Raw genomic sequence first — 60,948 nt, 5'->3', positions numbered from 1 at the left:
TATTGTACAAAATATCTTTATACAAATTTATTTAGGCCAACGACACTTTTCGTGAAAAAAATATTAATTTGCAATTAAAATATAAAACCTTCTGTTGTGCACTGGAAGCGCAAAAGTTAATTGTTGTATTCTGTTCCATGGCTAATTGAAGTACCGTACGACCGTTGTTACACAATGCAATTTATAGATTTTACTCCGCCAAGCTGATCTTCGGCTATAAACAAAGAATAATCATTTTAAACAATAAAATGTTACGCATGGCACCATCAGCAAATACATCAAAGAGACTGCATAGTTGCCATTACAAGCATAAAATATTTTATAGCATTCATTACAAGAATGATTGGACAGATGCCCCTCGGTACAGCAGGGTAAAAGAGTCACCACGTTCATCGCTGTTGGCGCGGCTACAATTAGCAAACAGACAAATAGGTTTTCAGCGTTGTACTCTAGCCAACAAATACGCACGTGGTGGGTTTGTGTGTGTGTGTGCGTTTTGTTTGTGGGTCACCCGTCGACTTTTGAACCATCCCGTCGTAAAGTGTGCCTTCAACAGAAAGCATCAGTGGTGTCCATAAATAGATGATTTAATGATTGCTGCGCGCGTAAGAAGATCGTGGTGCGCATGGTTTATACCGCCGCGTACCAGGACGATCCGATCGATCATTAGGTGCTGGCCCGGTGCCCGGTGAGCGCAGGAACTATAAAACCGTACTCCACACGGTTGATCCTTAATCATGTCCACCTGCAAACCGTAGCCATCATCCTCGGTAAAGGAGCAGGTGATTTTTTTTTGAAAGGAAGGTTAACTTGGAACAGAGCGGAGCGAGAAAGAAAAGTCGATAGGGAAGGCATGCTGTCCCTAAATTGCACCTTCTGGTTTTTCACTTTGGAGTGAGCGGTTGCCTCCGTTGGGAGGTTTTTTTTTCGTATTGAAAGAATTTTCTCGATCATTCCTATGCGGTTGTGTTCCGTTAGATGAAAACCACGGGGATTAGACGGGAGGGTTTTAATTTCCATTAGAAAGGTGCTATGAGATGGATGATTTCCTGGAACGGGAGCAGGGATCCGAGCAGGATCTCTGTTGGCCGGTGCAACATGAGAGGTTAATCGATACATTTGTAACCTTAATGCACAAGGTGTGAATTGAGTGCTCTAAAAGAATGAAATCTTGTAGGAAATTCGTGACATTACGAAGACTAACCACAATACTCAGAGATAAATTCATGAATAAAAACAGTGTTGTGTTTAATGAATCTTTTGAGAAGAGTCATTTGTATGAATCTTTAATGAGGAGTTTTGAATCTTAAGATGTAGGAGTCATTAGGGATTCACCAACCTTGTGGATTCACGAAACTTTTGAGAGTTTACTCCTGATCTGAATGATTCTTTACTGACGATTCATATGGGTGACTCTTTCCTAAAAATACATATAAATGACTCTTTACTAAAGATTCATATGAATGACTCTTCAAGATTATTTTGTGGTTGTGTATAGAAATCCTTATTTCATATTCAAAAATTATAAAAATAATCCAAATTATTTTTTTCGGAGCGATGAATGAATCAAAGCTCCGTACGCAGGACTGACTCTCCGGCTACGGGTAAATAATAAAGTCAAAGAAAGCCACAAATGGAAGGCCTCTGAACCACTTGAGGTTGTTGTGCCGATAAAGCACAAGAAGAGAATAGAATATAGGAATCAGATTAATTCATTCACTTCAAAGATTCATTCTGAATCATTCATCTGTACCAGATTCACCCAACACTACTAAAAAGTATCTTAAAGAAAACGCCATTTCCACGCAGTAATTATGTTGCGACCAAAACATGGTAATGAATTTCGCCTAAGGGTGACAGAAAATGGAGGAGAACCCGTTCAAAATCGTTTTCATTCGCGCATAGTTGTGCCAGCAAATTGGGCTGCCTCGCAATGTGCCGGGAATACATTCCGGGTGCAGTCGGCAGTCGGGACACGCAATGCTGAAATAATTCATTTAAGGATACACTACCTCCCCAAAGTTAGAGTTGAAATGTGGCGAGCTTCCATTCGTACCGTTAATGATCAATTCGGAGGAAGCATTTTTTTGTTTTTAATTCCAGCCTAATAGCAAACCTCCGGTACGTGCTGTACGTTAATGACGAATTTGCGTTTGTTGGTGATTTTGCTCCATTTGGTGGTATGATAAGTTGGTTGGTAAAAACCTGCTGCATCTTTCCGTCTGGCCGGGTGAACAATATTAAATCGTTCGCTCGTGCGCATGGTACGGTTGGCCACTTCCAAATGGGTTCTACCTCCGGTTTGCTCTGGGCACATCACGATCGTGGCACGCACTGCACGTCGGAAGGGGTAAAGTGTAGCGGGCCGCGCATAAACGATTGGTTTAGAACGTTGCAATACACGGCGGAAGACCAGTCGCGTACCGGTAGCAGACGGACAGGGCAAAAACTGCATTTGCATGAACGTTTGATTTTCGTGCTGCACCGAATCCGTCGCAAAGGATGGCAGAAGGGAGCGAAAATTGCCGGTTTTGCAAATTACAAAATCGTGATTAGCGCACAAGCCGAGCGCACGATCGACAAAGTGTGATCGACCGAGAAAAAGGTCTATTAAAGAAGGCGGTTTGGGAGCCGGTTGGAGCGAGGTGGGTGTGCGAGCAGTGGGAGGGGAAGAAGGATACACAAAATTGAACCACAAGAATCGAACGCAGAACACCTTCAGCGAATGACATGCAAAGTGTGCGGGAAAGCGGGAAGACGTTCGCGTTCCCTTCCAAGCTCCCGAATCGGTCAGCTGACAACACGGCTGGAGTGCGCGTAATACGTCCCGGCATGGCGTAATACAAGTGGCACTGTCACATTTCAATTCATAATCTGTCCGTCCGACGGCTCGAGCCACGGAAACGTGCGACCGCGCGTCTGGGTGCCGCATCTTTGCGTCTCCGCCCTTCAAAGTTCACCCCTGCCGATTTACAGTCCGCTTATCTGCAAACGGGTGCTTTTGGCCCCAGTTATGTCTCGTCCGTGTCCGCCGTGAAACGCGCGATCAAACGCAAAGGCGAACGTAAACACGAACACGTCAATGGCAAAAAACGGATCGGCGATTGCGATCGGCGAACAACGGCGAACATCGTCCCGGGGTACGGGGCCCAAATACGCCCGTCCCGATTGGGGCAGGGAGCTCAACATGGCACGAAGATGTTTATTATAATAAAACATTAGGGGCCAAAGTACGACGACGACGACGCGCGGTCATTTAATCGGAATCAATTTTATGTAAATCATTGGTTCGGTCAGACGATCAAGTGGATCGGACATGATGCAGCGACGGGCATGGGATGGACGAAGATTGAGCTTTTGCTACTGTTTTCGTGGTTGACTACGAGCGGCGAGATAGATGGACAGCGGCTGGAGTCTGTATTTTGATACAAGCTGAATAGGAAATGGTTCACGGAAATTGCAGATGATCGAAACTTCGTCTTGTTGTATAAAGCGATGATATACGTGATATTTTATTTATGGTAGTTTCATATTGATTTATTATTTGATTTTGATTTATTAAATTGGATATTTTTTCCTGTACAATTCCAGCATTATAAAAAAATCTGAGAAGTTGACGAGTTTTGGATATTTCTATTATAACTTAATGTTTCAAACTTACTTATACCTAACATGAATATACATTGTGTGATCTAATACACTTATCCCCACTTATGAAACAGATATCAATAAGACATTCTATACTGAGATGTCGTCGAAAACGGAGGTCTAACTTCACAAAGACTAATTTTGTGTTTAGGATGTATTTTCAGTATTCAATATTAGACTCAGAATTTGAGATCTAGGATTAGAGATGAGATTCAACCCTCAATAGCTCATGGATCTTAATTAGACAACACTAAACTGCCTATATTGTATGAAGATCCACGAAATAAAACCACTGTTTATTTTATGGATCACCTTCACAGCAGACATACACACCGTGTGACGCTTCTCGCACTGCTTCTAGACACGCGGCTCTGTCGAAGGATTTGGATATTCCATTTTACCCTCCACCAGGATCCATTTAGACAATGTATGTGCATAAATTTACCATACATTAATGTTGTACAAACTGATTTGATGAATTTCTCATCGCGTCCAAGCGAGAAAGCGTTCACCCGTTTGGTCGCACTCAAAGGCGTTTGAAATTCGTCTACTTCGAACGTTTCAAAGTTCCCGTAAGCTGCCTCGGTCCGGCGAAGCAACACCAGACTGGACGTGCAACTAATAGAGAAGGAACGTTTGCGGGTTTCGGTTAGATTCGATCGATCGAACGAATCTCGGTGAGACGATCTTGCGCCCTATGAACGTACTCCACAACAACTCACGCCGTGGGCTACTGGGTAGCGGATCAAACGATCGGTCCTCCCCCTTCATTTTTTTTTCTTATTTCGGGAACATCATCGAAAAAAAAAGATCCATTAGTGGACGGGGAGCGCTAGATCGTGCCAGTCCCCCGAATACGGGTCGGCTTTCCCATCAGAAGCAGGCGCTAGCTTAACTATAACATTAATTTTAAATAGATTGAAAAAGATTTATGTCTACCAGATCGTTATCTAGGTTGGGATGTAGCCTTCCCTGCTTGTACTGAAGACGAGAAGGTTGACTCTCCTCGCCACCGTATTTACCCCCTCCCAACACGGGACAGGAGTAAAAACATTGTCTCTAACGATGGTTACGATGATCAGAAGAATTCGTTTAGCGTGTGTTGTGCTACTGGCGGCGTGGTCTACTGCCGACCGATGGTTCACATGTCATGTGCGCGGGTACGGGACACAGGGGACAGGAGAGCCCGACGCGTGAGGTGTAGTAAACATGTCCATCTAATAACCACAGGCCACCCATGTTCTGCCTACCAGCTGTCCGTTGTTCCGAGTCTCGTTTGATGTGGTCATCCTGTTCATCACGAATATTCACCGTACGGAGAAAGGTTAACATTTGGCAAAATGCCACCGGATTGGTTGGTTCTGGACGAAACAAACTGGCAGCAGAAAGCCGGTACAGAAAACCCTAATCCGCGTACAGGAAATATTGTTTATCATTGCAGATTATGGAATTAATACAGCAGCAGCATGAAAGAGAAACGTTGAACGTATGGTGAAGAGGTAGGTCTCTCATGTTGTTATTTCTTTTGGGAAGCAATCAATTTTCGGTGCATTCTTACAAGGATCATGTACGAATTCTCGGTTCGGGATCTTTAGTTTGGCTGGACAGCTGTCTCGAACCGCAGCTCCATCTGAAGGCGAATAAAGAAGGATAACTCGGCAAACCGGCATGGGATGTTAATATTTCGTACATGAGCAATATTTAAAAGCTCTCGAGGTCAAGGATTTGAATAAATGCTGAAACACCGGGCGAAGGATATCTCGCGAACAAACGCAAAACAAAAGGAATGATGCATAATCGGTCAAGTACGGGTGCAGCACGATCGATCGAGCCATACGTACGTCAATCATTGATTGTGTGAATCGCCAACTGCAACTGCCCGGGACGGGGCGAAGAGCGTGAAGGGCAGTGGGTATTGCGCGGTCGATCGAATTGAATGAATTTTGAATAAATAATAAACATCCGGTGTCCGGAGATGGGCAAGAAAAAAAAACAGGGAAACTCCACTGTACTGTGCAGAAGGCTTAAAAAACCATTGAATGGTGCAAGGCCACACTGTTCCCAACGCTTCGTCGAACAGAGCGATGAAAAACTGGCCAAATCGTGGCACCGAGAATGAATGAAGCTTCTGCCTTGTCCGTTGGCAAGCGAGGATATTCGCTGATACCGATGCGCACCGGATGCAGGGCAGCATGAAGAAGAGTTAGTTCGGACGTACCATCGAAACCACCATGACACTCGGAATTGACAGCCTTTTAATATTTCGAGTCGTATTTTATTGCGTTTAATTTCTTGGCTGCGAGCGAAGTTTTTCACGGGTGGATCGTGTGGTGGTTGTGCATGGGCAGCTTCGTGGCTGATTCTCTCGCCAAAAAGGAAATGCACCAATGTGTGGAAGAAATCCGCCACACTGCTGTCTTGCTGTGAAATCTTTCGCAGGGAACGTCGGCAACGTCGAACTGCCATGTTTTCCGTCAAGCCCGGTCGTGCCGGCGTGATATGGAGTGATGTGTGACCGGGCGTGCGCTCTGCAACGGGTTTGAAGTCAAGAGTTTGAAGTTTGCGAAATGATCAAAGAATAAAAAGAGGAAAAGAATCAGAAATGGAATAAAAAAAAAGTAAAAACATACACACACACCCCAAATGGAGTGCAGTTCGTCTGGGCTAGGACTCGTCGTGGCAACCTGCAACCCCCAGAGATGGATGGATGGATCATTGTTTTTCCCAACCCGCGCGCGCGTGTGTGTGTGTGGGGATTTTTTCGGGTGGAAATCAATGGTGGCGTCAGCAGAAAATCCACCAGCCAAACGTGCAGTGGATCGAGCGCACCCGGGCCCGCAATGGCTGACAGCTGCCTGGGTGAGGAATGAAAACGTTCGCAGTTTTGACAGCAATTCACTGACACCTTCTCGCGGTGGTGACGTGCTGACGGGCTGCCGTGGCTGATCATTGCCGTTCTGCCGGTGGCGGGACACAGTGGCTGGAGAATTGAGTGATAAAAGTCAAACGATCGCAATTGTTTGAATGAGCGGTTTGATGGTTGACATGTTTCCGCGCGGTCCGCACCAGCAAAAGGTCGACCCGGGTGCAGTTGTTTTGTTAAGTAACTCGAAAGAATGTGGGCCGCGTGGTTGGATGGTGAAGGGATGAGGTATGCATAGTAGGAGGCTTTGATTTACATTGTTCGTGCATGGTAACGAAGATCGTTTTGCGATATAAAATTCATATCACTGAACAACAATGTTGATGGGGCTGATTATTTATTCACTTCCACAAGATGGAATATGGGCTTAAAAGAATTTATGAATAGTAGATGGTGAAAGATGAGTGTATAAAGATATTGGAGTTTATTTAATCTACAATGCACAGACTATTAAACTACAATCTCATATCAGAAGTATCTAAACTTTGTTCTAAAACCTTAAAGATTAGTTACTTTAATGGAATATAAAAGTCAATTGTTATTTTAGACGATCCGCTTGCACATTTACAAGCGACATCGAAGTAAATGTAGTTAAAGGAAGCCAGAAATGGCAGGCTTTAGACTTCTTGGAGTTGTGGTGCCGGTAAAGTAGAGAAAGTAAAATTTCAAAATGTATGCATGCTCTACTTAAGTATTATTTATTTTTAAAATGCAATATTAAAAAAATTGTACTGATGAAATGATATTATAGTATTAATAAGCTATAACATTAATATTGTTGCAATACAATTATGATAAAATTCTTTACATAGACACACATCATAGAATTTTTTAATTGTTTTTGAAAAGCTTAATTGCCTACTTGCTTGTTCTATGCCCAATTTCACATTTAATCATTGCAAATTTAAAGTTTCCTCGCTTTATGAAGCATTGAAATCTTTCCTTTCATCGTTGTATGGTTTCGGTTGATCACTGCTTTACCCGCTCGATGCTCGAACCGTGTGCACGATCGATCGAGCGTGAAGCGTAATGCGAATCGGATCAATGAAACAGATCCATCCCACCATTCCGGGACATCGCGTTGCCAAGTTGTGCGGTGATTTAACCAATCAGAGCGCTGCCACTAGGTGACCGCTCCCACTGGCTCCCGATCGCGCGAGACGACCGTGCGGCACACGAGAGCACACATCGCGAACGCGCGGCCGAACAAAACCCGGTCTGGGTTGGGGCCAGCCAAAACACGAGAAAAGCTTTCGCGGGAAGCTTTTTTCTCGTGCTGAAGAAACGGTCGGATCGTGCAGATCAGGTTGGGCTGTTGGTGTGTGCGTGCGTGTCGGCTGCTCGTCCACCTCGGGCTTCGATGTAGGGGAAGCTTTATTTTGTTTCGTTGTTTCTTGCGCCTTTTCTTCATCCGCTTGATCTTCTTACGCATAAAAGGGAGGAGACAGAAAAGGCAGCGCAAAGAAGAGGAGACGACTAAGGTATAGACCGCGAAGGAACAACACCTCCTTGCGAAGAAAGCGAAGAAGTCAACATTCGTTGTGTGTTTGCGAGTGTTTCCTTTGTTGCTCTCGCGTTACGTTGGCACCCATGTGTGAAGACGTTCGTGCTGGTACCGCTCCGGAAAGGAGTAGAATGAAGCAACCAGCAAGAGCAGGCACCTTACTCGATCTCGAAGCCCAACGCGCCTGCTACCGAGCGGTCCAGGCGCGGCAATGCGGCAGGTTACGCTCAGCAGCAGGTTTTCGGCGGCGAGCTTCGGCTTTCGGTTGTGTCAGTGTGTGCGTTGGTATGCGCAACATCATGCGCAATCGCCGCGCTGCTACAGTTAGGGCGAGCTTTATGCGCCTGCGGGCGATCGGTCCGGTGCGCTGGAAAGGGATGCAGCGATTAAAGCACCGTCGCGACGGCCGGTGTGTGTTTTTTTTTTATTTCTCGATCGAATGCTGCCGTTACGGGAAGGTCACGGGCAGATCGCGACGATCACCGGTGGCCAGTATTTGTGCAAACGTCGCCGAAGCGGGTCGTACCACGGACTCGCTGCATTTCCGAAAACGGATGGTGCCTGTTTGCTAGAACCGCGCGACTTCCACTGTTTCATCGGGTTCGTCGCTTATCACGGCAAGTCTTTCGTATCGACGAATGAAACGTTTCCTTTGCCGGTGTGTGCGTGTTTTTTTTTTGGTGTACTTTTTCGGCAATCAAACCGAATGCAGACTGATGAGGTGTTGTGCGGATGACAGGGAGGCTACTGTGCTATAGCACCCGGTAAACGATGGTGACTGACTCAGATTTCAAGTGCTTTATTGAGCCGTCGGTGTGCGCTAGCGATCGATCGTAATGGAAGTAACGTTAGTTGGTCGAACGATCGACACAAAACGGCAATGAAACGGCAATCGTACCTGTAGTTAGTAGTTATTTTCGCTTGAAGAGTCTATGGTAGTGATCGAAGATCATCCGCTGCGTGTTTTGTAACTATCGTGTTGGGGAGTCCAGTTGGGTGTTTGTAGTGATTTCTACTGTAACAGTGATTTCGTTAGCAAGTGAGTGTAAGCAGTGTGGGGTTTTTAATCGACTGTTAAAGGACATTTATTGTTCATAAAAGAAAAAAAAGGGGAAACTAAACGAACATGGAAACGTGTGTGCTAATACCGCAGGAATTTGCGCTGGCCGTGACTGGTGTGGGTGCACGGAATTCCCGGGACCAGACGGCAACGGTCTGGTCCAACACGGCTATCCCGCAAGGCACGCTGTGCTATCCTTTCCAAGGCACCGTGCGCATCGACAATTTGGACGTTTATTCCACCATCGAGGAGGACGATGTAAGTAACAGTTCCGTTTTGGGGCCATGGTTATTTAAAAAGTTGAAATTCAAAACACTGCTGCGCACCTGCGAAAGGTCCAGCAGTGCTGTCCGTTAAAGACCGTTGGAAGTTCCTAGTGTCCGTTGGGTTGGCTTTGTTTCACGTTGTGAAGGAACCCCTATTGCTGGAAGGAACTCCCTGCCCATCGCTTAAGCGATCGATACACTTGCTGAGCAACGTGTGAGCCGAAGGAAAGTCAACGGGGTGTGAAAGAAAACGCAACCTCCCATGACCGTGAGAAAACGGAACGTCTTAAAGAAAAGCACCAACCACCACCACCACGAAAACCGACAACAAAATATAGGGAGGGTAGAATTGCAAAGGAACGAAATTGATCGGACTTTCTTGAAGGCGCACCCACCGTAGGGTGTTCTGCATGACCGTTAGTGACATTAAGAATTTGGCCGAGAAGTCATAATTTACTGCGCCTTCTTCCTATCCGGAAGAGGGTTAGTCGCAAGTGTATTTGATCGGTGGTTGGGGGGGAAAGGGGGGGGGGGGGGGGCAGATGAGATCCCTTTGAATATTCAACAAGTGCTTGCCCGCATCTTATCGCGATGTTCCCACGATACGGTGAGGGGAATGTTCTGGTAGTTTCAACAAGCAATTAAGGTACAACCCTCACCTGTTTGTAGCTTCGTTTATGCGGTGGAAAAGGGTAGCAAACCTGCAGTAGTACGGTAATGATGCGCTCTTATCATGGTTTTCTAATCGGTTTATTAGAAAAAGATGATAAAATCACCTAACGGAGCGTGTGATATATGACTGTGATGAGTACTTTTCAATCGTCGGATTTGTTGTTCAGTGTGCCTGGATGTGTGACTACCCATCGTGAATAAGAAACGTACAATCAAACCGTAGAAGGGTGTGTACATATCCAGTTCTTCAATTAATCAGCGAACCGTTCGATGGTTCATTTACACGGCGTTGTATCATTTCTCTGCTGACAGATCACGTACCAACGTGTCTGCCGGGGTTTGCTAAAAGCTGCTATTCCAATTAAGGAATGCATGGGAAACTCCCAGACCATTAAGGGTGTGGAAAAAATGGATTCACAAATCAATTAAAGATGCACTAGCGTGCGTTATGCATGGTTAGTACTCACACCGAGACAACGAACGTTGCAGCAGCACTTTTAATTTCACTGTCACTTCTTATGTATGCGGGCACAATTGGAAAAGTCACATAATAAATAGAAGGGAAAAACGTGTATTGCCGCGATGAAGGAAATCTGTGAACTATTGCAGTAAAGGGTAAACCACTTCTTTTCGCTTTCCGTACAACATCAACTTGGGCGTTCCTTTTTAACAGTAAATGAATAGCCGAGAAATGGGTATGTAACTGTGAGGAGAATTATGGTGCAGTACGATTGAATAATAGAGAAACATTCCATACAATGTTGAAGTAGAAATTAATTGCCGCATTAATTATTCGACGAGCAAGGTGCCCGTAGACAAGTTCATGGGCTCGTGCTGGTCTCGGGCTAGGGCGGCAAGCCCTCTTTATCGCTAACGGGTGCCAATAACCTCTGTGTGAATCGGTAGCACGATCCACGACTTGCACAATTTCCATAATCAAAGCACAGCATGATAAGCGGCCGATGAACCAGCGCTTGTTAGTGGCGTTGGTTGCTGTTATTTCGGGTGCATTACTTTCACTGATGCATCGAATTGCACATGCACCGAAGGGAGGCTGTCGAAGGGATGACGATTTTGCATAATTTATTTCTGAAGCGGCGAAGGGGTGAACTACCCCGGGCAGGGGTTGTAAAACACACCGGAGCGTCACATAATGAAGCGTAATTAAGTCAGATTGCGTCGTCGAGTGTCTGTGAATGACCTAAGCCGGTGGCAACAGTGGCATTAGCGAAACGACGGGAAATTGTCTCACAAACTTGAACTTGAAACCCATCGGTCCGACTTTGTGACACGAGGCGCACCATAAAACGGAACGATGCGAAGCGGCATTGAACGGCATGAAATGGGTTCCGGGCCAGTTCGAGATAGATGGCGCCGATAATGACGATTTGGGACAGAAGTGCAGTGGAAGAGCGAGCGAAAACGAAAACAAAAAGGTTCCGCCCGGTGATCGATCGGAAAAAGAGGCCAAACGAATCCCAACCCAACCGTAACAAAAGCGAAGGTAGGATCAGGACGCCTGGACGTAAAAAAGGATCGTTAAGAACGGTGTTTTGCAGGTGCAGGTGCAGCATCGGATTTGATAGCGCTCCTATTTCCTGCGAACGATCGCTAATTGATGACCTTTCGATGCGCTTTGGAAACGCTTCGGGTCGTTGCATCAACTCGAAGTCGATCGATGCCCGAGTTTGAGTTTTGGGATGGAAGGCGTGTGAAAGATTTCGGCTGCAGGGACAAGAATGTGAGTGCCGCATTTATGGCTTACCGGTTTGGGTCGTAAATTCGTCGGCAGCCAAGAAAGAAATGATCGCTTCGATGGATTGACTCGACACTCGGTCGAGCGAATTAAGCGGAAAGCCTTGCGATTTGATCGCGCGTTTGGTCGTACGAATTCCCACAGTCGAGTTCGGGTCGGTGGACAGGGTCGCTTTTCGTTGTGACAACCTAATCAATGACAACTCGACACCTGGACAACGTGCTCGATATGCCTACACCTTGCTCTTGAGACACCGCGGCACGGCGTTGAAGGCGTACGGGCGAACAATCCACTTCCCAGTGCGTCGTTCTACTAAAACCCTGAGTCCGAGTGTCGCCAACTCCGACCAAGAAGGAGTTCCGAGTTATACATCGAGCTACTTGGTCGAATATGCATGCATTAAAGTACGTGTTGAGACGCGTGGACACCTCTCCATAAAGGGGCTCGAGCGAACTGCAGACAGTCGCAATGATAATAAATATCTTCTCCGCTTTGGCGAGCTGAAGTCGCCTTGAAAAGTATCGCCAGTTCTTGTGATGTGATCGTGGGATAGAGCTTAGGACTCGATCGCCCAAGACGAAGTCCGCATCAAGCCGCCTGTCCAGGCCGCAATGTGTGAATGTATTAATCAAACCACACCACAATGGCGTATGGCTATTTAGAAAGTCCTACCGATCGACCGAAAACAAAGACCACCGAGCCTTGGTTGATTGATTTTTAATTATTTCGCCCAGATCGAGCCGTTTGGACTTTCTTTGCCTCACAGCTACTGGTCGGAGGTTGATAGACGGTTTGGAAGACACCTGATGCTGCTTCATCGATCATCGGAAAAACTGACATCGCATGACATCGATCGACTCTGGATCGGGCGAAAGTCTTAACCTCACTTTCTGGATTATGTTTCCGTAATCGAATCCTTTTCCTTTCCCGCTGGATCGATGGAATGAAGGAATATCCCTCATGGATGTCTTGCATCATGGTCGCTGTTATTGATACTGGTCGTTTGTTCTTGTGGGTCGTGGTCAGGTGCCGTACCGATACCCTTTCCTTGAGAAGGTCGCACGGTGGATGGTCCATAAATTCTGTACTTAAGATCAGTGTCCTGAGAACCCGAACCAGCTCCTCGGGCAGTGCATTGAGCGTGAGAACGTCGATGCGTCGATCCTCGGACGTCTGTCAGCTGTCGTCCGTGGCAAAGAACGTACGATCGAAGGGAAATGGTGGAAAATCAAGGGCAAACACAGAAGTCAGTGCCAGTTGCATGTCAAAGTGTCCACTTCGCAATCATAATCGTTCTCATCCGGTTTGCAGATGCAGCACACGTAACGTCCGAGCGCACCGCAAAGAGCCGCCGACCTGCGACTCTGTTTGATCTGGTCCCTCCATTCTCATTCACTCGATCATCTGACAGTTATGGTTATTGAATTGGCAACCCATCGCGAATTGTAAGCCGACCCCGCCGCACGCACACAAATACACTCGGGATCTTTATGATAATTGTGCAAATAAAGATTGGACTTTAGCGTCCGCTAGCTTGGCTGGCCGGGGTTGGGTTCTCCGATGTTCGGCCCGCGATGCAAATGAGTCGCGTGAATCACGGCGAACGACTGGGCGGATTGAGTTGTTGCGGAACAGCGGGACTTTCTCCGCATGCATTCCGCTGCATGCGACAATGCACCAGAAGCAAACACGTTTCGAGTTTTGTAATTAAACAATTACTTAATTATGCATAATGCGCGGAGATACTGCTCCCAGTTGGGGCAATAGACGGGACCCGTCAGCGAAAACCAGAAACCATAGAGCCAAGCCGTTCGTTCGGGGCAACGATATCGTTCATCTCTCCAAGCGTCGTTCAGTAGCTTCTGAGCATCGGTTTAGTTGTTCGCGTTGTGTTTGGGTCGTGGATCTTCGGCTCGGCTACCGTTCGAACAACTCAATCGCTAATAAAGACATCAGCGCACTGATCGAAGCGTTGGTCCCAAACTTTGGTTCGACGGCGCTCTTACAACGGTTTAATTGAGTTTCGTCTCTCACACCTTCCCATCGTTGGTCGTCTCGCGATGCAGAAGCCGAGCCTCGCTGGCTTGAGGACCGACTGGAAGCCGTGACATTAGGATCCAAATTCAGTTGTTCTTGTAGCGAGCTCCTCACCCGGTGATCCCGAGATAAAACGGCCGACCGTTCATTTGCATAAAAGACTCAGTGGGCTTCTTCGTGGTCCGAGTACATCACGACCAGCCAGACAGCCGCTCTTAATCCTTCTGAAAGCCTTTCCTCGTACCTGGAAGCTGATCCCTGCGGGTCGAGACATCGAGTCTCGAGAGGCACCTCCGGAATCTGGTTGTGTAGAGTAAATTAATTGAAACGGAGGATTCCATGCTCGCGAGGAAGCGTATGGGATTGTTGTTATGTTTGGAGCGTTGAATTGGCGGTTGCGATCGTCGCGACGAGATTTACGAGGGTCACAGAAGCTTAAGCTCCCGGCCATGAGGTGCGCTCGCATGTGAGGAAGCTCTAAATTAGTGTCATTTGTCGGGTTGGGAGCTCGTTGTTCTTCCGCGTCGTAGCCACCAGCAGTTGGGTGATCGTTTTAGAGCCAATAAATATTAATTTGGAAGATAAATTGATCACGACTTTGGCCGGTGGTCGATGGAGGGCCGCCACAACAAAACCGAAAGCTCATTCCGTCTAATCAGACCCATGCCGACCGGACTGACCTGACCAACCACTGGCCGGAAGAGCTAACTGGCAAGAATATCCGATAATGTTCTCGGTTGCGTTCATTACCGAAAATGAGTCAGGGCTTTTGTGGTGGAGTTATGCTTCTTTTGTTCTGGATCAAATCGGTAATTCCCATGTTGGAGCTCATCTTTCCGAAGAGTGTCCGGCGTTCGTTCCTTTGTGCGTTTGTTCACGTGAACGGGACGCGTGCCAAGGAGCTCGTTCTAAGCAAATAATGAAAGAAGCTCTAACTCGAGATGTGGTTAGCATCAGGGGAAGGAAATTGGAAAATCGTGATCATGTTGCAATTGTGAAGCGGCCCCAAGACAGACTTTGTTTCGGTGGCTCATTCCATCTCGCTCGCTTATTCTCATTCGATTATCGGAGGGAGTCGTCTAATATGGGAATGTTTGTTGAAATTAGACGAAGTTGGGACTATTGTACAACATTCTCTAACCAAGCACTTGACGGTAAGCTTCGGAATGAAGAATCGCCCACAAAATGAGCGTTTGAAACAAGAGTAGAAGATATTTGTACATTCGCTGCAGAACAAATGGCTCAATTCGGATGATGAACGTCGTTGCGCTTGTTGAGCGAGCCCCTGATACAGTAGTACGTCTTGGATCGTATTTCAGCTAGATGCTAGAGTCTGATTGCGATCCCAGCGTGGGTCCAGTGTGAAGCATTTGACCGACGTGTTGAGGTTGTTTGGGAAGATGAAATCCACCCGTGGAATGGCGTCTCCCATGGCTCCGGAACAAATTGAAGTTTATGTGCGTTAAAATCTATCTCCTGCTGACCTCGAGACACTCCGAAACCCTGCCTGAAATAAACGGTAAGAAGAAACCACGACATAAACGAACGTCCCGTGCGCTGGCGAACGAGATCGACGAGCGATGCCGTGCTTTATTGGAGTCATTTTTATGGCAATCCGTTATTTTACTGCCGAAAGTCGATGGACCGAATATGTCTATCTCCGGCTCGTATCTTCCCTTGCGCGCTGATCCACCTGAAGTATCTCATTTAATGATGATCGTTCGCCCAGGATGCTATCGATCTTTATGGTTATTCTGGATAATCGGAAGGATCTGAGATGGGAGGATCAGCCGGCATGGGAGTAGTTAGTTTCGGAAATTAATAGGAGCCCGGTTCGGCCGTTTCCTATTCCACCGAAAATCTGATAATAAACGAATAAATCAATAAACCATCGTTTCGTACGAGCCAACGGCCGCAGAACGCAGGAAGCGAAACTAGTTTCTAGCGTAGAAGAACTCTTTCCCACATCATCGCGGGTACGGACAGTCTTCATGAGTTGAGCAGCTTCCAACGCAACACGCGCGCTGCAAAGCATCGGACAGTCTCATATTCATAAATCAAATGCGATAATTGTGCATAAATTGTCAAACACACAATTTGTTTTGCACTACCAGCTCGGGCTCGGTGTCTCGGATCGGGAATTGGGCGAGGCATCGCGATCGGTGCTGTTGGGTTGTTGTCTGAGCTAGAATAAATCACCCACGGCTTGGAATGCAGACGAGTGGGAGCTATGGACTGATAAATCAGAGGACAGTCAGCAGTGACAATTCTTCCACTCAACAGCAGCACAATTCGCGATCGTTGAGAAATGGCCCTAGGACATCTCTTCAATTGTGTTTTATGTGTTGTGAAGTGTTGCAAGTTGTCTTTTGAGATGACAGAATGTGATGAGCACTAATGGATTGCCTCGGTAACGATCTGTTATGTGGAGAAGATCAGTTTGAATTGTAGCTGTTGTGAGAAAGGAGTAGAATGTCTTGCATATTTTCCCAAGGGCGAGATATTTTGGGATCTTTAAAATCTATTTCATTTGGAAACCTTTCGTAAAAGATCGCTATTTGGTACGAATATCCATTCTTCGAATATCTGACTGCTCGAATACATCTTTTTGCAGCCCAATGTCGCATGCATCAAAGACTTGTATAACCTCGCCCTCTTATACCTTGCCAAGAACGAAGGGATCAGTAATCATCTCCAACATTTTCGTTCCAACGATGGCATTTATTCAAGGTCTCGTAGGGACACAGTTCGATCCAACCGAAAAAGAGCTGCGAGAAAGGGCCATCGTCTGATGGAATTCATCTGCCCGTTGGAAGGGTTTGTTGACTTCCCAGGAATCGGTAATGTCTTTCGATGCCCCGAAACGCTACTTCCCATGCGAAACCCCGTGTACGGTCAGCTACAGCGAAATTGCAAATTATGATCATCAATTTGGTATCATTTTGCGATCTTTTCCTTCCTGTCCCCGAGTGGCGATCACGGTCTGGATACGACTGGGTCCGCGATCCGACGCAGCCTCCGCGACAACAAGTAGCGCGAAGCGGAAATTTATTTTATCTCCTCATATATATTCATAAACATCTCCGCAATCTTTGGCCGGGCAGTAATGGCGATTGGAACGATCGATCGACGGACGAGCACCGGGGCCACGACTCCCTGGCAGGTGGCCATCGAAATATATTATCCAACATTTGTAATTTCGATCTGTATCGATCGGATCATGAATGGTGCGGGCCTTTCTCGTTCATTCCGATGTCCACTTAGATATGTATCGCCTAGGGGCGTACGGAGGCGATGGGACGGCTCTTCGACAGGGTTCGACGGATGTTTACACTCGTTAAGCGTCGTCCTCTTCGTCGTCCAGGCGCTGGTGCGTGCTTGGGGAAGATTGGGGCTTGGGGCGGGGAATCGTAAAGTGACAATAGTTTAACGCTTCGGAACAAGGAAGGGCAATTCGGTCTAGCCACCCTCTGTGCTGAATGGTCGGTTTACGTGTCGGTGGTTACATGGTTGAGTAATTTTTCATAAATCACCAGGAGGGGAACGTTACCCGGGGCGTTTGAAGCGGATAGTTCACCAGAGTGGAACGAGGCGTATCCGAAGGTAGGGGAGCGAACAAATAGGGGGCGTTAAAGAGTCATTCATTACGACATTACGAGCTGTCATTGACGATGCATGTCGTCAACGTGTCAAGGGGTAAATCACACGTGCTCAGTGAAAGCGGACGATTTAGCACGGGAAATAGCTATTTGCCGTCGTGTTGTCTCCTCCCAGCTTGTTAGTACAGCACAATAACCGCTCGTTTGCACTCCCTCCGTTACAGATTCGACACCGGTTCGGACTGTACGACGAGATCACCAGTGTCAATGGACGAACGGTACGACACTGCAACTGGATCCGGTTCCTGCGAGTGTCGGAAACGTACGGCCCACAGGTGAACGTGGTCTGCGCCAAGGTGAAAGGTGAGCCGATCTACGAGATCGTGAAGGCGATCCCGTCGCATCAGGAGCTGGTCGTCTACTATCTGCCCGAGGGCCCCGAGGAGCTGTTCTTCATCCGGATGCGTAGCCAGCTGTATCGCCAGACGATGGACTCGATTCTCGAAGGTAAGCAGCGCCCTCTGTGCGGCGTCCGAATACCATTTAAGGCGAGTCGCCGTAGAAACAAAAGCCCTCGTCCGAGATCATCTCGAGACTATCTGCGATAGCATTCATTTCTCCCAGCACACGCACACACGCTCGCTTCGTACTGGGGGAGAACGATTTCGCGTAATAAATAAAATAGTGATTTTATCAATAATAGCCGGCTCTCGTTTGTGTAATCGGGATCGCGGGTTTCGGAGGTCGTGAGTTGTGGCTCCGGCACGGTCCCAAGTGCGGTCGCTCCCCGAAAGAGAGCTTAAATTAATACACACAAATGAGTGTTGCGTTTCTTAACAAGAAAATAATTGAAATAATTCGGTAGATTACCCTTCGAGATTATTGGGTCGCGGGACGTTGGCATTCCCGTACCGGTGCTCAGGTCCGGGAGAATTTCGCAGTCTGATGGCCATTTCCTTTGTGCAGTTGCAGCTGCATTTGTTGCACCTTTCCCGCTCTGTTTCGAGTCCCGAGTCCGTTAACTCAAAGGCATTTATAATGATCTCCTTTCTGGAGTTGGGGAGTCGTTCCTCCCGGGAGTGTCAGCCGTGGCAAGGGACTCGCAAGAATCGGGAGTAATTAAGCCCGAAACTGATTTCCATAACACTTTGGCATCGCACGGACTCGGGTGGGAATTAATTTGCTGTCACCGGGTTTACGGCCGGGAAGCTTACCGGTTGCAGCCGAGTGTTTGTGTGCGAAATGATAAAACTCCCGACTGCACAATTAATGAAGCGGTGTGAAATGAATGCGCTAGATTAGCGCTAATGATCGTCGATTAATAAACGAGGCGTTAAGTGTAGCAGCTTGAGGACCCGAGGACCCGAGGGCTCGAGATCCACAGTGTTTGTGTGTCGTGAACAAATACGCATGTTGCGATCAGCGTTGTGCGATCACTTATCGGACGTTTGTTTTTCCTTCCCAACGCCAATCCACTGCAGACTCGCCGCTGGACCTTTCGACGTCGCTCCTGTCGCGGGTGATGCTACCGATCTCACCGTCATCGGGCGCCGAGGACGAACACAAGTCGGTGTCGGGCGACGACTCATCGATCTCGATCTCGTCCGGTGCGAGCACCGGTGGGGATCGGTGTGACGGCGCGCTGGATCTCGAGCTGGCGGCGATCTCCACCGGACCCGGGTCCCGCGCCTCGCCCAAGGCGCGTCCTACGGCCCGTTCCGAGCGGGCCATGTTACCGTGCGAGGTGTGCGGCAAGGCGTTCGATCGTCCTAGTCTGCTGAAGCGTCACATGCGCACGCACACCGGCGAAAAGCCGCACGTGTGCGGTGTGTGCGGCAAGGGCTTCAGCACGTCCAGCTCGCTCAACACACACGTCCGGATACATTCGGGCGAAAAGCCCCACCAGTGTCAGGTGTGCGGCAAACGGTTCACCGCCAGCTCCAACCTCTACTACCACCGGATGACGCACATCAAGGTAAGGAATTCGATCGATCACCAAATCGGGAACCCACGGGGCGTGCAGCGTTCGCTGGAATTCAAATGTTCGGGCTGGATTTCTCGGGCACTACCGGTGTGCTCCAAATCTAGCCCGCTCGATCTTGGTTCCATCAATCAAAGTCAGGTTTAATGTTGTCACTGTCTTGGTCCGTCGAGCAGTAAATTGAGCTGTCCTACGTTCGAACCGGTGATGAACTCAACGAACGTCTGGAAAGCGCAGCGTGGGCGGTGGACCAAGATAGTGGTGATTTATTTCATGCGCTGTCCCGAAGACGGCATGACATTTAGCTTCTTAATTCCGTTTGATCTCCATCCGCTAGAGCTCGTTACTTATCGTTTCACGTTGTTGCGTTTTCTTCTCCTCATTTCCCGTGCGCCGTATCTGCAGGACAAACCACACAAATGCAGCCTCTGCTCCAAGTCCTTCCCCACGCCGGGTGATCTCAAGTCGCACATGTACGTCCACAACGGTTCCTGGCCGTTCAAGTGTCACATCTGCTCGCGGGGCTTTTCCAAGCAGACGAACCTGAAGAACCATCTATTCCTGCACACAGGTAAGCGATCCATTCCGTGATGTTTGCTTCCCATTCCCATATCCTGTCGTCCATCCTGAGCGGTGGCCACTGATAACATACTGACGAAGGGTAGGGATCACCTGTTCCAGATCGTTAGGGGGTTCTTGTTGCAACCTGTTGCATCACGCAAGGTTTACGTCAAATATCCACTTAAGAGTAACATTTGGTACCCGTCGGTCGGGCTAACGTCCTGCTTCAATTCTATCCTGCGGCTATCACGCATCTTCCGATCTTACCGCAGGTTGATGCCATTTTGTTTTTGTGGCGATCGGAAGAGATAAACCATTTGAAATATCGATGAACTTGATGTTCGAGCGGGCTCCGAAGAATGTGGGCTCTTCTTGACTTTCTTTTTTTAATATCTTCGGGTCATTTTCGGGTACGTTCCTTGCACTGGGATGGGAATGATAGGAGCAGATACAAAAAAAGGACCTCTGCGATACAAAAAAACATACTTTTAACGACCACAACAACTGATCGTTGGTGGCTTTGGCGAGCAGAGAAAGTAGATAATTCAAAGCGATCATGACTTAGTGAAATGGGATCTTTAGAGATGCTTCTTTTTTCTCCTGCGTGGAACCAACTAGGCAGCACTTACAGCGAGCAGCTTGAGATCTATTCATGCAACATCTCAATCAATTGCTCGGGATAAATGGGAAGGCAGCTGATGGAAGTTTGAAAATCATCTCGATTAATAAATGCCAGGGTTATACCTGCGTTTTTTTTTGGTCTGTACGCCACTGTTTCCTCATCGCACCTGTACTAGCGATACATTTTTCCTAACATCTTTCTTATTCTCTTTACCAGGTTGGGGAAGATTGTTTTTTTTTCGGTAACATTTCGTTCATTCATTGCCGGAAGAAAATTCACGCTTAATTAAAACGCTAGGCTTTCATGGTTTTTTTCCCTATCCAGGCGCGGTCTGGGTGGCATAGAACACGGTAGATGAAGATGTTCTGCACTGTGCGGGTATGCTGGTGGTGATGTATGCATGTAAAGCGGGAAGCGAAAACTAAGAAGGGTTTTTTTTAGATCTCCAGGCGCACTGCGCACGATCAATTGATGATGCGGCAGAAAGATGCCGGAGACGATCAAAAAGATTAAACTGCGGTAGCTGCTACCAGGTGGAATACACCACGGAGGAGAGATTGCGTCAACGTGGGAGAGGGTCACCGACAGTGTGTTGGCTACTTGTTGAGGGGAAGGGAATCATGTGGGATGTGGGTAGGGTTGGTTGGTGATGATGTGTTAAAGGCGTGATTGATGCAGCGCTTCGACATTCTCACCGTGGAGTGGTCCAATAAGGTGGTGTAATTCGAAGCGGGCTAATGAGATTTTGTGCTCATAGATTGAATAAGGTTTGTATTCACTTGTTCGAAAGGAAAAACCCTTATACAAATTGCCTATAAATTTCACATAACTCGCTAAGAATTTCACATTATACACTATCCTGGTCACGGCACCATATGCATTTAATTGTATTTTAAACACATAAATGTTGAAGCCTATTATTAAGTTTGAGGGTTTATATTTAGGTTTTTGCATTTGCTTTGTGCCAACACAAAATCGACATTTCATGGAATTAAATCTGAGCGGTACACTTGTGAAGGTCGTGTCACATTTGTCTCTCTGTCGCACACAGTACACATCCAGCTGTCTAAGATTGAGTGCAAGATGCATCGGCAAGCGTAAAGAAGGTCAATCATTGCGCTAGCAATTCGTCATTGTGCAAAAGCGTCCGATGAATAGCGGCGAATTGTCAACGATCGTGTTCTAGCGCTTGTAAACATGGGCGCACTATTCTTGTCTTTGCACCACCGGGCTCACGCTGATGTTGTTGTTGCCTCGCATCAGTGGATCCTCTCCGTACCGACGCGAAACGGACGCGCCGTTTTATTAATGCGGTCATTGCTATGCGCCGCACCGTAGGGATGTTGTCGCGCGAAGGATAATTTATGATTACTGCTGCATTATGATGTCGTTATTGTTGCGCCTTATCGTACCTGGTAGGCACTGCGGGACCGCGTGTCTTTTATGGTGTACTCGTCGTTTTCGCTCGCTTCGCGACCAAAGGCAAACCGGCGGAAGGCTGTGGGACGGTCAGCAATTGTACTAATATCTGGGCCATTGTATCAGTTTTCTTTGAATTGGACAGGGATTCCTTTCCTTTAGCTGCCACTCATCACTCAAGCTTTCGTTTCGTTTGTTATTAAGGTGTTCTTTCTTCTGCGCTCTGCTCCCGTACAGGTGATAAACCGCACGTGTGTGAAATCTGCAACAAATCGTTCGCGCTTGCCTGCAACCTGAAGGCCCACATGAAGACACACGAAGACACCGGTTCGAGCCACGAAGGTGAATCCAACCGGAGCACCCACAGCCACAGCGAGGGCGAAGAGTCGAATTCGTCGCCATCCTCGCTGCAGGGCAGCGCCGTCAGTGCGGGCGCGTTCGAGAAAGCCGATGCGGACCGTTTGGCGAACTTCTCCAAGCACCTGCTGTTCTCCAGCTACACCAAACAGATGCTGTCCGGGGTGGGCTGATAAGGGCGCGGGGTCTGTTGCCGGGACGTACCGTCCATCCCATCTGGGCTGGTCTGCAGGGCGCTCACGGATGGTTCCGCCCTTCGGGCCGCTTGGCGCAGCGTACGCACGTAAGCACACAAGGTCGCACTGACTCCCGCACCCATCCCTTACTAGATTAGCACGGACTCTGACTCAGCTAATATATTAAACACACACAGAAACAGATACAGACAAAAAAAAGCCTGCAAGGATTGGCAAGTAGCAGGAAGGATAGAAAGGTGAAAATTGGTAACCAATTTCCTTGCACCCGTAGTGTTCTCCGAAGATGCCAAACTCGGGAGGGAAGCTTTTTATTGCTATTTTATATTTCGAGTTCCACGGGGTCCGCTGGCCAAAGACATAACGCTTACTATGAAGCACTTTTCCTACCTCTTGGTTCTCTGTTTGTTTTTTTTCCGTTGACACTTAACGCACCTACCTTGCTAGACGAGGCCAATGCGTGGCAAAGGGCAGCGCGTGTAATGTAGAGAAAAGGAGAGTGACCATTACGGCGCACGTGCCACCGCAAAGGATAGTGTAAATACGTCACTTATCTTCTTGAGTTTTATCGAGACAGAATCGAATTGTACATACTATCATGGTCGTACATTGTACAGTGAGAAAATAAAATAACTTTATTGGAAAATTTATAAACCATTGTGTGAGTAAAGAACTCTGTTTTAGAGCAAAATCAAATTGAAAGAAATTTTACTCCAGTGCGCCAAAGAACGAGTTGTTGAAAGTAAGTACATTTGTGCAACTGAAAGAAAATAATCTAAACAGCCTTATTGGAAAGAAAATTAGAAGTTAATTGGATTTATTCTACTATTTATCGTCCTTTACAGACATTCTGTTTGTGGTGACGTCTGTCTTAATAGGACAAGACCGGTCCAAAATCCCATCCGGACTAATCCCCGCAGAACTGTCTATCTAGCTGTGGGTAAAGAAAGTCAAAGAAACCCAGAAATGCAGTACCTCTGGAGGTTGTTATGCCACAAAAAAGAAGAAGAAGAAGTACGGTGTGTCATTTAATGAAAAAAAACCCTTCCACTTAACTCTGAACTGCATTAACTAAGCTTAGATCCAGTTGCTCCATATATTTGAATGTTTATCATTTCTCTATTTGTGACACGCATTTTGCCTCTCAGAAGGAAACGTTCAGCCTTCATAGTATCATATCAAGTGGAATACAACGCCCACCGCACGTCAATGCAGCATGTTTATCGGAGACGGTCCATTTCGCACCACCAGACGGCGGACGATCAGGATTGGTCAAGTGCTGAAATGAGTTATTGCTTTGGCGCTAATAAATCTATCAAGCACCAGTGCTGCCAAACGTAATGCGTAGTTTTCCCGCACTTTGCTGAGGGGGAAAAAAAGAATACGCAACACAAGTACTTGGGCGCCATGGAGGAAGTACTGCTAGACGATTAGTACGGATTTCGTTGAAGGTGGAACGCCGTTTTTGCATAAATCATCATTGCAGACCGAAGCCTGCTAGACGCTTATTATCGTCCTCGAATTGTGGTTAGGATTTTCCCTACCGGACAGTGCAGGAAAGTCCGTAGCTCAAAAGTCGCACCAAAAAGGGGGGGGCTCAAGAACTTCCCGAGAAGGGGTGGAAAAAGTGGTAGTCGCTTAGGCAGCGACCTTTCCCAACGGTTGGTTGGTGTGCGCTGGTGGTAACATTTCACGCGGCCAATTGCGCGGGTTGACAAATTATTTCGTGTCAATTGCGTGTCGCCGTCCGTGCGTGGTGTGGTGAATTACAACTTGTTTGCTTTCGGTTGTTTGTTTCGCTTTTTTCCGTAACCCTTACACTGCACGCTGAGGGCGTGATGGTGAATTCTAATTACGGGCTGTACGGTTACCCCGTCCCCGAGTATGTCGGCCGGGTGACTTAGTAGCAAGAGCAACAAGTACGGTAATTTATGGAAGGATTATGCTAATGTTACACACGGAATGGGGGGCCTTGCAGTGACAAAGGAGGTGTAAATATTAGTTTAATTTGTGTGATTAAATTGTAATAAAAACGGTTTGCTAGAGCGACAAAGATGATCGTTTGTTTACCAATGGATTAGGACGTAATGAAAGACTTAAATGCCGTTTAAACGAGGAAACGATTGCATCGTTTGGCCGTTGTGAAAGATCAATTTTTTATTTGATTTTAAACTTTTATAATCATACTTTCATGTTAAATAATTCTTCTTTCAATTATAAATTACGGATTTCAGCTAAAAAAACGCCAAAAACGCAGCAAAACAAATCTACTAATATTCAGTAATTGTCGTTTGATTGTTGCTCGAAACAAGACACGAACCTTTGGCCTCAGATTTCAACATGCTGTTGTATGTTTCGTGTTTCGAAGAAAACAGTCACCCTCCCGTACCAACTTAGAGCACCACACGCCACATGCGACATTTTGGGAATTATTTTGTGGCTAAACATGATCCGCCTGTCGAACGAAACATTGCATCGTAACATAGAAAACCGTTTGAACGACACACGACCAACAAAAACCTGATTTGATATTGATACCAATGGGTTGGTTATTTTTTGTTTGTTGCTGTACTGGATCTCTTTGGTTAGTTCATCCATCGATCCTTTCACGTAGCGCCGCTCCAACCGTCGCTGGGGTAAAGGTTCGCGTTAACGTTTCACTTCGATGCGTCCGTTTGCTTGGTTCCCCCAAAAAGCCAATTCATGTCCACACCGGGCCCGTAATTGACATATTTTCGTTTGATCGAATTTCTGATGTATCGATACGATCGACGATCGATCGTGTACGGCTTATCGCGCTGTATGAAACGTTACCATCTTGATTCGACTGGGTTGTGTGAGTGTTTTTTTTTTTACTTCGAATATCGATCATCGTTGAGTACGACCTTCGGTGTCCTTCAGAAACTACGTGTTGACTGTTTCGAAGGTTTTGTTTTGTCGGAAAACATGATGGTTTGCATAGAATTAGTAGAAGTTTGTATGGGAATGGATGTATTTTGGATGTCTCTAATTTAAATATGACAATGTGGTATATCTCGCTGATGGACTTGGTTTCTGTGCGAGGTACGAAACGGGCACGGGTGATTGATAGGGCCGATCATCTTTCAGCGGTCCTTTGGTTCCGAACCCGTTTGTCACCTTCATTCCTGCGTGATCCGTGCTCGAGGGCATGGAAATCTTACAACCGCACCGACTAATTGCTTTCAACTGACGAATGCGAACGATACGGCATTGCCTTCGCCCTACCGAAAGGGGACGCTAGGGTTCGGGAGATGCTGCGGAACCGAGCTGGAATGGAGAAGAGCTGAGGAGTCGGTTGTCCCCGACGAAGCCAAAAACCGACAGGGGATCGAATTGTGGGAATTGGTACACGTGAATTGGCAGCACTGTACAGACGTGTACCTCACGAGAGCTGGAAGCGATCCGTTTTTGGGGTTTACCGAGGCCCGGGTATCAGTTTTGCTTATCGAAGCTTATCGATCATTCCGACCCGGGCTTACAATCGGCGCGGAAACCAGTGCCAGTGGATGTCCAACGATGATGACGAGTGGTATTTGTGAAGTGGTTTCGGGTTCGGGTCAGGTCACTTACCGTGCTAACAAGCCCCACGGGGCCAGGACGCAAACGAGCGGGCCGCAGAATCGCAAACCATATACATTTCATCGCACGGTTGCGGCACTGGCTGATATGCGCTCCACGCTCACGGTGAATGACAACAATTTCGGTACTGTGGTGATCCGTGGTCAACCACGAACGGCGATGAATTGGATTGGATAGGTGAATGAGTTGCGTTCTCAGCGCATTGCCGTTTGCCGATCGAATGCGACCGTCATCTTTGCTTTTTGGGTAAGATGTGATGCAAAAAAAAAAGTGATTTGACGTCGAATCCGTACAAACGACGCGAAAGTTAACGCCTAATGGACGAGGTGACAGGCGGGATTAGTGACTTTCGGCAAGCGTTGCGATTTATTGACGCTCAATGGGTGACTCACGATGGACAAAGATGGATGACTTGAAGTAAACTTCAAGTAAGGATTTGAAAAGATCACTCAAAATGCAGCACAATTATGTTGAGAATTCATGTATGGATAATAATTTCCGGTCCAACACCGGTCTCATAAGCGATCGAGATGAACTCACTATCAGACTGTAATGAAATAATCAATTATTGATACTCGTCCCGGTCGTGACAGCTCGACTACTGCACCGAAAGACAGAGCACCGTAATGAAGCATAATAAAAGGATGCTTCATTATAGAGAATCCGTCCCCTCTCCTTTGGCTGCATAATGGTTGAGGTCGCTGTACAATGTAGGGCCATGCCATTCGTTTGACGACGACCGGATCCGATACCACCACCGTTGATGCACCAATTAGAATTGTATTGTTTGCGATTTGAATAAAAGTGAAGCCGTTGCGGCTTCACAACGGAACAGGTCGCGCCCGTTCCCCTCGCGCCTTCAACTCCACCGTCCAATGGTAGATAAAACGAAATCACCGATAATCATGCAGAAATAAATGAGCGAAAATCAGGTGAGGTCCACCGAGATCAAGACGTCTTCGGATCTTTCCCGCATGTGTGCGCACTTCTGCGGCGTTCTGTCACCTGCCTCACCGGTGCTCGCTGCTATTTCCGCCACGGGTTCGTTCCGCCTTGTCCGGCCCGTTGACAAGTTGTCAGGCTCACGATTCATATAAAAAGTCAATCATTATAATTGAGGAAAAATTTTACATTCATTATACATGGCGGCGGTGGCCGATGGCTGGGGCGATAGGGTGGTTGCGACGGTGGGGTGGTTGAAACAGAGAGACGGGGAAAAACGGAAAGCTTTTCCCTGCTGTTCCGTGCACCATTAGCAGAAACGTTTCCTTGGATGATTGGCCGTGGATGCGCATGGTGGGAGTGATAAAAAGCACCGATGTGTATACAATCTTGCACCTTCAAACACGTACTCGAATGGTTGAATATATAAATGGAGTAAAAAAATACAGGGTTTTAAAGTTAGCGATCGAAATTTGTGAGAATATTTTTTTTATTGACAATAAAGTATTAAAAGTTATATTTTATATAAAATACCATCTCGAATGTATAAAGAACAAAACGTATCTCAAAACACATTCGAAACAAGCTTTATTAAGGCTATCGCTTTACTTACTCATACGAGCAGTTTCCTTGATGCTGACTCAGCATACATCGGTAAAAACTGAGTTTTTTGTCCAGATAATGGCTTCAAAACGATATCCAATTGTTTATTCCAGCGACGGTGCCTCTTCAGATAAAGACTTTTCCTTAATTTATGGTTCGTTATTCATTTATTATTTTTGTAGTAAACAAGTATTATTTTAATCACTCATATCAACACGTCAAACTAACGATTTTTATCCTTAAATCAATTAATTCACTCATGCATAGAAAAATTATCCTAAATTTACCTACAAATACAAGATATTCCACGCGCGATTTAAGAGTAAATTATTCAGTTTCAGCTCCAATTTTTCAAGTGTGATGCCGGAAATTTATGAAAACACCTGGAAAACCCTGTAAGATCGGTAAAAAACCACACTAAAGGGTGTGGTTGCGATCAATCTCATCCTCGTCGATGTACACTGCGAGCATTATCTGATTTATGATTTTTTGTGGTCTCGTGCGATCTTCCCGAAGGTGTTGTTCGTCTCGTGCATCAAACGGGAACTACGATTAGACGACCGTTTCGCGATGCACACAATCAGACGGCTCGTCCGGGGTTTTTTTTGTGTGTGTACCATTGCATTATTTGCCCTGGTACGATTCGCCACGGTAGCGCGGCGCATTTGGCTGCATTGATCGTGGGCTCCATTTACTTAATTTAATAATGAACACCGGATGCTTTCAGCTCGATTTTCAACGGTCGAGTCGTTGCCAGTGCGCCAGTTTGTTGCAATTTTGTCGCACTGCTTTGAAGATCGAGCCCGCGACACGGCGAGCGTAATGAGACAATTATGGCCCGGGAAGCGAAGATATGCTTTACCGGGTGGGGAGAGAAAAGGGGTTCTTTCTTTTTTTTGCAGAAGAAACATTTCTTCAATGCGGTGGTGCTTAATCTTCCACCAACAAGCTATCATCAAGTGCATCCGTGGGTCGCCCGTAGACTTAATCCTTTGGGCAGATGAAGATGCATCGCAAATGAGCTACCAATGGCGTCGGTTCCGGGGGTTGTGCCGTTGTGGAGCATTTTTTTGTTGCCCGCAGTGCCATTAAATGGTGGAATAAATATAAATTTCAATAATTCAAACGACACGATTGAATGGTGCTTCAATCGCGGCCAGGCTCGCGGGTCCTTGCCGCGACGCGTAATGGCTTAATTTGCAACCATAATTAATTGCTTCATTAGCGCGAAACTGGCGTCAGTTAAAATCGATCAGTGTTGTCGATGGTGGCGTTGATGATGATGGTTTTGGTCGTTTTTTTTGTTCCGTTTGTTTCGGTGTAGTTCTGTATGCTTAACTCCTTGGTCAATTTAGATACAATGGTGGGTCGCTAATATATTGTCCACAATGAAATGGGATGAAACGTTGATGGAAAAGGCTCTGAAGAGCTTGCGTGGCAATATCAAGATATAATGAAAGACGTAAATTCACGAGCTCGTTACATTGAAACACACGTATAAAAATATTTTATCGTATCGAACTTTTTGGGGGGAGAAATTTAAATATTGGCGGTAGGAGCACCACTTTTTTTGTGGGTCGGGAAAAAAAGGAGTTGTTAGAAGAAATTGAACAGAAATGCTTAATCCATCATTTGTCTTGTGCTTCATTTATCTTCCTTCCGCAGCCGCCCTGCGCGAGAAAACAAATAAACGAAAGCTGTGAGAGCTCACAAAACGCTACACACCACCGGCCAGCGAAGGGACCGGGGAGTACGATGAAGTTTCTGTCGCCGGCGGCACACTTGACTCTTGCGATGATACTCCAACTATTCCAAACACCCAAAACGGGGTGGTTTCGTCTAGGGGGCAGGAATGGCGCGCGGGAGACGAGTGATCGACAAAACGATCAAGTGCATGAGTAAACATAAATTTCACGGCAACCCATAGCGTCGCCGCGCCGGGAGTAGTTTGCACCGGGAGCACCGGCACGGAAGCGGGATCGGAGTGAGATTGCGCGTGAACAATTCCCACCAGCAGGCTCCGTTGTACGTGCCGCGTACGTTTTTGTTTTGCAGGCGGGCTCCTTCCGCGGGAGTCGTGAAGATGTGGAATGGTTTTTTTTCTCCAGTGTGTGTGTCCGCACCGAAGCCACGAACCCACGTAGGACCCACGGTGACGCTACGGCGTTCACTCCTGAGCGATGATAAATTAAAAATCTAAACAATACAGGTGATTGTAATGTTTGATTAAATGAGGCACGCCGTAACGTGGTGCGATGGTTGCTGTCTCGGGTCGAGCAGTCAAGTCCGGGAGTTCGAAACGGGCCGCGACGAGGAAACTAATTTCATTTGACGCACGGCGGCGGCAGAATTCGATCCTGTAGCATGTCCGATCTAGGTGCTCTTGAGAAACGAAATGCTTTCGAAAGAAATGATAATCGAGAGGTTCGGTTCGGTTTAGGGGTTTGAGAGGGTCAGGAGGGTCAATTTTTAATATTCCTTAGCCTTCAGAACTCTGCCTCCAAATCAACCACAGGTTGGAGAGTGATTCTGTGGAAAGTTGTTCGGAGGGCACAATTAAACTGTTGAATGTCTCTATTTGTATTGTGTGCGCACGAGAAGATGCCACCGAAGACGTTCCGGCAGGAATCGATCGATATTACCCGCACAGTTCGGGGATTTCGGGCTTTCTGCCCAACGATGACTCTGCCGGCACATGTTGGGCAGTAGAATAGACCTTTAATTGCGCCACAGTGATGAAAGCCGATCGCTTACAAAGCAAACGAAACATTCCTTTTGCTTGGCATGGAAACACAAAGTTTGAAAGGTGAAATAGCAGAAATAGTTGCAAGAATCCACACACGTGTTGTGTGTCCCAGGGTTGTCCTGTGACACCCAAGGAAAACAACGAATGATTAATACCCGATCGTCACACAGCTCGCGAGCATCATGCAAAAAACATCGCCACCGGTGGTTCGCGGTGTTCGCGTTCTGGTATTGCACTGGCACATTGTTGTTTTATTTTCTCACGCATGCTTCACTGTCTTTGCATGCCGGCTGCATCAAGGGAGGGGGTTGGTAGCACTGCTGTGCACTCCCGTGGGTACCGTTGAACCCGCTGCACAATATCATTCAACTGTAGCATGCGCGACAACCAATCCAAACTCAATAAAAGTTCAATTTAACACCTCGGTGGCGGTCGTACAGCCGAAGCCATGGCAAAAATACCGTACGTTGCGGGCGCAAAGGGCGCACAGAGCACGGGTCAACGGTAGGTTACCATGCTGGTTTGTGGCCTTCCCTTTTCTGGTCGGTGGCGAAGTTCGTACCGTAACGGTGCAGTTGTAACGAAATGACAATTTATATTTATTGTACGTATGATTTAAGTTAACCACCCGTTTTATCTTGTTGCACACGCGCTCACCTCGGTGAGCTCGTCAGTAAGCATTGACCCAGCTGACCGCACTTATATTGGGGGCTCTGGTCATGCTCTGAACTGGTGCGGATTGTGCATTTTGCACAAGCCGTGCACTCACAAGTGTCACTCGGAAGGGAAGGTTAAGTGAAGCAAGGTAGGGAAGGAGGATAAAGGAGTGGTTGCGAGGTAATGGGGGAAAACAGTAGTCATCCTCTTGGGTGAACGTGCTTGGGAGACGTTAATCCAAATCGACACTAAAGTAATAAATAATAGCGGGAACCAGCAGAACCGATCAGCGCTCATGTTTTAAGTGGCTTAGTATGAATTGTGAGACGAAAATGTATATCATGTAGTGTTGTGCATTGTCAATCTTTCGAGAAGAGTCATTTAAGAGACAAGAGTCATTTATACATATTTTACGTGATGAGTTATTCAAATCAGAAGTCGACTCTTAAAGGATTATTGAAGAAACAGAAATTTATTAATTCTCAAAGACTCATATAATGGTGGTGCTTTTTTTCCTAATCTTCTGCAAAAAAGTTATTTTTATGGTTCTCAAGTGAAGAGTTCATGTTAAAGGTTTAAAAAAGTTTAAGGTGCTTTATGCTATTTTTGGAAAACTATAATAAGTTTAAAAAAATGATATTGAATATTTCGTTGAAGATTATATTTAAAAAACAATAGGACATAAATACTTAGGATTTTTTTTCGTTTTGAACAGCCTGACTGCATCGAATTGAGGGTTAATGAATCTCTGAGGAATAAGGAATTTCAGAAATATTGAACCACATGAATCTGAATCAGATTCATCATACGCTAATAGCATGCAAATAAACAGGCTAAGTAAGATTAATAGACTAACAAAATAGGAATAGTTTGAAATATGCTGAACTTAATCAACTTTCAATCAAAAAGACTTTAAGTCTTTGAGCATATTCTAAAAATGAAATTAATTTTTAGGGAAATTTTACTGAAAGCCTTCTTTATTTGGGTAACACTGTAACATTTCTCGAAGAATCCATTAATTATTCTTCAAAGGTTTGGATTTTAAACTCAAATATGCTGTTCCAGCATCTTCCTATTGCATAGTTTACTTATCGAACAGTTAAATAAAAGGTAATGTTAGTTTGGAATTAGCTCAGGGAAAGCATTGCATTCCATCGATACAATAAGTACTCCCGATGTAAAACACTGCTCAGCGCTCGTGCGCCCTTACCACAGTATGCCCTTAACGGGCAAGCAACACGGTATGGATTCCTGTTGTACGATAAGCACCCAGCAAAACGCGCCCGGGAGGAAAGTGCACCAACCATCCGCCAACAAACTTTCAAACGATCACAATCGGTGCCAACTAGTAGGAAACTTCTAGCGCTACTGCTCCGGGAGCACCGAAACAATAAAATTTAAATTAGCACCCAAATACGGCATAATTGAGTATTTGTTACAGCCCGCTGCTCAAAACCTGGTGGCTAAACTCGAACACACGCGAGTAGCTTCCTTCAGGACGGCGGGGGGAAAACCCGCGGGGTTAATATTTATGTTTAATGTTAAAATCAAAACATGCCCCGATGCGATATGATCGTAGATTGTTCGCTGCAAGGGAAATCCGTTGCCGATGGAAAGCACCCGGCAGCTATGAAGGGAGGCTGAGCGTATGAATGAAAAATAGCCCGAAAAGGAGTTTTGGTTCGTGGCTGGTGGTGCACTCTCGGTATGGCGCACTTTCTTAGTGCACCTTCGGGTCGGTTTTGTGTGTTTACCCTAGTCGCTCTGTGAAGGTGTACTGCTCTTGAATTGGCTTCCGGAAACGCGCGTAAGCTAGGAGTTGTTTAGGGAATTTCCTAAGCGCGTGTGTTGATTTACGGGAAGGCACCCGTTTCGGTACGCTCGGTTGGCCCTGTTCGTCGTACGGGTTGACCTAATCTGTGTATGGAACCTTCGCCACCTTCACTGTGGCCGGCTAGCCGGTGTGTCGTTATGAATATGGAAAACAGGGAAGTTTTGCCGCCGTGCCCGCGCTGTGCCGATATGCAGATTTGGGCAAAACAATTGTTTTGTAAGTTATAGTCAATTGGTTTTGGGCCCGCCGGTGGCCAGGTTTGCAACGGGTCCACGACAGGTCCAAACAAGGGAAGTTCCATCGGTTCGAAATGGCAGTGGAACAGTCGCGGACCCGTTTGTTTCAGCCGCGACGAGTGCGATACGATCGGTCTAGGTGGTGTAGGAGTTTCGCAAAGCGACCAGACGCGGGTATGATTTGAATAAAAGAGCGAAACTATCCACTGTCAATGCCGCTGCGCCATTATTGATTGTTACGCCGGATCGGGAGTAAAGTGTTGTTCATTACACGCTAATGTGTTGAAAGCGAGGCAGAGACTGGATTAAGCAATTCTAGTGGAAATTCAAAATAAATGTATGTTGGATGTAATTAAATTTATCCTTCTTAAATATATCTACCAAAATATTGCAAACAATAAATCCAACCAATTGCGCAAATTCTTTTCTTGATATTACGCCAAGATATTCACTGCAACAATGTAGCGTTTTTCCATCGTCGGTTGCTCGCATTTGGCACGCTACCCTCCCTTAGTGCACCATGTGCGATGGAAGCGAGGACGCAAAAGAACACAACGCTCGATAAAGCGACGAACGCCTTCCATTTGTTTGACCGCGCCAGCACCTTGACCAGAAGATAAGGCCCTTGTGTGTGTATGTGTTTCTGACGCACAGCTGACCATCCCGCAACCGGGCACGGTTTGATCGGGAGAGAAATTTCTCTTCTATTAACTGATGATTAATGATTTGTTTGTTGCGTTTGTTTGCAATCAATGCTTTTATTGTTTGATCGAAGCGTGCGAGAGGTTTGGTTCGTGGGATGGGGATGGGGATCCAATCGAATGCAAACAATTTCGTGGGAGCCGGCGTGGCTGATGAGCCGACGATGATTGTGCGCCCACCTCTCATGACGTTTGGGGCGTTTATTGGTAGCGTTCGGGTGAGGTTCGTCGCTTATGCACTTGCAGAAAAATGTTTTTCTTGTCTTATATGATCGATTAATAAAGAGCATTTTGTTGGGTTAGCTTTTATTTCTACTTCTTGAAGTTGTGCATCATTTTTCGTTATAAAAGCTAGCTTTTTGGGACGGTAAGTCGCGCTAAACGGCTGTATTGTTAGCTTACCTCATAGAGTTCTACGGTTGGGGTGAAGTTTCTATAAACAATATTAGGTATCATTCTAGTACGAGCTAAGCCTATAAGAACCAATAACTAATGGACAACAATCAACGACGACAGATGGGGGAAAAAACGGACCATAAACGACTCATCAAGAAGCTGTGGCGCAGCTGCCGTTGAGCCGAAGGGAGCCGGTGCTTGGTGTCATTATTATTCATTAACTGTCATCAAACTGAAACAGTCATCGCCACTGGGACGCTGAAATGCTGCCGGGTGGTTTGGGCCGGGTGGAAGATAGTGTTTTTTCGGTTGTTTTATTTGTTTGTCTACGCGCTAGCTGCGGGATTAGTTTGGCGCTTTACCCGCATAGATCATCTATCTAAAGCAAATGCACAGGCGACGAACCGGCGGACGCACCGGGCACTAAAACGTCTGCGTCTCCCTTCCGTTTCCCGGTCTCCTCCCAACAACGTAACAGGTCATCGGAGTCGTGTCAGATTGGAGTCGCTAGTCGCCAGCCGGGGGGCGCTCGTAAAATTGATTTGATTTGATTCCTATTGGCTTCTTCTTGTGAAACCGATCGAACGGTGTGTGTACAGGATTTCCAAAATCGAAATCCCTAAACAGCGCATGACAGCAACCGGTACGGTGAAGCAAAATCAATAAAGGCTCTCCGAAAAGGCTTCAACCTCATCGCACCGTGGCACGATTGTACGATCGACAGGGGCGAGAAGATTCGAATCGGACGATAGCGAATGGCATCGAATCGCTTCGGGACAGGTAAGCACCGGCTGTCTAACCGTACGTATTGAGAAGCGTATCAAGATCACCGACCGGCTAAGAAGTCGTCTGCCTTAAAAGCATTTTTATTAGAGTTCGAAAATTGTGTTTCGGGGTGCGATGGAATATGACAGGTACGCGTAGATGTTTGTAGCGAGTGGGCATGCAGGTGGAATGCCGGGTGAGTTTCGAAAGGGGTGGGGGAAAAGCATAAAGTAGACACGAATAGGCAAACGATCGATTGAGCTCTGGGGGTACTTATGAAGTTTCCGAACCGCCTGCGTGTTGCTGGCGATAAGCATCTGGGAAATTCGTTGTAAGCTCATCGGATTTATGATAATGTATCCATTTTCGGGCGTCCCCTTTTGCCGGGCCTCACGGGCAGGAATGCCGTCAAAGGCGATAATTGGTGCTTCCATTTGACACCGGCATCGATTCGGGTGAGTTTCAAGTGATCTTTCTTGGCGTGCTTGGATGTAAAAGGATCAACCCAGATACGTTCGCATTGCAACGGTCGCATGTACATCGGTAACAATACTTTTGTAAGGTTAGGTTTGGGTGAATCTGGTTGAGATTCATGAATATATATGAATCTTTTAGCTACACAAATGAATCTGAATGAATAAATCTTAATGATCATTCTCTTGCTCCGCCAATATAACACTTTGAAGTCAAGAGGCAAACCTAGCATAGTGTTGCAAGCCATACGAGGATACAGTTCCTGCTCGAATAAAATAGAAGTAGAAGATTCTCTTGCTCATAAATTAATGAATCACAGATTCAAGAATCATCATAGATACAAAAATCCTCATCTCTGATGATTCATGAATCATTGAGGATTTATGAATCTTTGATGATTTACGAATCTTTGATAATTCATGAATCATTGAGGATTTATGAATCATTGATGATTCACGAGTCTTTGATGATTCATGAATCATTGAGGATTTATGAATCTTTGAAGATTCAATTTTAGGATCGAATCTTGACTTGAATGATTTCTTTCGAAAGATTCATATGAAAGACTCTTCTAAAAAGGATCGTTAAACCACGAGTCTGCTCGGTGCTACAATTGAAGAAACAATAATTGTGGAAAATTGCACACACGATCATGCAATTGCAAGCAACGTCTATCTAATGGGGAAGGGTTGTAATTTTCCAGATCGGAACAAAATAATCAAGCAAGTACTATTGCAAGCAGACAGCATGAAAAAAAACAGATCAATCTCCCATATTTTCCTTTTGCTTCCCTTTTCGTTATGTGACCAGCAACACAACAAAGTGCTACAATTCTAACATTTCCGTGATGGAGAAAATTGTCTCGCGCTCCCTGGTTCCACCGTGCTGGAACGCTACTGGTCCGCAGTTCAGGTAGCAGCACAGGTGAGAAGGAGTCACCGAACGCCGCAGCACTGTAATTCAAGCGTCTGATTATGCTGACCTTAATCATCCCTGCGGCGCGCGCCTCCGACGCGGTAGGTGATAGGGGCGATCATGTGTTGGCTTTTGAAGTGTAGCAACCCACCTATGCACACACCCAGTACGCGACGTGGGATGGTACCCGGTATCGCCACACTGTAATCGATATCTTGACCGCGGGTATGTCCGGATGTTGCCAGTGCCGATCATGCCGACTCACGGTTTGTGGAAGCAATGCGCATCATTGGCTGTGGTGCGGCACGGTTGAATTAGATCGCGCAATTACACTCTCTTATCTGTGGCGTGGCGTGTTACATCCACCACAACAACCACCCGGCATCGATCATACGCGATCTGCCATTCGTCTTGATCACAGACGGAACCGGAGGGGGGTCGCCGCCCATTGGGTCGGTGGTAGCGAGACGTCGCAGCGGATGCCGTCACAAGAGGCACGCGTTCGTTTCGGAAGGCGTCGAGGGATGTTTTTTCCCTACCTTTTGTTGGTAGCGAACGAGCGTGTGGTAAAGGTGTAAAGGGGCGATGGGGTGAACCCTTTCTTTGAACGGGCGGCAAAGTGCAAAGAAATCAATAGAGCGCACCCGATCCGTGGCCCATGGAGCGATGCTAATAAAGTGAAAATTACAATTTATATTCATTCCCGGCCGTGGCCGGATCTTCAAGGACTTCAAGGTTCTGTGTACGTGCCGATCGTACAGGGTTGTGGCTTCTGTGTGTTTCATCGGGTCAAATCGCTTCACATCCTGTACCGCGAAGCGGAGCGCACAATAGAAGCGCTGGCGAGGAGCGCGGTGGGCCTGTGATCAGCACCATCATCATCATCATCCTCAACGGCAGCATCATCGTGCCGGCAAACTATTCCAACCATGCCGTTAATAATCCGCTTCGTATAGAGTTATTATTGAATCAAAATAGATTTCAATTACCCCTGCCCTCGTGGGTCATCAAGCCGTGTCCAACTCGCGCTGTGGCTTTCATGAACAAATGTAGTTACACTGTTGGGGTTTGGAGTCTTTGAGAATGTAGAAAGAATGCGAAAGCATAGTTTTCGGAAGGTTTTGAGGTACTTCTGCAATAAAACTATGTTCTAGTGCCAATTTTTCCGTTCCATTTTTCGGTATTATGTGCCACTCGCTGTACTCACCATGTAGCTATTGCAAGCGCTTTTCGCATCCGTAACAGCCAGTGGATGAATTTTCAATTACACCTCATCAATCAAGAACATCATCTCATTCGGAACGGAGATGACGAAGACGATCAGCGCGACAATGAAGGCGACGAAAACGCACCGGCACCCACGGAAGTCGTAAAAGGTGAAGAAGCTCAGAATTCGAAAGCATTGATTTCATTGCGGGTTCGATGCGGCAATGATGTAGCATAAGACACCGTGCTTTGAGGGATGAACTTTTCGATACGATAAATCGATCCGTCGCCCAGACCGCAGCGCGCGATGACGAAGCGAACTGATCACAGTGTGTGTGTGTGTGTGTGTGTATGTTTTTTCTTCCTTTTTTCGTCTTTTTAGCGAGATAAAAGAAAATGAGACCTTCCGTCGAGACGCTCGTCCGTTTGGGCCGTACCGATGGAACAGAGGGCGCGTCTTTATTGTGCTATTGTTGTGTACCGATAATGGGATTTCAATAATAGCTGCCGTTGCGCAGAAGTTCGTTTGCTTCGGCGGCAAGAAAATAAGCTCCACGCCCGATCCAGCCACCAAAACGGGCGTCGGGCGAATGGAATCGTCCGGTTTCGCTACCCTCCGCCGGGAGCTAATAATCAACGGTGGCCATGGTGGCACCGTCTGGCCAGTACAACAATGAAGCAAAACGGGAAGGCATAAGGTGAGGTTAATTTAAGGAAAATTAATCAAACAACAGATTTTTCAGCTCATTTGAGCGATCGGATATCGCGATTGGTATGGGTTCGATAATGGCTTCGAGCGATACTACCAATTGCGCTCGTACTGAACATTTTCTGACGGTACGGTCGAGATGTATGATGCCTTTTTTTTTGTTTCTGATGTGTAAAAAAAATAAGAACATAAATATATTTATGTGATTTTAACAACAAATGTTGCTACTACTCTTTGTTTCTGGCAATCCTTCTCCGGTTTACACCTGACGTTTCTAAATGTTTGGATTTGTATCGCATAATGTGTTTACGTTTTCCGAGCATTACATCTTTAATATAAATAAATAGACCACTGAATGTCATCCTTTTTGTGAAACTAAGAACAATCTAGAAGTCCCTAAAGCTGGAATTAAAAATATCCAAACTTGATGGAGATCTCTAACGTTCATGAGAGGTAATGAATCCCTGAAATCGAATTACATCACAGAGATAGTCAAGCTTGATGGAGATATCTAACTAGAGGTAAAGAGTGTCCCACATAGAATTGCATCAAAGAGAAAGCGTTGTAGAAAATTACCTCGCTGAACAACCGTTTTAAACCTTAAGTAACATTTTGGAAGATATTTTTCATTCAGCTTCAATTTGCTCGCATCTTATGTCTTACTCCACTTATTTGGTTCAGGACATCATCTGGCTGCAGCAACTACTTTACGAGAGTTCACTTTTCCTTCAATTTTGTCTAAGTACGAAAGTAACTCCCACGGTTTCATACTACTCCAGGACATATTTTGGATAGTGGAATGATGCTAGAATCCCTGTCAAAGTTTGGTAGGGCCCTTGTATTGCTTTAACAGAAGAAGCAGACACTTTTCTGGTAACTCTTTTGTGTAGATCTCCCCAATTGAAGTCTTTTTAGTCACTTTTTTTCATATGAGTAGATCGATTGCTAAATCAATAAATATATTAGCAAACTTTGACAGTTTTTGCTTTCTCACTTCTTCAGGAACATCAAATTAAACTTAGCCGCGAAGTACAGCAATCCTGGAAGTAATTCTGATTTTTACACAGTGTTTATCTGTTCGTTGCTATATGGAGCCTTCTGCACTTTGTACGAATGCAGTTCCTCCAGATCCTTGTTTGAAAAACTTGAAGAGATCCAACGTTTTGACCACATCCCTGAATGAAGCATTGGGATTCTGCTACAACACTGTCACGACACTATTATTTCACTATTAGATCATCCATTTCCATCACGTTTTTCTTTTCCTTTGATGCCCAGAGCTTCGTAATGAATTTCAACCACTTGACTTACCACTGAGTGCACGATTCTGCGTTATATTCCAATGTACCGATGAGAGCGTAAAGGATTTTTAAAAACTGAATCCGCTACGTTGCTTTTCTGGTGACGTTATTTGTTCCAATTTTCGTAAATCTGACAGCGATAAAAATACAATGTAGACAATGCACTTTAAACTATTGCTAGCTCAATTTTTAAGAGAAAATAAAAAAGGAATAAAAAAAAAATACAGCATTTCTTCCGCGATACAAGATGATGTGAGGCATTTTTTAGTCTTCGAAATATTTGAGGTTTTTGAATCGGTCATTTCTTGATTTCTTAGTTTTCTTAGTCAACTGTTTAAAAACAGTAGACATGATTCTTTAGGTATAACATTGTTTATGCACTGCTAAGATACGATGAAATTCAAAAGTCATTAAAATGAAGATCAATTATATTGATTGACGAATAATAAATCTTTGTATAAATTTTACGCCGAATTTCCTCAATGAAGCTTCAATTAAAACAATTGTATCAACTTATTTGTATTACTATGAAAGTTTATTGTTAACAGTCTTTACATACATGGAATTTACAAAAAAGAATTGATGAGATGCCTTAATTATTTGCCTAGAAGCATTCCACATAAACGGATAGATTTCCTAGACGCTCATTATGTCAGGATCCCTTGTTTACGCGAAAAACTACCCTACGCCGCTCAAATTGATTGGTGAATCTAACGATGGATTTGCCCTTTCCTGTTTGCACACTTTGCCGTAATAAAAATATCGCCATTTATCGTACGATCCCCGGCCGCGGTACGATCGCATCATACCCGCGGGTGAACATCCTGCCACCGCAATTCGCACACAAACCACCACAAACGGCACCATGAATGAGCTGGCGCCATGTCGCAGCTGGTCGAACAGCACCCAAACGCCATCCCTTGGCGCACCGACGACGTTCGTGCATGAATGGAACTTCCTTTCCGCCTGGGTACGCGATACGGGGCAAGATACGGTTTTCGTACCGATCCGATCGAACTGATCGAAGTCAGATCGGCCACTGGTTCACGTTTTCCCGCTGATTATCCCTCGCTCTCTGACAGGGGCACTGACTGGGAATGACACTGATGATGATTACGATATTTTAAAATTTTAATCCATCAATGTTGAAGCTACCACTGGGGCCGGGGCCGTTGTTTCTGGTTCGGTCGGGCGCCCCGGTACAGATATGGTGCTGGAGAACAGAACCGAAAGCATAGATCGCAAATCACCGAACGCTGCGATGGGTGCGAGCGGTCGGAGCATGTTGTCGTTTTTTTTCCTTACTGTACCGTCTGTTTTCCATTCCATTCCCGTGTGGTTTCTTATGGGTAGACTCGCATGGGTAGCGAGGAAAAGACAAAAAAAGGGCCTTTGGCATGGACGTAGCAAACGCTGTGACAGTTCAGCTCCGCTTCCTGATGGTAAAGTTGCGAAGTCTTAAGCCCAGATGACGACGACGACAAGAATTTGTCTCATTAGGGAGCGGAAAAAAAACGGAACCGCACGCTTCTTCATCCTCTTTTGTTCCTCAATCAGGTGATGCTGGTCGATTGTTCGGCTCGAGACTCGCGGGTAGAACATGCGGGACGACAGATCGGTTCTGACTCGCTTTTGGCGACGAGTGTACCGGGAGCCTTCAATCCGGATCCGATCCAATTTATTTATTTAAAATATAAATTCCACCCTCCCACCGCCCGGCGGGCGGGTACGTGTGTTTCCGGCAGGAGGAAGGTTTTAGGTGGGAAGGTTCGGCAGAGCCTACGATAAAGTGCCCTGCTCCAGAATCCGCTCTCAATGTGACAGATTGTGGGGATAGAACATTGCCTGGAGCTGTACGCTTTTTAGGCGTACAAGGAAGAAAAGAGCACCTACGAAGGAGCAGTTGTCTTGTCTCGCTTTGCCGTGCTGCAGGAATTCTTGAGGATCGCGTTTAAATACTTGTGAACTTCCGAAGTTGTCTTCCCGCGCTGATGAGAACGATGGGTTGCATGTCCGCATGGTGAAAGAGGGATGAGAGTTGGTGGTGGTGGTGGTATTATGCTAATATCTATATTACCCTCGACCACGAAAGGAAACGAGAAATGACTTGGAGCCAGTCCCGAAGAGTCGGGCGCGTTATCGAGACTCGATCGGGATCGGTTGCCGGCCGGGAAACGGTGAGACACGAGTTGGGAATCCTTGCCGATTCGGGAGCTCCCAATTGTCGATGTGATGTCGACGGGCGGGCGGCGGGTGGAAAACAAAACAGAAGCACTGTAACACCGCAACCCCGAGGACGATCGATCGGTCCCGGACTGCAGCAAGCGACGACGGGACCGTGCCGTGTTTGGAGCCCACGATCGACTGTGGGAACCGCGAAACGAACATTGCGAGGATATAATCTTAATCACTTAATTTCGTTAATCTTGTGCCGTTCCGTCGGTAATGGCGGGCCGGCGGAACCGTGTGGGGAGAGGGACCGAGGGGTACGGTTGAGTTCGGCGTACAGTACGGGCATTATTTATGTTTTATGTAGATCAAGTTTACGTACACGTAAAGGTTGCTGCTTGTAAACGGAGCCCTTGGGGAATCTTGCCCCGGACAGTGTTGTACCGGGCACTCGGAGAGAACCCTGTGCGGTGTTATCAAACGGATCCCGCACGGCTGCCGCAGAGGACGGGCTGGAGCTGGGACGGAATGGGGAGTGTTACATGCCGTACCGGATGGATGCGCTTTGCGGATGATCTACGACGGTGAGGCTCGAACGCGTTCGAACTAACGCCTTCGGAGACTTCTGAGAGTGCTCACGGCGTATCGGCGAGTCGGACCAAATTGGCACGGTAACCAAGGATTGCGACCGACGGGCCCGGGGAGTGTAAAAAGTATCGAATTATCGGCCATCTTCACCACGGCTGCTGTGCGTCGTAACGGCGGCAGGTAAGCGTTGTGTCGCGTTTCGCGTGTGCTTCTTGAATTTTTGTTCCGAACCGCTAAAAAAGATCAACATCGGTACGAATGAGTTCAGCATGCGGGAGGACACTCACCAGTTCAGCAGCCGACTCGGAAAGCGATAGGGACGTGACTCGAAGGGTGGGTGAGAAAAAGCGCTTTATTTGCATATTAAAAACAATTAAGTCTTAATGCATTTTAAATCACCGTACTTGTAGTATGTAAATCAGGCTACGTGTTAGCATCGGGAGGGTAAGGTGTTGGACCCGTTGCACGGTAATCTCGGTCGGTTTCCCGGACTTGGAAGGAGTTTTCGGGATTTCGCCGTTCGGTTTTGCACTTCTTTTCGCCATCGGTACCGCAGGTGGTTATGCTCGAAGGTTGCATGCCTACCCGCAAACGGGACACCAACAAACCTACCGGTTACGGTTATGGGCGTTTGAATGAAGTTGTTTATGGTAAATTGTTGTCGAATGGTACATGTCGGTGACAACGAATCTATGGTTGATTTGCATGTTTAATCGATAAAATTTAAATTGCAACGCAACGCTTGATAAAGACGATAGGTATTTTGGGACACTCTGCTGGAATCGTTGCTAATTCGGAAGTAGATTTAGCTTCAACGTATAGGAGATGGTTATGGAGATCAGATGTAAACGTTCACAAAAGAATAATTTCTTTAGGACGTACAATATTGAAATTTTCGAAAGTTTTCAGAAAATTTGAACTATTTGGAGAACTTTTAAATTAGTTTTTAAGAATAAGTCGTTAAGCAGTAGCTGACTTCAGTCTGTGGTTCGTAAAGGGTGTCAACAATCAAATTGCATGAAGCGACAGGGTTGAAACGATTTAGAAATGTATAAATTGAGTATTTTATTTTGAAATTTTGAACAGAAACAGTTTAGAGGGTATTGTTTGGAATGTTATTTTTAATTTTAAAATGGCGTTGCCTTCAAACATCATTTCTTGCACATGAAATCTCAAAACGCACCGAATTGAAGGCACTACGGCAACATCTCAAGGAGGCCAAATCTTAAGTAGCTTAAAAGATCTTGGAGTCAAACAGAAAGGTTATGTAAGTGAACATATAAGTTTTTTTGGGGCGACTCCGGAGGCGACTCCGGGTTTGACTCCGGGTTCAACTCTGATGTAAGCTCCACCGTCAACTTCGGTGATACAAACTTCAACTTGACTCAACTTCGAAGTCAACTTCGGACTCAACTTCGGAGTTGACTCCGGATTTTACTTTGGATTTGAATCCGTAGTCGACTGCGGAGTTGAATCGGATTTTTCCTGAATCACTAAATTAATCCTTCAAAAGCTTATTGAAGGGTTGTATCATATTGCCTGAAAATTTAGAAAGGATCGGTCAACTAGTTAATTTTCTACATCGATTAAAGACTAGTAGTTAGTTACTTAAATTAGAGTTACTTAAGGATTATTTAAGTAACTCTACATTTCATATGATGGAACAAGTACCCACTTTAATTTCTAAACAAGGGTTTCAATACTCTAATAAAATAGATTCCAACAGAAATGAGAAAAAAACGATTACACTTATAAAAACTCCCCGAAGAAAATCACCAATGAATCACAACGTTAAACATGAATTGAAAGTGAGACAGAGTCGGTCATTCGTGAGAAGTTGTTGTCATCGACAAGCAGTGCGGAAATTCCATTCGGACTGGTTCACGCATCAAGTTACCGTTATCGATATTCGCTGCGAACAAATAATCTTCTAAAACAATGGCTGCTGGAAGTCGATCAAGTTTGCAAAAAAAAAAGAGAAAAGAAAAAACTGAGCCATAATCGGCAAGTCAATTTTTGTGGTGTATTAAAAATAACGCACAAGCACAGCGACGCAACAGCATGCAGTAACGGACCTGGCAGTGTGATTTATCTTATTCATTCAGAATGCGGTCGCAGGCAAGATTCCTTGCAAGGGCAGGCAAAGCCCAAGATCCCCGTTCCGAGCGGAAGGCTGGGTCTGTGTCGGGGCAAAAAAGTGGTGAAAAATTAAAAAGTCCAATTTCATCTTCGTTCACATCCCGGCTGGATGACGTTCGGAGGGTTTTTGGGGGGCCCAGTTGGAGGGCTTCCGCGTTTGGCAATTTCGGAAACGGATCCTTCGGCGGTGAGGCGTAGTGCGTCCCAAAAACAGTAGCAGTCGCCTCTCGAGATATGACTCGCCCGATGCGGCATCGCATCGTTTTTGTCCATATTTTAGCGTTGAAAAGACGATCGAAGGAAACACATAAATTTCATTTTCCACCTGCAAACATACACACACGCACGCATGTATACGCGAACAGGCAAATATATTGGAGCCGGTCGGCTGGAAGGATCCTATTTGGCGGGCCCAGCAGTGAACAGTGAATGAAGCGAAAGAATTGTCCAGAAGGGAACCAACGGAACCCAGACACATTATTCAATGGAATAAATCACTGCCCAGTTTAGGGGGTTCCACGATTCGGTTGGCTTCGGTTCGGGCTGGGAAGACAACATACAGAAGCTACAGTATATATGCCCGGGTAAGGCTCCATTTATAACGTTGATTTCGGGCGTGGGTCGTGTTTGCAGAAAAAACCTTGGGAACGGCAGCTCAACGTTGCACCAGAGGCAGACAAAACAGCGAACAAAAATCGCCCCATAGCACTAGCAAGGGTTCTGAACATAACCGGACCGGAAGGAGATGTCCTGAATTGTGAATTGATGCGCGGATAGGGGATCATTTCAAAGGAATAACTGTAGATTGGCAACGGTTTGGAGACGATCGACGCGATCATGACAATAAAAACGGCAAAAAAAACGGCCTGGTGAATACGTTACGATTGGAACGGCAGTCTTAGAAACTGGTCCTTCCCCAGGGCGGATTCTTCGTCTTTCTAACCTTGATTGTCAGATGAACGGTCGCGAAGCAATGGGAAAAATCAGGATCATTTCCGTCCCATGGTGCGCATTGTTTTGGGGAAGACGAAAGCTCTGATCTTCCGCCCCAAAAAAACACGACCGATCGCAATCCTTATGATAATCACGTCATTGTTCCGTCCGTTAGACGAAGATTTTAGAAGACGTTAGGGGGGAAAAAAGTTATCCCACTTTTTTGTGGCGTTGCAAAAAACATATATTCCACAGCAAGCTTCGCGATCGTTTGATGATCGAAAGGACGCGCTGTTGCCTAACCATTCGTTCGCTGCTGGTGCCCGGTGAAATACGGTTCAATTCATAAATATCAGCTCCCGAGAACTGTGGCAGGATAGCGGCAGTCTCCCGTTAGACCTTGAAACAGGTAACACAATCGTTTCCTTTCGGTCGACCGAACGGCCAACGGCGGCATTGCATTGAATTGCAGCCGAACCAGTGTTCCGGGCATCTGGACCCGTTCGGTTGCGGTGTCCTTTTCTCGTACCACCCGAAACAGGACATAAAAAAAAGTCAATAATTTCTACTAAAATGCTACCGTTTTCGGAACGTACGCCGCTTTGAAGTTTGCCGATTGTTGACTTTATTGTTTTCGTCGTACCCGGGCAAAGTAGGGGGACGCGTAAGGTTTGGCCTTGGGGCCGGGGTTTCGGTGCCGCCGGTCGAGCGGGAAGCATAATTGAGTACATATTGGTCGGCACGAGGTGGCGGTGGGCTGATTGTGCGCGGTTTGCGATCCCCCGGTTGTGCCACAATCAGAAGGACGGTAACGATCGGACGGGTTCGAATCGTTTCGGATGCTTCGAGTGCTTTGATAATGCAGCGCTGGTTGAATGCAACAGGAAGTTGCTACTCACCATTAAGGATGGATTAAGTCGAGGAATAAAGCAAACAAAAAACTTCCCCAATTACACACACACACACACATACACACATACAACGACAACTGTATGATCTGGTCGCCGCTCGGTATCCGTTACGATAGTGTCTATTGATTTGCGATACGTTACATGCCGCAAGCTATCGCTGTTTTTTTTTGTTTGCTGTTGCTCCGTTTTGTTTGGAGGACATCCGACCGGGATGCTGGGGAGATGTTTTTTTTCGGCTTGTTTTGCTTTGAATGGAACAATGCGTTATTATTTTCATTCATCGATTCCGCAGCTTCCTGTTTTGGGTGAGATTGTGGTGAAGGTGTGTGTGACTGATTTTTTGTTTCTTCTGCAGCCGTTGCTGACTTCAATGGTGCGGACGAACATTTTGGTTTGGCCGAGATAGTTGCCGTTTTGGCGTGTACATGTACCCTCATTATAGGTGCAGTTCTTAAATCTTTTTAGGACATCGCCTGCAACGATTCTGAGCCGGGAGTTGGTAGAGTAATTGATGTGGATAATTTAATGTGAAATTTGGGACATCTGTAAAAATAATGCTGATGTTTTGTCAATTTTCATGGAAAATTTTCATTTATGAGACGGTGTCCCGCTTGTATCTTGTATTGTTGTAAACCTCCCAAAAACTCAAACTTTCTCTGAAAACCATCATTCCTTCGCCTAAGATTCCATATAATGCTGATGATACTAAAGCGTGTACAAGAAGATTAGTTTCACGACAAGAAGGACATTGGATTGCTTTTAAATCGAGCTGTTGAAACAAGTTATCAGTGAAATTCGACCAAGAGAGAGACAGATCAATCCGAATTACCAGAGCTAAAAATGTTGTCGTCTTCATTGAAGTTTAGGAGCTCAAACATGATTTGAGTTATGTGACCTACTGTATACTCGACATCAAACCCTCAGTTCTGTAACACTTAACCCTAGTACCTTAGTATGTGCAAGGATGAAAATCTATTTACTGAAGATGGACCTGGTAGCTCTTGATGAATATTTTGATTAATATTTGATGATCTTCTCTAGATCAGGGTTGAAGATGAACTTATATGAAGTTGCTCAGACTCTTTCTAGTTTATCTATTGAGCTTGGTTGGAGTTCTGGAATTAAATCCTTTGTTTTATTTTTTTTATCTTGGAATATATTTCGCTATGTTGACTGATTGGGCTAATAAATCTGCTATGCATGGTTGAAATTCTGGGACTAAAACCTTTAACTTCTTCTCTGACTAGATGCTTCGAATATATCTAGACATGTAAGATTACTGATTGGTTCATCAGTTCATCTTCAGAGGCTCTTATCTTCCTTTGGATTGCTGAAAATCTGCAATATCTTTCCGTAGCTTCAAAATCGGTTCGAAACTAGATTTTCTAAGATCGGCATAATAATTTGTCACATTTTCTTTACAATTCCCACTAAAATTGTGCCAAGTATGCTTTAAGGAACAGATAATTTTGAGTGAAACAATGAAAATGTCTATTTAAGATCAGATTTGCTAATAAATATTATTAATACAATTCAAGAATTACCATCAAACATATGGAAGGTGAGTTCAAACTACATGTTGTTAAGTTTAAATTTAAGTCTAAGATATCTTATTAAATTCGGAACCAGGTTTTGTATCTTCAGGAAAATCTGCTAACAAAATATTATTTGTCCAAATAAGCGTTTCCGCTGAAACGGAACATTGTGCTTTCATTAGCGTTTCCTTGAATGCAGTTATGAATAAATGCTACGGACATAACAGTGCACCGTGCAATCAGACCGCATCGTTCACAATTATAATACAATCAAACCAGCCCGCAACAAATCACCGCACCGCAGTGCCAAAAAACAACCAGTGAACGCGCCGAAAGCCAAACTAACTCCAGTGAAGGGCTTTTTTTTGACGAATTCGACAGAAAATATGGCACTTTTGGGACGGCAGATTATGGGCACAACTGCACATTATTGGTCATTTTTCTCCGATGGTGTGCTCATCTCGCTCATTTTCGTTGATGTATGGCGTTCGGTTGAAAGTGGCGAATTTCGTTACTGATGAGCGGTGAAACACGAGGGATTAATTTAATAATGCTAATGATGATGGCGAACTTGGTTGGCTGTGGGGCCTTTCTTCTGGCTGCTTCTCCGGTGCCGCCAGAAGGATCGGTGTAATCGCCGTGTAGCAAAACCCAATCCTATCTGGGATAGTTCTCACGGGCGAGAATACAGACGATCGGGTTTCTGAATCTGGTGGTGTCGGACGCAGCTAGAATGGCGAAATAAACATAAGCCCTCACTCCCACCGGCCGGTATCACTTACCGGACTGGCTGACGAGCGTCGGATGCTGAGAAAGTATCGATATCATTACTTCGCACAAATCGGGCACCCGCAAATCGGTTTGCTCACCCATCGCCGTGGTGAACCTGTCCCGGGGCAAAGCGATCAAACGGAAATATGTCGTCAACTCCAGGGCAATACGCCAACGATACTCCCAAGACGATTCCCGGCCTCAAATGGTAGCGTAAATCCAGTGCCTTCGTTAGCGAAAACCGAATCAAGCGTGGCGTAGGGAAATATTGCACGGTTCCCTGCCGGGAGGGGTAACGACATCAACGACCGCTGAAACTGCCACGATTTGTTGGACACAGTGTGCAGTGGAGGGCATTTGCGTTGCGCTTTCTTTACGATATCGAGTCCTTCTGGGAGGGGGGAGAGCGAGCTTCTTTTTTTTGCATAATTTAATATAACTCTTCCCCATTTTCCGTTTCGCGACAGGATGCATTCGGTCGGGGCAGATGGGATCGCATGTTGATGATGTCTTTATAATGATCTATAAATCTCCACCCGGCAAACCGCCTGCACGGTACGCAGCGGAACGGATAAGTCTTCGGGGTGGATTAGGTGGCCGAATGTGCGAGGAAATGAGCCTCATGTGTTCATCAGCTTCAGTGATCTTTCGGTTCGGGGCTCGGATGCTAACGATGCACTGCGTCTGCTCCGCACTGTTGAATCTTCTTTACTTGGCTAGCAATGGAGCAGGGGGGTAGCAGGAATACGGAACCGGTGGAGAAATACTGGTGCGGATACCTGATTCCAATATCCGGGGCCAATTCTACGCTTCGATACGATACAGATGGAAACCTGCCGACCTGATTGCGTTGCGTTTACATGATCTCGCTACGCAAGTTGCATCGGTTTTCATTCAGTTCTGATCGCGATTTGTGCGCGATTTCCAGTTTGTTTTCTCGTTTCATTGATCGGGAAGGTAAGATGAAAATGATTATTGAGCAGGGATGAGCAAACACTCTAATGTACAATGTGCCAAATTCTGCAACATCAAAATGGGTTTTTTATTCCTGCAGAATGTCTTATTTGAACGACAACTATTTTGTTTTTTTTTGTTTAAATTTACTTAACAGTAGTGGCCGCTAAATTTTGTCTCAAAGTCATCAATTTTAGACATGGTGCATATATTTTTGTGTCTACAGCAACAATGTTGGACTGTGTTCGTCAGTTTTTGTCTCTATGTCACGAATTCTGGTCTCTAATTCATGATTTTTTACCTCTACATGCAAACATTTAGAGTTTATTGGACTTTTTATGTCGATTTATAACAATTAAATAGTGGCAACACAATTGATGAAGAAAGGTATATAAATTAATGTACAAATTGTATGAACTTTCAAGGTGTTAATGGATAACATGTGAATTTTAACTTACAAAACCTAAACAATCTGATCAATTTATATGCCAAGCCTTCTGCTCAGATTCAATTAAAAAAATGGTTGCTTTCACCCTGGGTCTACCAAATCCCTTTCAGCTGTGTAAATTAAAGAAATCGTAAGCTTCTGATGTAATTTTTTAAATTTATTTTCATCTAGTTCGACATGTTCTTAGTCCAAATATTTATGTTTTAAACCTTAATAGAATATTACATTTCATGCGGTCTGAAGTTGATTTAGCGGCAACGACTGTGTTTCTATTCTTTTATTTATGTTTTTAGATATTAAAAAATCTTTTCTTAAATAATTTATTGTCTAAAAAGCTTGATCACCCCTGAAAGGTAAAATCTGTAATACTAAAATGACCCGAAAGTCTTTTAGATACATGCATTGAATGATCATCGCTCACTGGGGAGTGTCATCGGTAATCTTCGCATTGCCAGTTATCTTACTGCTCAGTAATAGAAGAAAAATGTGTCTAATTTTGTGATTCCTCCTCGCACGATCACCGGGGAAATGGAGAAGCATACAATGTCACACACGCTATACACAAAAAAGAACCAGCATTCTGTACCGCAAATGTCTCCAGAAAACCCCATGCCCGTTCCGAGCCCCGGAACGTTTTGCGGGATTATTAGCTAATAAACTAAGCGCAATATTTTATTCAAACAGGAATCGAACCCATGTTCCCGGGGCGGGCCGTAGATTTTTTGTCGCTCGATCTCGTTGTTTTGCGGCGGAATGGAATGTTGCCTGTTAGGTGGCGGATCGGTTGCTCGCCGGGAAGGATGTCACGCAGCAAATCCGCATAGCAAATAACGCATTTATTTAAATAGATGCAGCATAAGTAATGTACCTCCCCGGTTCGGGATGGTGACGGAATTTATGCACTACATGACGGTTGGACACGTAGGGCGAAAGCAACAGCGATACGATGAACGGTTGTGCCGTGTCGTTTACGATCGATCAGGCCGACGACGACAGCAGACACTGCCGGATCGGAGGTTGAGGATGCGATATCTTCGGGATGGTCGTGTTGGATGGAACCGTATCGTATTTTAGAGTTGGCAGGCTGGGGATTTTTTTCCGGGTTGTACATTTAATCAAGCAGTTAAACAAATACCGTAACAAAATAATGACCGCAGAGTGAGCATTTTCACAAGACCATAAATACGTCATACAACTTGATACCCGCCCGGACTCGTGTTTGATCAACCGTAGCGCGCTAATTGTTCTGGGGTATGAGATTTTAATAAAACAACCAAGCAATAGCACTGATCCACGCAATGGGCAATTCTTCTAATGCCGTCAAACGTCGTTCACAGCTTTTCACTACAGCGCGTTTATGCGTTTTATGCGTTTACAACCCACCAATGCCGATCATTAGCTTCGTAACTGCAAGCAGGTGCGAGAATGCTGATGGTGGTCCGCGACGTTCGGGCTTGTTCTGCGGTTTGAAAAATTGCGCACCCCACATCCCGGGTGAACCATTTTTATTGCCACCAGGACGGATCGAAATGGGTGGGTTGCACTGGGACGACCTTTTTGGACTTTGGGCCGCGCGGAGTAATTATGGAAGTTCGCTGTAACGACGATCATTACGGTGTACGTTTTTCCTCCCTCCCCCCCTTTCCCCCTTCTCCAACCCCCCCCTTTTGGTGCTAGAGTTTGATGGCCGTAACGAAATCGGTTGAGCGATTCGAAATTTTCGTGCAATTCTTGCAACGTTCGAGTGCTCCGGCCGTCGATCAATCGATCGATCACCGTTGCGCAGAACAAAAAGGGCTCAATCCGTTCGGTTATGTGGCCCGTTCTGCTTCTGCTGCACTTCGGCTGGCCGTCGGGTCGGGACTGGGAAATGATGATAAATGGACCGTTTTCGGGTTAACACCTTCTGTGTTGGGATTTTTCTCCCGCGAACCGATAAATCGAACTCGGTGAGACAATTAATAACCGATGGGAGGCGGGACGAGGGAAACAGGCGGCAGCAGGAGTGTAAAAGGTGGATAATTAAAGCGTCCAGCAGTAGAGGTCGAGACACGTTTGGGGGATCATTTTTCATACCGCAGTTGATAGAAAAGAACCCCATTACGGTAGGGGCGTAAATGTGTACGTTTATGTGTTCTAGATCGATGATGTCCCGCTCGCCTTTCTCGACTAAATCGATGTGTGATTGTTTCTCTGTTTTTTTGTTGCTGTGAGTGAAGCTAAAACGTACGAGAGTACGATCATTAGTGCGAAAGAATTCGGGTCGTGTTGTGTATTCTTTGGAAAATAATTACGCAAACGACGCAAAACTTACCCATCACCGTTATGCGCGCTCCAAGATGTGCTTAATGGGGTTTTAGTTCTGGTTGACCCGTTGCGGGGAAAACTAGCCGTGAAATCAATTGCGCACAGTTTGAGTGGGTAGAAAATCCACCAGGAATGGGAAATGTTACTCCCCAAGGGTAACCGCGGCCCGAAAACGATCGATCGAACCGGGTGATAATTTGCTGGAAAACGAGATCGCCAACATTTTACTTAATTATTGGGGTTGTTTTTTTCATTGTACTTTACCATTCGCGCTTCAATGAGGACGCTGATGGTGGTCCAAAAATGGGCAAGATTACGCGGATTAGCTAAGGGGATACTTTCTTTCGATCTTTCCTTGACGGAAAACGCGCCTTAGTTGAGCGTTGAATCGGAAAAACTGGGCCATTTCAGGGGGTGACTCTGTATCACGATGTTCCATTTTATCGGTAGGGACGATTCCATTCACAATCTTGTACCCTTCCCTACCGGTATCGCTCTACTTTCCGTGCGCTTGTTTGTACCACCAGACAATATTGGACTTGCATTAAGATGGCTCGTGCCGAAACAACCGATCGGTGAGTTCGATCCGCTTTGAAACGTGATCGTTATCTCACGTTTCCTAGCGCCAGCCCTCCCGACGAACTGGGTGCACGTACATTCCACCGGGGTAGCGCCTTTACTTACGCCAATTTCATCGGTTTCGCGTGGCTCCATTGTGGCGCCATTTCTAGGCCTGAACCGCGCACCACGAAAGCGGCCCGGGCAACGTCGACCGGTGACGGGTTGGGTTGCGAATTGCACTAATTAACGTTTTATTTCGTGTTTACGCTGCTGTTTGGACGTAAGCAGGTGAAAGGATGAGAGGTATAATCCTCACCCGTACGGCGTTTGAAAGAGTTGGAAGTGAGCACGTGTCTCCCGGGAAGGAAAATGGGTAAAGGAAAAGTCTGTCGTTAAATTGTTGTACTAGATGGACAGCAATTTTCACCCTTTCGTGCTTATTTATCGTTTACTCACAAATGGCTAGATCATACTTTACGTTAGAAAGCTTTTATCTTAAGCCGGCAACTGTTGAATAGTTTAAGTATCAGGATATATCATACTTTTTAAAAATCGCAAAGATTTTAACATTTCTACACAAATTCACACAGTTTTAACAAATACGTGACGGTGTTAAGAAAGGTTTGACTTGAGAATTATGCAATAACTTAAGTCAAAACCAAGAATCCAACCCGATGCTAAAAATAGGACACAACAGATGTAAAAAAAAAACGAAACAAATCAAAACATTAAATCCTTTTTCATTCGCTCAAAAACTGCGTTCAAAATACAATAAAATAAGGGAAAAAATTTAAATAATTCTTGAAGGACGATTTCTATTTCACAAAAAGATAGATTCCATTACTTTTTAATATTCAAACATGTTAAACTAATGTGACTTCAATTTTAAAAGGTTTGTTTACATTTGTATGATGTAGCCGGGAAATATAGCCTCATCCGGTTTAGAAATGCTATAAATCTGCTTGATTTTATCTTCTAACGAGCAGCTGAGCGGAGATTTCATTAAAAAAAAAAACAATCTATCCCTCTGTTCCTAGGTTAATTCTGTTAGCCGATTTGTATGCGAAGCTGACAACGGATAAATTTCGAAACGTCATAACCCATATTTAAAAACTAGTTGAAAGTATGATCTGACCCTAGTATCAGACAGTAATTTGAAGTAATTTCCAAGTTTACATAAGTTAAATCTGGAAAATATATGCGGGACACACATGCTTAGAAAATTTGCTTTATGCTTCTCATTTTATTATTTTCAATTGTACAACTCGAGAAAATTTTGAAAAACAATACTACTAAAAGTTAAGTTCTTATATTGTTCACATTTTTAGAGGAATCTCTTTATGATTTTTATTCTCAGAGACAAAGACCCAGTGCAACTTGGGGAGTACACATTACCCTGCAAAATGAACACACAGGATTGCTTGACCAGCTTTATTAAAATAGTTTCATTGCGCGCCATTTTCAACCACAAAAAAAAAATCACACTTTGAAACTCTAATACACCCTCGGGTGAGGAAGAAACGATACACGTGAGCTGTTCGAAAGAGTCGCAGGTGAAAATGTGACCATAATTGACATGACCGGATCGTGGATCGTGTGGTGCGCAGTTAGCAAGAGAATCGTCACGGATTCGTCGCGTGTGCGGCACGTCCTCGGCATAGCAACCGGAGGTTTCTAATTGGACCGTACTATTCTATGAATGCTTAGGCAACAGCACTTGGGGGCACTGGTTGGGAAGTGGGGCGAGAATTTCTTCAGAAATCATCCGGATGAATGGTGTCTATCATTAAAATGGAATTAGACGAGATCGAGCCGCGTACCATCGCACCAACATCTATGATTAGCACGATGACCGCAAAAGTTTGTGGCTGCTTTGGCTTCGGCTTTTTTTTATCCCTTAAATACGTTACAGTGAAGGAGTTAAGCTAAAAATTCCGTCAAATTTCATACGCTATTAGACCGTTCCGCGCGCCAAAAGGCAGCAGAATTGATGCGAGAAATCACCACTCGTACAATTCATTCCTGAATTGCCCGTCCGGTCCGTTGGTGTGATGTACCCGTCCGGGTAACGTGTGCAATAAACGTTGGACGAAGAAGAAGCAATTCAATCAATAGCAGTTCGGGTTCGGTTTTCTCTCCGGTCGCGGATATAATCCATTAAAAGACGACAATAATCTCAAACCCCTCGCGCAGGGTCCGGCAAGCAAGGGTTCCAAGTTCCCGCTCCAGAGACCCGGATCGGTTCGAGGCCCCTCGATCCCTTGCGGTCACGGCCCATACCCCCCCCCCCACACACACACAGGCACACATTCCCATTTGGAAGCGGTTTTCACGTTCAAGGATTACAATCAGCGCTTCTGTTGCGCGCTTTGGCGATCGCCGCCGCAGGTCCGTTGCGAATGACCGATCGAGCACGGTTCGCCCACCAGCGTACCGGGAGGGAGGGAGGCCCATAGCGTTCCGATCTTTATGAAAATCACGAAACTTATGCTGTCATGTCACTCGCGTGAACCCGAAAGTCATTTATCATTTCATCGTACCTGTGGCATGTAGGTCTGCGATGTTTTTTCACCATTCGATGCCCGGTGCCGGAGGTGAGGTGGGGACAGGGCGTGGAGTTGACCGAGGTGCAAATCCACCAAGAACTCCAGAACGAGAACGTTCGGCCGGGATTGTTGTCCGATGCCGAAAGGAAGATCAAACGTCCGGGCCGGGTTCAGCACGGGTGATGGTGCCATAAAGCTGTAAGGGTAGTGCACGGTTGAAGTGCTGATTCGATGCGCGCGGTTTTGATGCTCGATGGCCGTACTGTTGCTGCAAATGTTTGCAGGATACAGGCGTGCATTAAAGCACCGTGGTCCATTGCCCGATTGAACCGTTGCTTCAAAGGTGGTAGCGTTATTCAATAAAAATTGAGAAATTTAGTGCTTTTGCAATTGAGAAAGAACGCCACAACATCGCAGCGGTGCTTCGAACAACCTGCACCGAGCACAAAAGTATTCCCGTTCGGTTTCGTTTTGCAGCTGACGGCCGGGCGGTAATAGTATGCGCGAAAGAGATCACGATCGTGAAGAACATTTTTTCGACGGTGTTCGTTCGGAACCGTTCTACGGCCGCGTGGGGAACGCTTGATCGCATGATCGACATTCCGACATTGTCCGAAATGTCGATCAGTCTTAACGTGAGCCACTCGTTCGATTTGATATGTGAGCGAAGCTTATGGAATTATGCGCTAAGACCGATTAAGGGTGATTTATTTCGGGTCAGGCTGGGAACCAATGCCGCTTACACAAAGGGTGCCTACTGAGGTGCGCAGCAGCAGCAACAACAGCAACAGCAAAATGGTTCAGAAATGTCGGCATTATGAGGCAGGTCGGAACCGAGTCGCACGGTGAAAGGTTTAAGATTGTTGCTGCCGTTGCTTGACCGGTTAAGATCACCCTTGTCTCTTTAATTTCGTACGCCGCGTATCCTTTTGGGATCAAACCAGATCCCGTACGGGGTCGGATGGGAATTGAAGGAGTTGGCTGAAGCCATGCGGAGCGATAGATTGAGGGAATATCTTGATTTCTGGGAGAGAGGGAAAAAAAATCGTTACGTATTAGGCGACTCATAAAACCCAAAACTAGATCGATTTTAAGGAATGTTATTGACATATGCCGGGAAGGTGTCGGGGACTCCAAATATTACCTGACCGGAGAGAGGAAACGATTAAACGCAAAAGAGATGTAAAGAACACAATAAAATGGGTAACAATATCTGACTGACACGTTTACAACTCCACTAAGGTGAGTAATTTATGTGGAATACTTTTATTTCTACAACAACATTAACAAGAAAGTCAAAAGAAAGCATTTTATCGACAATCGTTGTCCACAACCAAAGGTCCTTTCGAAAGTCCGATTTGTGACCTTTGTTTAGAAATATCCTGCTATAAGGTCCTATTTTTATGTGTTTTATGTAGTTTTTGTTTGAAGAATTCAAATGCTAACGGTTCAAAATCGATTTGCTAGCCAGAAAGCGAATGGGAAAATAAAAAATCCACCGACCCTTCGACCAAAAATCGGCCAATTTCTTTCGAAACAGGTGATATCCTTTAATGGCAGGTATGGTTCCGACGTTCGTTAGGGTGTCCCTTTATCTTTCGCTCCATTCTTCTGCCGGCACAAGGTGCGCTCGGTTCGATGGTACACGCGGAGGGGCCGGTCGACCCATCGTTCGGCCAAAAAGTCGTTGTGCTGCACCGCGGTGGTGTTACACCTGTCGTGACAGTCGTGTGGTTGGTGCCGTGGGTCGACGGTTTGGGTATCTTCTACCCTTAACTCACCGCATCGTATGGCACGATTTCAATCGGTTTCTTCCCTACTCTTCCGGCCACGGGTAGCATATTGCGTCGGCCGGTGCCGATAAGAAGCGCCCAACACCAAACCAACAAGGGGTTCGTCGCTGGAAGTCTTTCGTTTGCTGGAACTGCTTTTGACCCCTACGGAAAGGGGACCTTGTGTTTGGTGCTCGATGCGCAATATCTGCCACAAATGAGACGGTGCTGCACGAACCACACCGTTTCGCTTGTCTATCGATCAACGAAGGATGCACGGGGGTACCGGGAAGCAAAAGCGAACGAAAAAAACAAACGCATGGGGACACTTTTTGGCGCGAACGTACGCGTTGTTAATTTGTAACCGTCAACCTACGTTCGACACACGGTTTGGATGATTTAAACGTTCGCTTCACAGAAGGTTATCCTTCTGAAGGGATTGTTCTTTATATGGTTTAAACAGTGAGCGAGAGAGAGCAAAAAACTCACCATCTTGGCTGCCTTTTTTTGTGGAGAAATACTAAGCGACTGGATAAAGCTTCCGCCCAGGGGATTTTGCGAGTGCTGGCTGGCGAGGTTTAATAAATTTATTAAGACATCAATAAATATACATTTAATAATGAAAGCACATACACGCCCCGGCTCGACCCTACCACACTCTCGTCGACCCATTCGACAGCCCGGCCATTGGAAACCATGGTGGATGAAAAGCGAAGCACGGGAAAGCATGATGTTGGTGTAATAAATCATGCACTGAATTACAATGAAATATCGACGTCCAATAGCCGTGCTGGCAACGTCGATACAAGGGTGTCGCAAGAGGGGGCGATTTGCGTGTAGCTGTGTTCCGGAATGCGTGCCCTTTTTTAACCCTCTGTCTGTGTGTGTGTGTGTGTGGGTGTAAGCACGGTCTAACAATTTTCCTGTACGAGTGTCCAGACTCGACAGTAAGGAGAAATTCATCTCCGTACCACCGGACCGAATGGTGGTGAACAATTTGTCCTCACGGAGATTTTTTTTCTTCTCTCGTACCATCAGCACCGGAGATGACCCTGCCCTGTCTTGTGATACTTTTTTCCCCCTTTTGGCTTGAATGTCCTCCCGGTGGGTATATAACTCTTCACGGAAGCATGTGCGCGACCGTTCATCGCACCGAAGGTCGAACGGCTTAATGCGCTTTAGTCAGGAAAGGTACACGCGTGTAATGTAATACCGCTGCCATTGCGATGGTCAAGGCTGCACAGGATGGAAGGCGCATACTCCCCCCCGCCCCCCCCCTCTCTTTCTGCTTTTTTATCACCCAACACCCGGAAAAGGTTAAGTCAATATGTCCGGCCACAGTGTTGTCCTCGTCCATTGCTTCACCCGAGCGTTCCCGACCGCACGTTAATCTTAGCGCTTGGATAGTAATGGTTCAGCTCGGCATCATCAAAGCGAAATATTGAGATGTTATGAGTTTGAAGATAAATCCGTAACAACGGTAACGATCGGTCCGGTACATGGTCCGGCGTAAACTTTTACCCGTGGTGCGGAATCTGTACGACTTTCTCCTTTGAATGCCGCGCGTTTCCATAACCACACGGTACATAAATAATGCACGTGATAAATGACCACTTATGGGGCTGTTTATCGCCAGTCTAAATATGCTAGAACGTCAAGCAGGTAGAGTTCATACTTTTTTTTTAAATGATATGACACGGCACAAATTAAGTCGATTTAGTAAACTGCAAAAAGCGATACGAGTCTTCAATCGGATCAACTCATAATTAGCCTAATTTCCTTCCCTTTTTGTTAGAAGGTGGTACAACATCTCACATTTGGTGACTTCTTTCGCTAATCGGTGAAAGTATGTGACGAAACGTGGAAAGAATCGTGAACGACGGAAATCAAATCCTACCCTCACGCAGCACGAAATCGCCCGACCATATCCGTCACGATGCCAACGGCAGAAAGCAAAAAGCGAGTGTTGGTGGCTCGTGGATGAGATGCGTTCTATTGCCCAGCCGCACCGCCGTACCTTATGCCCGGGGAGATTACGATATCCGAGCAACCGAAGCTCATCGAATCTGGTTGGGTTCGACCAGACAAAAAAAAAAAACGAATGAAGAAGGAAAGAATCGAGTTGAACTTCTTTTTTTTCTAATTTTCTACTTGATTAGAAAATAGTCATGCGTTGATAATTTCATTGTAAACATAATTACGGTTGATATTCGCTCACCGGGTGTTCGCCTCTCGGTGGTGCCGTAAAATGAATTGCTTTATAATGGGTTTGGTACGGGGAGTGTTCGTGTGTCCCTTTCCCCTGCAACTCGTCGAGTGTATGTGTGTGTGCGTGTGTTTGTTGTTAATTTTTCGCTCTTCTTTTTTTAAACCGTTTTGCCATCCGGAGGTTCATTTTATTCCCGGTTCGTGCAACACCTGATCTGCACCCACTTCTCGCCTTCACTTTTCCGAAGAAAGGAAACACGTCTTTCTCGGGGCTTTTCGCCCTTTTACTGAAGAGCCAAATCCTTCACACACATACACAGCCATCAGGTTGTTCCCTTCGAGAAGATGATATTCCGTACCGTACTCTCGCTTTCTTGACTTGCCTTTCTTTTCAGGCACAACAAACCCAAAGAGAAAAAAAGCGTTACAAAATCGACATTCTCCTTGATGAGGATTTGTGTGGCTGCGGTGCAATTTGAGTTAATGACGGTCCGCGCCATGGAATCTGGGTGCTCCGAAAACGAGTGGCTTCCGAGGAAACCCATTTCATCACGCCATCGTCCACACGCTCAAAGTTGTCATTCGTTGGATGGAGACGGGACGGCCCGACTGGTACGAATTCGACAAACTAATCAATTATTGCATGCTTATGATTGTGCAGCGGGATTAAACCACCAAATCACACGAGTTTTTTGGGGCCAGTGTTTGAAGCGAATTCGACGTAGCAATTCGATAGAAAAGGGATTTGGTGCGTTCTGGGAAGCTGTTCCGTTTGCGGACCACACTCAGTCACGGAATAGACAAGATTGCACTTGAGACAATCGACTGGGGTGTGTGTAATTATCCTTCATTCTACACCGCACGCACACGACGTCTTGAAGTGTGTTTTGCCGTACGAATATGGGCTGGACAGTACCGTGAAGTTCCTTAAGAGAGGGAAGAATTCGAAAGAAATAGTTCTTCTTACAGCGCTCAACACTCATCCAAGTTCGTGTCAATATGGCTCCATCGTTTCATCGGTAGATCATCGATTAGACTCGATCTTCCTCCTTCTGCTGTGGAAGCGAACAGGTTGGAAATTATTAAAACATTAAAAATTAATTCACATCACCTTCGCCGCCGAGCCGCCGAGCTTTATGATCCCGTCCCATTTCGCGTACCCGTCTGATCGGTTCCTGTCATCGTCCGTTCGATGTACGGAAACGTCCGATTGCGATACCGGATGCCGACCGGGGGTAGCAGCATAAAACCATAAAACGCTCATCCCGCCAGCGTGTGTGTGTGTCACCGATAATATTGTTCTAGTGGCATGGAGGATTGACCGGTTTGAAGGAAGCTCCGGACACACATCGCACGCATCGGTCGCTTTACAGCCGCGTCACATACTCGGGACGTTGTTCGCGATGGGTATAAAATATTCTC

General features: G+C 45.9%; 1 protein-coding gene across 1 annotated transcript; it reads left to right on the top strand.

Annotated features, from left to right (window-relative positions):
• The first annotated feature begins 9,201 nt into the window (after positions 1-9,201).
• On the top strand, positions 9,202-22,578 carry LOC128711508 (zinc finger protein 177-like). The gene is made up of 5 exons (XM_053806388.1): positions 9,202-9,393; positions 17,690-17,972; positions 18,947-19,440; positions 19,852-20,017; positions 22,286-22,578. Exons 1-5 carry the CDS (start codon positions 9,202-9,204, stop codon positions 22,576-22,578), a joined length of 1,428 nt encoding a protein of 475 aa, XP_053662363.1.
• The last annotated feature ends 38,370 nt before the right edge of the window (positions 22,579-60,948 follow it).

Source organism: Anopheles marshallii, chromosome 3 (assembly GCF_943734725.1).
Source record: "Anopheles marshallii chromosome 3, idAnoMarsDA_429_01, whole genome shotgun sequence".
NCBI classification, from domain to species: domain Eukaryota; kingdom Metazoa; phylum Arthropoda; class Insecta; order Diptera; family Culicidae; genus Anopheles; species Anopheles marshallii.
Note: the sequence above shows the minus strand (reverse complement) of the source record. Positions and strands in the feature narration are given on the sequence as shown.

What these genes read in the sequence shown, in the direction of transcription:
- LOC128711508 (XM_053806388.1), top strand. Translation starts at nt 9,202, where the DNA reads ATGGAAACGTGTGTGCTAATACCGCAGGAATTTGCGCTGGCCGTGACT. An exon ending in ACCGGATGACGCACATCAAG is followed by an intron (nt 19,441 to 19,851) that starts GTAAGGAATTCG and finishes CCGTATCTGCAG; the next exon opens with GACAAACCACACAAATGCAG. An exon ending in CCATCTATTCCTGCACACAG is followed by an intron (nt 20,018 to 22,285) that starts GTAAGCGATCCA and finishes GCTCCCGTACAG; the next exon opens with GTGATAAACCGCACGTGTGT.